Source organism: Dromiciops gliroides, chromosome 4, assembly GCF_019393635.1.
Source record: "Dromiciops gliroides isolate mDroGli1 chromosome 4, mDroGli1.pri, whole genome shotgun sequence".
Classification (NCBI taxonomy): Eukaryota; Metazoa; Chordata; class Mammalia; order Microbiotheria; family Microbiotheriidae; genus Dromiciops; species Dromiciops gliroides.
In genome coordinates, this window is record NC_057864.1 from 476089368 (window position 1) to 476160229 (window position 70862).

A 70862-nucleotide genomic window follows, 5' to 3' on the forward strand; every position below is an offset into this window, starting at 1 on the left:
GGCCTTCTCAGGTACCATGGGGAACAAAATAAGACCCTTCCTTTCTTCTTCTACCCCACCTCAAAGAACCAATGATTTCCTAACTCCCAAACAAAATAATGTCCATCCTTGACCTCCTTCCCCCAATATTCCCCACCTTGATCTTTTGGGTTTTCCCCCTAACTCCATCTTTTCTTTGATTCTTCCAAATACAGAGTCTCCATTCTCTCCTATCACATCCTACCCCCATCTCACATACTCCTCCTTGACCCCTGGCCTTGGATCGATCATGTGGAGGGAGTGGCTAGTATGGACTAAATTTGCAGGCTAAGTATGGAATGATCTTCACCTGACAATAGAACAAAGACTTTGAGAATCCAAGTTCTTGACAGACCAAACCAAAAGTAATTTTAAAAAATAACCAGCTGGTGGGTTTTAAGTCCATCAGAGAATAAGTGACAAGGGATTGTGGACTCAGTATAAGGGTCAGGGATCCAGTGTCAGGAATAGGTACTCAGCATGATGATAAAACTCTGAGTTGAAAATGGGGACTCTTTGTCAGGGAGGGGGGCAAAGTGTTGAGAATAAGAGAATAGTTGGGGGGCAGCTAGGTAGCACAGTGGATAGAGCACTGGCCCTGGAGTCAGGAGGACCTGAGTTCAAATCTGGCCTCAGACACTTGACACTTACTACCTGTGTGACCCTGGGCAAGTCACTTAACCCCAATTGCCTCACCAAAAAAAAACGAATAATGGAATGGTGTTTGATGGGGACAGAACCTCAGTATCAAGGATGGCAGCTCATAATTGAGAATGGGGTCTTAGTTTTGGAGTCAGAAAATCAGTAACAGATGGGAACTCTCTGCCTAGAATAAGGGGAAAGGGTTGGGAATGGGGACTCAGTGTTTGTAATGGGTCTCAGTGTCATAGATGGAACTTCATTGCTGGGGATGGCAGTTCGGTGTTTGGAGTAGGGACTCAGGGTCAGGGACAAGGGCTCAATGTTGGGGACTGGGACTCAGAGTCAAGGATAGGGGATCATTGTGGAGGATGGGAGAAAGGAAGGGAGCAAGACTTAAGTAAGTACCTACTATGTTCCAGATACTGTACTTTGCAAATTTATAAATATTATTTCATTTGATCCTCATTGACAACCCTGTGAGGTAGGTAATATTAAGATCACCATTTTAAACTTTAAGTGACTTGCCCAGGGTTAGACTGGGCATACTAAGTGTCTGAGATTAGAGTTGAATTCAGATCTTCTTGACTCCAGGCCCACTAGACCACCCATCTGCCTTATAATGTGTGATGTTTAAAATCTAAATTGTGGTTGCCTTAAATTAGAAGATTCAGCACCAGTCTTTGGGCATTAAACATTTATTAAAGCATACAGATATTCACAAAGAGTTCAGAAAGTTAAGAAAAAGCCTATCTAGCCTAGAGTTCCAGCCTGGTTGGGTTCTTCCTCAAGTCCTCCTCCACGAGCCTGCTTTAATCAGGAACTCTCTCCAGCAAGCTGATTGTGGAAGCCTTTTATAGGTCTGGAACAGAGGCAGTCCTTACACACTGCTTCAAGCTGATTGGCTGGCGTCATCCAAATCCATTGGTTCTGAAGGTGTTCTCAAGGTGTGATTACAATCCAGTTAACCTGAAGTAGGCTCATCAGCAGTCAATCACTCTCACTTGATTCAATCAGTCTAGATTCATCTCCAGGTGGGTCTTTGAGTATCTGCTAAATCTCATTATTTCATCACAAATGGGGACTTAGAGAAAAGGGCACAGTATCAAAGATAGGGGCTACATCCGGGGAAATGCAGCTTTCTTGGAGATGAGGGTGTTCAGTGTCAGGTATTGGGTCTCCCTGTTGGGGAGGGAGCGAAGCACAAGGGATAAAAACTCGGTGTTAGAGATGAAGACATCACGGCAAGATGGAAAGCTCAGTACTGAGGGTTCAATGTCAGGGATGAAGACTGAGTCAAGGGGGCAGCCAGGTGGCGCAGTGGATAAAGCACCGGCCCTGAATTCAGGAGCACCTGAGTTCAAATCCGGCCTCAGACACTTGACACTTACTAGCTGTGTGACCCTGGGCAAGTCACTTAACCCCCATTGCCCGCAAACAAAACAAAACAAGACTGAGTCAAGGATGGAAGCATTCAGTGTGAAGAAAGGGGGCCTCAATATTGGGGGTGGGAATAGTCCAGGTCACAGGAGAACAGGCATGGGAAATACACATGGTTAGGACCCACCTGTGACATTGTCTGCTTTGCCAACCTTGTTCCTGGTAAGTGTGGAGTTTGTGGTGGAGGGGAGCTGCGGAACGATCAGTCTCAGTCATGATGGGGATAAAGGCCAAGGATGGAGGCTCAGCATCCGGGAGAGAAGCACAATGCTGGGAATGGGAGTGAAATGTCAGGGATGGAGCTTCAGTGTTGGGGACAGGAGATTAGTTCCATGGATGGGCCCTAACTTTCAAGGAAAGGCCTTAATGTTGAGGATGAGGGTGGGCACTCAGTGCTAGAATGACACATCAGTGTTGGAATGGGGGGACGGGGTCAGCCTCAGGTCAGGGCTGGGAGCTCAAGGACAATGAGGTTCTTGCCAGAAAGGCCTAAGGATCATCTCCTCCCCTTCAGAAAAACTCCATCTTCCCCTTTGGCCTTGTCAGCTCCTTCGTCACTGTCCTCTGTCTTCCAACACACAAGCTCTTAGTGAAATCCTGGCCTTGAGTTGTGGGTCTCTGGTTGCATTCCCTCCCGGCGGCCTCCATTTATCTCTGGGATGACAGAGGCCTGGGAAATAAGGACAAGAGGGACAACAAGGACAGGGGCTGTCGCTGCCAGCTCTGGGTCCCAGAGCAGCCCCTTCTGAGGGGCGAATTCCATGTGGATGGAAGGAAGCACAATGTGGGACAGGTCTGGCTGGAAGCCCAGGCATCTCTGGACGGCTCTGCACCCCAGATGAAGTGAGTGCTTTGCATATTTCTCAGCTCCAGAATTAAAGAAGAAAGAAAATATGTATTTCATCGTGATGGGGTGGGGTGGCATGGGGAAAGTTTGGGGGAGAGAACTTGAAAAGAATGGATATGGGGAAATAAAATTAAAGCCACTGTTGTCCTGTAGTCCCAGTGACAGCACTGGCCTTGAGGAGAATTCACGCTCGTCCTGTGACCGAGGGCACAGCCCACAGCTCCTCCTCCCCACCACCATGCTCTCAAGAAGGGGTTCTCAACCTGGAGACTGGGAAATTTTAAAGAGCATATGTCTATTGGTAACTGTTTCAATTGATTTCCTTTGTAATTCTATGGGCTTTTACTTTGGACATTTAAAAAGAGGACTTTGGAGGCCTAAGAGAAGTCCGTAGGCTTCGCCAGACTGATGCCAAAGGGAATCATAACACAAAACAATGAAGAACTGCTGCTTTAGAGAAAAATTCTTCCCAAAGGTTTTGCAACCAAAGGGGGGATTCAGGGGACCAGTTTCCATGCTCCCACCAATAAGAGATTTGGATGAGCATCCATGACCTCACAAAGTGCTACCACCCACCTGGTCCTCCATCTCTGCCCATTCATCCCCCTCCACTCAGATTTCTCCACCAAAAACTGTCCCTCTGAAGGGATAGCTCAGAAGTTCTGATGGTACCACTGAAATCCCACCTCCTACATGAAGCCATCTCAGACAGCTAGAACTCTTGGGTTCTGCCACTGTTTCCCAATACAAGGATGGCTCCCCTTTGACCTACATAGTATGGTGGAGTGGAAGGAGCATGGGACAGAGATGTGGATTGAATATCAGCCGTGCAACAACCAGCTGGATGGTCTTGGACATTCATTCCATTTCCTTCTCTGTAAAATAAAAGGGAGGAATGGGTTGGACTAGACAACCTCTCGGATCAATAAAATCTTTGCTGTACATTCCTATCTTGGGTTAACATTCTAGTTCTAGTTATTTGAGAATCATCTCACTTCTAGCCACATTATTGGGTGTTTCTCAGAGTAAAAGCTTCTTAATGCAGTTCTTAAACTTCAGGAAAGTCCCCTTTGCAATGAATAAAAAAAAGCTTTGAATAGGTGATGGTAGTGATGGTAAGAGTGTCGATGGAGAGGTTGGTGGTAACAGTGATGGGGAGGCTGGTGATGATGGTTATGGGAAGAGTGTCACTGGTAACGCTGATTAGAAGGTAGGTGATGTGGAAAGTGTCGGTGACAATGGAAATGGGGAGGTTGGTAATGACAATGATAAGAGTATCAATGACAACAGTGTTGGGGAGGTTGATAATGGCCGTGATGAGAAGACTCTCAATGACAATGGTCATGAGGGAGTTGGTAATAACAGCTCTGGTGTATGCTAGTAATAACATCGATGAAGACATCAACGATGATACCCATGATAGTGATCAAAAGGCTGGAGATGATCACAAGTGATAATGACATCAACAATGATACCCATGATAGTGATCTAAAGGCTGGAGATGATCACAAGTGATCATTGCATAGAAATAGATGGAATCTTTAAAGATCATTGGATTCGACCTCCTCAATTTCTAAATCAGAAAATTGAGGTTCAGATTTGTCCAAGGTCAATCAGGCAATCAATTGAGCAACAAACATTCATTAAGTGCCAATTATTTCACTGTTTCAGTCATATCTAATTCTCCACGACCCCATTTTGGGGTTTTCTTGGCAAAGATACTGGAGTGGTTTGCCATTTCTTTCTCCAGCTCATTTTAGAGATGAGGAAACTGAGGCAAAAAGGGTTAAATGACTTGCCCAGGGTCACATCCCTAATAAGTGCCTGAGGCTGGATTTGAACTCATGAAGATGAGTCTTCCTGACTCTATGTACTGTACCGCCTTGATGCCCTATCAAGTACCTACTCTGTGCCAAGCACATGTAAGCTAGGTGCTAGTGACATAAAGACAAAAACGTGACATTCCTGGCTCTCAAAGAGCTTATATTCTACAAGGGGAGACAACATACACCTAATTAAGTATGTGCAGATATATAGAAAATACACACAGGGTAATTGGCAGGGGAAGACACTAGAAAAGGCCTCCCAAAGAAGGTGATGCTTGAACTAAGTCTCAAAGACAGCAAGGGATTCTAATAGATGGAGATGAGGAGAGAGTGCATTCCAGGCATGGGAGGCTGCCAGTTCAGAGTCACAGAGAAGGGAGACATAGGGTCATGTGTGAGCAACGGCAAAGGCCCTTTGGCTGTGCTCTAGAGTCTGGGAGGGAGAGTGGTGTACAATATGGCAGAAAAGGTAGGTTGGGGCCAGGTTATGAAGGGCTTTGCATATCAAACCAAGGACTCTGTACTAAAGGCAAGAGGGTACTGATGGCATTTAATTCAGGAGGGATGTGACATGGTCAGCCCTGGGCTGGGTACTCTGACTGCAAGTCTATTCTTCTTTCTATGTACCACACTGCCCCCTCTAAGTTGGCCATCAGTTTATGAGTCTCATAGCACCAGCTGTCCATAGATAACTCAAAATCACAAACTGTCAGGGTTGGAAGAACCATCTAGCAGGTGATTGGCACACAGTGGGTGCTTAATAAATGCTTGTTGACTGATAAATAGTCTGATCTATTCCTGAATAAGAACCCCCTCTTTGACAAACCCACCGACCTTTTCTTGAGGACTTCTAGTGAGGAGATCCAATGATTAGGAAACCTCTCCTTACATATTGGACCTCGGTTTACCATTTATACCTTCCTCCTGCTGGTTCTTCCTTCTGAGGCAAACTGAACAAGTCACGAGTGACATAGCTTTTCAGACACCTGAAAAGAGCTGTCTTGTCCCCCTGAAGTCTTCCCTTCATCAGGGTAAAGACCACCAGATCTTTCCACCAATTGTCCTAGAGGGTGACCTCCCGTCCCATCTCCACCCTGCTTCACCTCCTCTTGACATGGCCCCGTTGTTCAGTGACCTTCCTCAAAAGCTACCCCCTTCTCTTCCCACTCCTGTAAAGTTCAGCCACTTGGTCCCTAAAGCAATGCAAAGAAACCCCTCAAATAAGAGGCTCAGGAAGGTTGCCCAAAGATATCTCCATGGGTACCCCGCCTTGAACAGTTAACTCTCCTGCCCTTGTTTAAACTTTGTATTTCATTCTCCCTCCTTAGACTTCAAGCTCCTTGAGGGCAAGGACCGGGCTCAGTTACAGCTCAGCCGGTCATAGGACTGGACCCCAGCAGGCACTCAGAAATGACAGTTGGGGCAGCTAGGTGTCGTAGTGGATAAAGCACTAGCCCTGGATTCAGGAGGATCTGAGTTCAAATCCGACCTGAGACACTTGACACAGTAGCTGTGTGACCCTGGGCAAGTCACTTAACCCTCATTGTCCCACAAAAAAAGGGGGAGAGAAGAAATGACATTTGGACTGAGGGCTGTCTTAGATGGGCCTAGACTTCTCATCGGGCACAATATGAGGGTGATTCTTACAGAACACCTTTTAAAGAAATGGGAGACTTTATACTAAGATAGGCTAGTGGTGATAGTGAAGGGAAAAGTAGAGAAAACCAGAGGAAACCTCCCAGGGAATGTGTGCAACACCCTCTAACCCCTTTTGCTGAGGAGAGAGCAGCAAGTCACTGAGGGCTTGGTCATAGTTCAGGGACTTGGGACAGCCCTGGGGCCAAGGGAAGGCAAGTGACTGGCCTAAGGTCACCCAGCAAGTCAGCCTCAGATTAGGGACTAAGAGAGAACTCCTTTCTTGTACAACTGGGGAGATTCATCACTGTGTTCACCCACTCAGGTCCAGTCTTCTCCCTCACTTTGTTTGGCCCAGGACTCACTCCCTGGGCCTCTTGTTTTGAGGCTAGGGAGGATGGGAGGGAGGCAGGCAGTCCATAAATCATGAGCAAGGCCCCAGGGCAGGCCAGGCCGTGTGATACAACCATGGCAATGCTGGGGCTTTTGCCTGCCAGAGGGGAAACAAGTGGGGAGCGGGGGCTGGCAGCCCAGGCCCGGCGACGCAATCCGTCTGCTATGCACCCAGAGGCCTGTATTTATTTATGCTGAGCGTGTATTTATATCAGCCCCTTTCTTATTAATACAGCAGGAAATTGCTGGAATAGTTGCATACCTGGCCGGCTGGCTGGCCAGGACCTGGTTTCAGCCAAGAAACATAGGGGCTCTGGCCGGCTCCTCAGCGTCTGGGGCTCAGCTTCCTCCAAACAAGCACAGGGTCTCAGGCCCCCACAAGCCTTAACTGGGCTGGACCCTTAATAGGAAAGCGTTCCTTGGCCCCCAGTCCCAGACGCTGAGCTCCCCTCCCCAGTGCCGAGTCCCAGCTAGCTCATCCTTGATAACAAGCCCCATCCTTCACACCCATTCTACCCATTCTCTGTCCCTGACACTGAGCCCCCTCCCCAGCCCTGAATCCCTTCCCCTGACTTTGAGCCCCCATCCCCTTTACATCTTCCTCCCACTTGGTGTCTCTGGCCACACCAGCTCCATCTTTGGTGCCTGCCTCAGTGAGCACGCCATGTATGAGGGATCAGGGCCAAGGGGTCATTTGTGGTATCCTGTCCTCCACCAACCCGACACATGCAGAGAGTTAGAACTCCCCAAGGGCAGAGGCTGCCTCTCCTCTGTGTGACTGCCTATTCTCTAAAGGCAGAGATTCTATCTCTTCAACCAGACCCAAAGGTCTAGCCAGGATCAGCCAAGCCATCAAGAATATCTGAAGGCCATCGAGCACACCCCCCTTGGGCCATCCAGCACAGGCCCTTGCCACTGGCCAACGCACTTCCCAGCCCCTGCTTGTCTGTTTTCTATTTTCCTTTTCAGAGATAAAGACTCTACCACCTCTCTTAGTCACCCATTTGACGTCAAGCCAAAGTCTTACTTTAATCCATAACAGAGAAGCTGCATGGTGGATGTAGGTGTAGGGGGAAGACCCTGAGATCCAAAGTCAGAGGACCAAGGTCTGAATCTTGGCTCTTCCATTTACTACTCAAATAAGAGGCTGGGATGCTGAGTGAGCCCCCTTCCCACCCTCCCCGTATAAAATGAGGGACCTTAACAGTCCCTCCCAGTTCCAGATCCACAAGAAAGACAACCCGTCTGGCAATGTTGTATAGAAGGGACTGCAGGAGGGAGAAAGAAGGATGTCCAGGGCAGTACCTCTGCATATTCCATTTCTCCATTGGGGCAGCTAGATGGTGCAGCGGATAGACTCATCTTCAGGGGTTCAAATCCAGCCTCAGACACCTACTAGCTCTTGTGATCCTGGGCAAATCACTTAACCCTGTTGCCTCAGTTTCTTTATCTGTAAAATAAGCAAACCACTCCAGTATCTTTGCCAAGAAAAGCCCAAATGGGGTTACAAAGAGTCAGAAAGCTGAAAATGACTAAACAAGAGCAAAATTCTCCATTAGATTTTGATGCAGGAAGCCAGAGTGATAAAGGAGAAAGAGCCCTAGATTTGGGGTCCAATTCTAATTTCTGCCTCTGACACATTGCTTGTGTGACCTTGGGGAAGTCACTTAACCTTCCTCATCTGTCAAGTGAGATAGCCTCTAAGGTCCCTTCCAGATCTAAATCTATGGTCGTAGAAGCTCATCTAAGCTACCCACAAATGTCTACCATCTTGGGAGCCTCTTGTCCAAGTCTTCCCATAGGAGGGTGCAGTTTCTACCTGGCTTTCATTGCTTTCTCTTGACATAGAGAGAATAATTTCTTGAACTATTCACCTTGAAAGTCATGAAGCCAAGCTTTGCACATAGCAGAATCTTAATAAAGATTTGTTCAGTTTAAGTAAAAGCAGAAGTGTGGAAACATTAAATGCTTATAGGAATAAAGCAAGGGTGCCCCCTTGGATCAGCAAACCCCAAAGAATCAGCAAAGACACCGAAGAGGGAGCAAAAAGATGAGTTGGGTCACTGTTGCCATTTTCCACATGGATAATAATGAAGGCCTTTGTAAATACTATAAATATGAATTGCTTTACAAGGTGGGACCGGGAAGAATGGAGAGGGAAGGATTCAGATGAGATTTCTGATGTAGAAATGAGTGGACTTGACGATTCAATGCATGTGGAGGGAGGCAAAAGAAGGGTGAAAAAACCAAAGATGACTCCAAGGTTTGGGTCAGAGTAAACCTAGTGAATTAATTTCATTTTAGCTCCTAGTCCTACCCCTGTCCTCAGAAAGACGGAAGGTCCAGAGATCACAGACTTTAGAACTTGGAGAGACCTTAGAGATCATCTGAACCAACTCCTCCATGAAACAGAAGAGGAAAATGAGGGCCAGAGATGGGGAGGGGCTCATCCAAAGCTCTATAAGCGACAGGCAGTCCAGGATTTGAGCTCAGGCCATCTGACTCTCAGGCCAATGTTCTCCCCACCCGCTAGGTACATTACAGACAATATAAACACCTTTGCCAGGCTGCCCAAGGGCTGTGTGGTTGGGGGCCCTTTTTCTTCATCCTCCTTGCTATCTTCCTACCCACACATGCCCATGTCACCACTTGGTACCCTGCCCAAAAGGAGACAAAAAGAGCTCTCTAGGTTTTGCTGTCCTAGCTCAGTAGAATTCAGGGATTTCTGCCTCAGATCCCCAACTTCCCAAACTCCATGAATCTTAGTGTATTTCAAAAGGCATATGGACTGACTGCTCCATCCAGATCAGTCTCCCACTCAATTCCTGCACTCACCCAATACCTGTGTTTACATAGTTCCCTCCTCCTGGGATGTCATCATCCCTTCCTTCCCTAGCTAGATCTTACTCAAGTGAGGTGTACTTATTTCTTCCCTGGGTAAAGTTCCTTGAAAATGGAAGCAAGGAGGGGCATCTAGGTGGCACAGTGGATAAAGCACTGGCCTTCCATTCAGGAGGACCTGAGTTCAAATCCAGCCTCAGACACTTGACACTTACCAGCTGTGTGGCCTGGGGCAAGTCACTTAACCCTCATTTCCCCAGGAAAAAAAAAGGAAAATGGAAGCAAGGGCACACTCTTAGATACTCACTGGCCTCATCTTTGACTACAACTCATCCTGCTTTAGTAATCTGACCCACTTTAACCACCTCTCTGGGTCCTTCCCACCACCCACAGCCAAACCTAGGCTAAAGAAAGATCCCACCTAGGGTCTTCCATTCTCCAAAGAACACGTCAACAGGACGCCTCTTCCTGGGACCAAATTTACCAACGAAAGGTCTCCAAGGAAAAGAACTAAATGTTCCCAAACACCTCAGTCAGAGTTCCCCCGGGCCTCATAAGCCTTGCTTAAGCCTCAGCATGCTCCATTTCTTTATAGTGAGGCTCAGAAATGGAGCCAGAGGAAGATCAGATCACCAGCATCAGGGGATTTCTGCCACTGGTTTTTATAGCCAAGGTACTTTCTGCTGTCTGAATGCCCGTATCTATTCCCAGCACCCTTGGCCACAGCCTTCAGACTTGTAGTTCAGTTGATCTCCATGGCTAGATAACTCACTTTATCGGTTTCCATGCTCTTTGTGAGTCACTACTGCCAATCTCATTTACAGGGTGAATGTGCCTTTTGTTGAATGCCTTCCAAGAAGGCAGGGAGAGCTGTATTTCTTCATCAGTCAGATATCCTTCCAGTCCCATTTCCTCCAAGGTAGCTCTCCCTGACCACCTCAGTCCACACCGATGCCTCCCTCCTTTGAGCCCCTCCAGCTCTACCCAGTCTCAAACCGGATCATCCATTCTATGTCTTCATCTATGTGTCTACCTTGTGACTAGCTGGCCCTGCCCTCAGTCCATGCACCAGACCACACCAGCTGCACCCTGAGCACATTCCTCAAGGGAATGATTGGGAAACTGACCACAGAATTAATCAGCTTCCCCAGGGATGCTTGGGCTGAGAGCTTGCTGGTAGAAACTGAGGTCTGAGGGAGGAGACAGAAGCCAAGGACTCATGACCAGATTGGGTCACCTAGGATGGGATGTCTGCCCTATGGGTCCTTTCCCAGGAGGAGAGCCAGTAGAATGGGCCTGCACACTTAGCCTAGCCTGATCCGGCCTCCTAAAGGCCAGCAGGCCAGTTAAAAGGAGGGGAAAGGCAAGGAACAGAGGAGACAGCCACTCCTAACATGCTCTGGGGACAGAAATCACCCCCTTCCCCATTATACTATAGAGTGCTTCCCAGCAACTTTTAGGGGTTTGTTAAAGACTTTTCTCTTTGGGGCAAGATTGTTGCCTTCTTATTTACAGCTGAAGCTACTCCCTTTCTCCAGTTCCCAGCCTATTTAGTCTCTCTCTCTCTCTCTCTCTCTCTCTCTCTCTCTCTCTCTCTCTCTCTCTCTCTCTCTCTCTCTCCCTCTCTCTCTTTCTCTCTCTCCCTCCTTCCTTCCCTCCCTCCCTCCCTCTTTCCCTCTCTCCCTCCCTCTCTCTCTTCTATCCTCTCCTCTCTCCTCTCTCTCCCCCCTCTCTCTCTTCTCCTCTCTCTCTCACACACACCCCTCCTCCCCCCTACCCCCCAAAAGCCTTCAGTGTTCACTCCAAACAAACCGCTGAAACCAGAGAACCTGTGGCTGACGCCATTTCCTGAGGGGAGGGGTCATTGAGGTTCTGTGGGCTGGGGAGGAAAGGGGCCTACAGGGATAGAAAAGGTAGGGAGGCAGGGGAATGGGGAGGACAGAAGGAAATGAGATCTAGGCTATGAGGGATTAGGAGAACTTGGGGAAGAAAATGGGGGAAGCCAACGAAGAAGCGACAGAGAGATCAGAGGGAGTGGGAAGAGTGGGGAAGAGGCTAAGGAGAGAGAAGGAATGGAAAGATGGAGGAGGAAGCAAGAAAACTGGGGGATAGGGGGCCAGAGGTGGATGAAGAGGCAAGGAAGAGATGGATGGACTGTTTTGAGTTGCTTTTTTTTCTCATACATCCAGTATCTAGACCAAAGACCAACATTTATTTAAAGTAGACGCCATCTTGTTAAGTCTTGTTAAGAGTGTTAAATGAGCAACTGGCTAATGGAGATGAGTAAGAGAGTTCAGAAAAGATAAACTATCTGGGGGTTATTATCTAGATTCTCCCTTCCTGATTTGGCATCTTTTGGTCGGGGCTCCCTGTGGGCACAGTTCACTCTCATCCCACCAGGGCTCCCCGAGGGTAGGGTCTGGGTCTCTCCCATCAGGCCAGGGTCCCCTAAAGGCAAGGACTATAGCTACTCCCACAGGTTGAGGCCTGACAAAAGATGACAAGTTTCTTCCTCTCTCTCCAGCCCCAGGGAGACGGTTGGGGGACCCAAAAGCTATCTGAGTGCACAGAACTGCACAAAGGCATTTGGATGGGAGAGAGGGAAGCCAAGGCTGAGTCTGGGAAATGACATCCTCAGGGCTGACTCTCAGACTTGAGGACATCAGCAGCAGGGGCCCTGGGGGCAACTGACAGGTGACCTCTCCCCCCGGGCCTGTTTGCACAGCTGTAACCCCAGGGAGAGCAAAGAACCCAGCACTTCCCTGGGAACCAGAGTTAGGGGAGGTGGGGGTGGCAGAAAGGAATGTGAGGGGCATTGGGCCAGGACCCCAGGCAGAAGCTGGCCCCAGCTCCTTGCTCTGTTGATCTTGTAAGGGGACCAGGAGTTCCAGTTATCAGTGGGAAAGGGCCAAGGAGTGTGAACAAGTCATTAAAGGAGGGTGGGCAGGGAAGTCTGGGTGGACCTTCCAATGGGGGTGGGAAGGCATGGGCAGGGGTGCTTCGGGCAAAGGGAGAGAGCAGAGTGAGCCTGGCAGGGCATGACCCCTCGGGCCTCTGGCCTGCAGGAAGGGGCAGGTGGAGCCCTACTTCCAGCCTCAAAGCCATCCAGAGGAGAAGGAAGGGGAGGCCAAGGGGTTGCTCTCTGGAGGGGGTGGGCATGCAGGTATTTCCTTCTTGCCAATTCCAGCCAAGGCAGCTTAGCCACAGTATAGAGGGACGACCTTGGAGTCAGGAAGATGCCTCAGACACTACTGTGACTCTAAGCAGGTCTCACCTCAGTCTACCTCGGGCTCTTCATCTGAAAAATGGGCATGAGAATCAAAGCACCTACTCCCCAGGGTTGTTGTGAGGGTCGAATGGGGTCTTACATACAAAGAGCTTCGCAAACCTATTACTGGGATTGCTCCATTCTCCTTCACAATTCCCCCGCCCCCGCCCCCTCAAGGTGGGCATCTTTCCATTTCTGGCCTTGTCCTTTTCCTGCTAGGGGAAAGACAGGTTTGGGAAGAGATGATAAGCTTAGTTTGGGAGGTGCAGAGAGCTACCTCCCACCCCTCTTTGACCTGTCGTTCATTCCTATGTCATCCACGATCACAGACCCAGAACTGGGAGGGCCTTCAGAGCGCGTCCAGCTCAACCTCATTTTATACACGTGGCCTGGAGAGACCTAGGGGGGAAGGGGGGTCTTGGAGGGCCTTTGACCCAAACCCTTCATTTCACAGAGAAGTAGGCAACAAAAGCAAGATGTGAACCAAAGTGTTCCAGCCCCAAAGTCCAGTGTGGTCTCTGTCTTGTTCAGTGCCATCTCCCTCTCCTGAGAACTCCCATGTGTGTGTCTCCAGTCCGTCTTCCCTGACTTCCAGTCTGTCATCCGGACAGCTCTAGCCCCATGGCCATCTCCTAACCCTGTCCCCTGGAGGCAGTGTGGTACAATGGGAAGGGCCCTGGGCTCTGCAATCAGTGAACCTGGTTTCAAATTCCACTTCTCATGTTCCTTCCCTTTATCACCCTAGGCAAGTCACCTTAACCGCTCTGTGCCTCAGTTTCCTCATTTGTACATGGGGGGAGGGGTGACCCGATGATTTCTAGAGTCCCTTCTAGCTCTAGAGAGTTGTGATACACGGAGGGTTGAAGGTCACTGAATTGGTCAGTTGTGGTGGATATCATGGTCAGTAGATCTGGATACTGGCCAGTAGGGGCATGGTCAGTTGAGGTGGATGTTGGGAATGTTCCCCTCCTTGATTTTCTCCCTCATACATATTATTGCCCAATGCTCAGTTTACTTGTCCGGGTCCCCATGCCTTCCCCTTCCTATTGGACTCTAAACTTCTTGAAGGCAGATACTTAGCTTATACATTTGGAATATTGGTGGTGCTTAGCACAGACCTGAGCATAGCAGAGGCTAAACAAGGTTGTTGAATAACAACCTTCTGTTGAATCGGAGGGAGATGGAAGATGAAGGGGAATGGGGCCAAATGCTGCCACCCTTCTATTTCGGGCTGCAAGTCTCCCACCTCCTTTTATCAGGCTCACCTAGAGAGCTGGAGAGGGACCACCGCCCTTTCTCATTCCTCACCTTTCCAGCCCTGGACTCAATTCAATGATAAATGTTACAAACGCCCAATCCCGACCTCACCCTCTTTCTTGGACTTCTGATTTTCCCCTCTGTTAAATGAAAGGGGGTATAGGAACGGAGAATTAGAAACCAGGAGTCACAGGTGCCAGGTACTGTTTGACATATAGTGACTTGTCTGAGGTCACACAGGTAACAGAGGCAGCATTTGAACCCAGATCCTCTGACACCAGAGCCAGTGTTCTTTCCATTGAGATCTTCAAGGGTGTGTGGTCATGACTGTACCAGACCCACTTTCTGAAGGGCTCTGTCCTGGCATCAGGAGAATGGTCTGAGGCCTTGGCCAACCCCAGCCAAGCCTCTGCCTTCCCCCCAACACTATGGCCTAGTCCAGTTCCAGCTCCACCCTTTTCCTGGAGCTTAGGTCTCCTCTCTATTAAAAGGAGGGGGGTTGGGGGTCTTGGGGGGGGGGTGGTTAGAGACCAGAGGCACAGCTGGAAAATGAGGTCTGACATTGTCTGGGTCACCTTGAGCAAGTGACTTCCTCTCTGGACCTCAGTCTCCTCCTCTGAAATATCTCGGGGTTCGACTAGATGAACTCTTAAGGTCCCTCAATTGCTATGATTGATTTGCCCAAAAGACAGGAACTCCATCTCTCAAATAACCTGAGGGATACCTCTAAGTATGGTGCTGTGGCTCCCTCAAGAGCCCGAAGCCAAGAACTACAGGCACCTCCCCCTTCCAATCCAAGGAATTGCCGGGAGGGGCCCTCCCTCCCTCCACCCTCCTCAGATTCCAGGTTTCTGTGGAATCTCTTCATGATCGTCACTCTCTTCGGCAGAGCAATGGGGCCTGGGCACAGAGGGAGAGATGCCCCAGATCAAACCCTGTCCCATGGATGATGACCCAAGGAAGAGAGCAACAGGGGCCCAAGCCCCCAGACCCCAGCCCCATCAGTCCTAGGGATAAAGAAGCCTGGTCAACAGGAGGTAAAAATCGACAGTCTGGAGCCGGGACTGCCGCTTTCTCTGCCATCGACCCTCTGCCTGTGCCAACTTAGCAGGGTCCGTCGGTCTTTGGAATGGACATGATGGAGGGAACTGAGTTTTCAAAAATACAGGTCCAGAAGGGCAGCTAGGTGGTGCAGTAGATAGAGCACCATCCCTGGATTCAGGAGGACCTAAGTTCAAATCCAGCCTCAGACCCTTGACACTTACTAGTTGTGTGACCCTGGGCAAGTCACTTAACCCCAATTGCCGAAGAAGAAGAAGAAGAATGCAGGTCCAGGAACCCAGACTCCTCTGCGGAGCTCAAGCAGTCTGCAGTACTGCCCGCTGACCGACAGCAGAGAAACAGCCACACGTGCTACAGGAGAACCCGACCTGGAGACCCTGACAATCCAGAGCCAGGTGCTCTGACCCTCAGAAGTCTCACCTGACTCTCTCTGGGAGGCACAGTCAGCTGAGCATTAGGGTCACTTTAGAAACCTCAGCCTCCCTCCCTCAGCTTTTGTAGCCTGGATCAAGGCCTCTCTGGTCCCGGTGTCAGGAGGAGAGGGTACCCCGTTCCATCCCATCCCATTGGGGTTAGCTGGGAGCAGGGGCTGTTTTCCTTCTCCACAGATAAATCAAACATGCCCTCCCAGTCATGGGAACAAAGCCTCCCTAGCTCCCAGCCCGCGCCCCCAAACAAGCAAGTCTCCTGGGGTGTGTCTAAACGCAGTTTATTCGTCCTAAGCTTTGGGCTCCTCAGAATGCAGTGGCTCCGTAGTGCTGTCCTCCCACATCATCTCCATCTCCCCTTCTTGGGCCTGGGCCAGCTGGGCCGTGTGCTCAAAGGCAGCCTGGAGCATGTGGGAGGCCAAGCAGGTGGCCCAGGTGACTACATAGGCCAGGTGCCAAGAGGTGAGAGCTGCCGTGCTCTCCACATGCCAGTACAGCTGCTGTAACCAGCCCAAGAACTCGAGGGAAAACCAGTTATCCAGTAGCGCCTAAAATAGGTGAGAGGTAACCATGAGGCGGGAGCCGACTGGCATCCATCCCCATGACTGCTCCAACATCTCCCTGATTAAACTCTTCTGGGGATCATCCTCTAACCTCTGACCCCATTTCCCATTGGCCACTCCAGCACTGACCACTCCCGGACCATACCAATCCCTATCCCTCCCCTGTTGGTCATGCCCACTCACTATGATAGTCCTGACCAACCCTTCCTATTGACCACTTCTGACCTCTCCTTTTTACTGTGCCTCTAAAATTCACTCCAGCTGTTACTATCAAGAATCCCCCTTACCTCTCTACTGATCATGCCTTAAATTGATTGCCCTAATACCCATACTACCACTCCCATCATCTCTGCCTCCACAAACCATCCCAACATTCACCCCTACTGACCTACTCTACTCCATCCATGCCCACTCCCAGCAAACCATTTCTAGTAACCACCCCTACCTATTCCCATTTATGTCCCCCAATGGTCACCCCCAACATCCTCCCAGCTAACCACTTCTATTGACCATTCCCTGACCTCTCCAGTTAGCTATGTCTTCTGTTGATCACAACATCCATACAGATTTAGCATTCCACACATCATCCCAACATTCAGCCTACTCCATCGATCACCCCAATATCTATCCAAATTTTCCATTCTTATTTACCACCCTCTGATTTCTCTTATTTATTATGTCGCCAACATCCATTCCAGCTAATAATTCCTAGTACTCATGCCCCTTATCTCTCCTACTGATCACATCCCATACTGATCATCTCAACATCATCACTCCCATTGACAAACTCAAATAAACCATCCCAACATTCAGCCCTCCTGACCTACCATTACCCACCAAGACCCATTCCCAACTAGTCCATGGTCAATGCCTACAGCTCCACCCTGACTGACCGTGCTCCCCACTGACCCCCCCCCCAGTTTCCACCCTCACCAACTGCTTCATTTATGTATCCGTTCCCTATGTCCAGGTCTGACCCAGTCTTCTGCCTGCTCACCAGTCGTTTCAGCTGCTTGATGCTGAAGCGGTGGGCTGTCTGGCAGAGCCTCCAGGTGATCAGGAGGACCAGCAGGAACCCCAGCAGCAAGCTCTGAAGCCAGTAACGGAGCAAATTCTTCCAGGTGACCCAGAAGAAGCCCAGTTGGCCATAAGCTTCTTGGACGAGATGGCAAAGGGTGAGGGGAGAGTTCAAAATGCGAGTGAGGACCTGCCCTGGCAGATGGAGAGCCAGGAACAGCGGAGCACTCCACAGGGTCATCAGGCCTCTCATTACGGAGCCCATGGGGCAGAAGAGGCAGGACTGGGATGGGGCTGGGGCCAGGCACACAGAGCCCTCTGCTTCCTGGGCCAACCCTGACATCCAGTGGTTGAAGAGGAAGATCTTCAGAAGCAGGAAATTGTAGAGATGAATCTGATTCTGGAAAAGCTAAAGGGGATGAGGAGACACAAGGAAGGTGCCTTGGTGAGTCAGGGACACACCCGGCAAGGTGGGGGTGCAGCGAGGGGACTGTGGGACCCATCTGACATTCTGGAGATGAACAATGACAAGCAGCATGGAACAGTAGAGAGAAAGCTGCATTCAGAGGTCAGAAGACCTGGGTTTGAGACTCTGTGACCCCAGACAAGTCACCTTGGCTCCAGGCAATAGGACTATAAACTGCAGGACAGATGAAGATTGACACAGGTCAAGGGAGTTCTTCTCACTGAGCTCTTTGTACCAATAATATCCCAGGTCCGGTCTCAAATAATCATGATGCTATGCAGAAGCACCCGGACATTACCAGTGAGAGCTGATGGAGAAGATGAGGAGTGTACAGATGAAGGAGAAAATGGGGACAGCTAGGTGGCACCAGAGGGCATGGAGCACCAGGCCTAGAGTCAGGAAACCTCCTCTTCCCTACTTCAAATCTGGCCTCAAGAACAAAGTAGCTGTGTGACCCTGAGCAAGTCACTTAACCCAGTTTGCCTCAGTTTCCTCAGCTGTAAAATAAGCTGGAGAAGGAAATGGTAAAAAGCTCCAGTATCTTTGCCAAGGAAACCTCAGATGGGGTTACGAAGGGTCAAACACAACTAATCGACTCAACAACAAGAGTTTCAAATAAGATAGCTAGGGGGCAGCTAGGTGGTGCAGTGGATAAAGCACTGGCCCTGGATTCAGGAGGACCTGAGTTCAAATCCAGCCTCAGACACTTGACACTTACTAGCTGTGTGACCCTGGGCTTAACCCCCATTGCCCTGCAAAAAAACAAAAAACACAAAACAAACAAATAAATAAAATAGCTACATAGAGCTATGTGCAAACTTCCAAGTGCTATAAAAAACCAGCTATTACTCTGCCCTTGTACTTAACTTGTTATGACAATATGGGGCTAAGCCCCTTCCAATGAGTTATTGCAAGAAAGTGGGCCATGGGATCATAGATTTTGATACTGAGGCCCAAAGAGGTTAAGAGTGACCCAAAGATCACATAGCTAGGAAGTAACAGTCAGAATTGGAATCCAGAGCCCTTTCCACAGCAGTCTGGTGCTGTCCTAACTCCTCATGATGGAGAAGTCCTGATAACCTCAACCCTACAGAGGTCTTGAGGTTCTAGGATTTAGAGGTAGAAGAAATCCAATCCAACCTCCACATTTTGCGGAAGAAGAAACCAAGGCCAAGAGAAGTTAACTAGACTTACTCAATGACACACGGATTCACGATTTGAACTAGGGTCTTCAGGCTACTCTACTGAGGTATCAGGGACTGGATTCTGATCCTTCCTAAGGACTGAAGTGTCTCAGAATTGGAGGAACCCAGGCACCATCTAGGCCAGAGGATCTTCATCCATAGAACTATTAGCCTTTTGGGGGGAGGGGCAGGGCAATGGGGGTTAAGTGACTTTCCCAGGGTCACACAGCTAGTACATGTCAAGTGTCTGAGGCCGGATTCGGACTCAGGTCCTCCTAAATCCAGGGCCAGTGCTTTATCCACTGCGCCACCTAGCTGCCCCTATTAGCCTTTTTAGAGAATATTTTGATCACTATATTTCAATGCAATTTGTTTCCTATGCATTTTACTTTGTGCATTTAAAATATTAGTCTTAGAATGGATTCATGGGCTTCACCAGACACAGGCCAAAGACATACAGGACAAAGGAGTCCCCGGCTTTTGCTGTAATACTTCCCACAACAGACAGCTCACTACTTCACCCAATTTATTCTATCTTGGTTGGTCCTAAATGTTAAAAAATTCTTTATATTGTCAGCATCTGCCTCTCCACATCTTTCATCTATTACTCCCCATTCCAACCTCTTCTAATCTCTCTTTCCCACAACAGCCTTTCAGATTTTGAAGACCATCATCCAGCCCCACCCCAAGTTTTCTCTTTCCCAGACTAAGTGTCCCTCATCCCTCATGTGATGCTTTGGCATCCTCTCTCCATCCTTCAGTTCCTCACCTTTCCATCCTGTGATTCATATTCATGGTGTGATGAAAGGGTTGTGCCTTAACCCCAGAGGGACAAATCTCTGTCATGGCGGTCTATTACACAACTGTGAGGCAACTAGGTGGTGCAGTGGATAAAGTATTGGCCTTGGATTCAGGAGGATCTGAGTTCAAATCCAGCCTCAGACACTTAACACTAGCTGTGTGACCCTGGGCAAGTCACTTAACCCTCATTGCCCCGGAAAAAAAAAATAGAACACAACTGTGACAAGGTTGGTGGGGAGAGGTGATGGGGACTGTGTGGTTCAGTGGACTCTGAAGTCAGAGACTGGGTTCCAACCTCATCTCCGATGCTTGGAAGCTACCTATGGGACCCTACATCTCCCTTGGCCTCAGTTTCCTTATCTGCCAACTAAAGGGGACGTACTTGATGATCTCTGGGGTCCCTTCGAGATATGGCGCTCAAATCCTATTATCCTCTGCTTGGAGGGGGAGATTTTTCCTGGTGAAAAGATCATGGTCCTAGATCAGAAAGGAACATCTCAGAAGTCATATAGTCCAACCCCCTTACTTTACAGGTGAAGAAACTGAGCCCCAGGGAGCTAAAGGGGCAACACCAACCCAGGTAACAAGGCACGTGAGAGAGGATCCATCGTAGACTAGAATCTAGGGAAACAAGCCATTAGTGGTAGAAAGGAGAGAAGGGGGGGAGGGAGAGAGGAGGACAGAAGGAGGGAGACTAGGGTAGCATTTTATGGCTTGTGATGAGACTCAGCCTTCCCCCCTTTCCCTCCCTAACCCTGAGCTGGCCTCACCAATGCAGAGATTTTTACTGTTTGAAGCACAATGCCCGGAATGCTAGATTGGACTCGCAGAGTATCTGCCATCCTGGCTCTCTTCTGGCCACCTGAGCAGTGTATGACTTCACAGATACCCTCACTGAGAAGGCACTATTGCCATGGACACGTAGTTGCCAGGCAACACCAGGTACTCACCTCCACCTGTCCTGACCACTCACTCTGTCTCAGTTCGAGGGTTTCTGAGATACCGGAGGCAGGAAAGGATGCTTCAGAGCAGTAGAGAGCTCTTGGAAGGAGGGGGCCTCAGAGGCCAGCTAGCCTGAGTATCCCTTCATTTTATAGACAAGGAAACTGAAGCCCAAGGAGATGAAGTGATTTGTCCAAGGTCACACAAGTGGTGAGCATCTGAGGCAAGATTCTAACATGGTTCTTCTGAGTCTAGGTCTAGTTCTCTAGGCCCATAAGCAGAAAAAGGTCTCACCCTGACCAGAACTAGTCTAATCTAACTGGGAAGATGGATTGGGCAGGGGTTGCTCAGGGTCCAGGACTTCCAGGGGCTCCCACTGACCCACAGGAGGAAGCCCCATGACATTGTCTTCAGGTAGGGCACAAACCCCACTGTTGGGTGGGAGGGTTCTCTCCCCCAGACAAAACCTAAAGAAAAGGGGGAGAAGGGCATGGAATTGGCACCTTTGGGAGAGAGAGGCAGGGGACAACAGAGAGTTTCCAAGTGCAGACTATACTTTGCTGTCGTGTCCATTTACTGTGTAGACACCACCACCTTCCTTCTGGGGTGGCTGGATGGTGGGAAGGCAAGGGTAAAGAAGACCTGCCGTGAGTTGGGGGTGGAGGGAGTCCTGGCAACATCTGACTCTTGCCAGGAATTGTCTCTCAGAAACTTAAGCGATCAGAATATCCCAGAACCAGAAGGAAGCTCAGAAGAACCCTGTGAGTCTCCCCCACAGCCACATCGGGTCCCCCATTGCCTCCTTGCTCCAACCTCCAATAGCTCTTAGACCCTCCCAATGAGAGCAAAGAGACTGGATCAGCAGGCTCACAGAATCTCAGAGCCCAAAAGGACATTAGCAACCATCGAGTCCTACCCCTACCAAAACAAAAAGCCTCTACATCCCTGACAAAGGATTGTCAGTCTGGGCTTGAAGACCTCAAGTGAGGGAGATACCCACCAGAAAGGCAGTGGGGTGGAATGGAAAGAGCATTGGCTCTGCAGTCTCAGGACCTGGGTTCAAATTCTGTCTCTATCCCTGTATGGCCTTGGGCAAGTCACAACCTCAGTTTCCCCATCTGTAAAATGGAGCAGAGGCAGACTCTATGGCCTCTGAGATCCATTCTAGTCCCAGGATCCTCTGCTTAAGGCAATGCACCCTGCTTTGGCACAGTGAGAACCGCTGGCAGTTTTTCTTTATAGCAAGTTTAAATCTGGCTCTCTGCATTTCTACCCAACATGGCTCCTCTTCTCCCCTCTGGAGAGAGCACAGCTAGCCCCTCACTGACATGACTGCCCTTCAACATATTAACATGAGGCACCTCCACATCTAGTCTTCTCCAAACTACACATCCCTCATCCCTTCAGCCCAGGAAAGGGGAGGGAGGAGGCTGGCCTCCTTATTGCCTTCCAAGACCCGCAGGAGTTCTGAGAGTGAAAATTCTGTTTGCTTTTTTTGTGTGTGAGGCAATGGGGGTTAAGTGACTTGCCCAGGATCACACAGCTAGTAAGTGTTAAGTATCTGAGGCCGGATTTGAACCCAGGTATTCCTGACTCCAGGGCCAGTGCTCTATCCACGGCGCCACCCAGCTGCCCCAAGAGTGAAAATTCTAATCCGTGTCGGCAGAAGGAGGAGATGGGGATCCAAGTAGGAGTATTTGGGTCAGGAATCAACCAGCCAGGGGTTATTAGGTACTTGCTACATTATGCTAAGCATCGAAGGTACAAAGAAAAAGCAAAGTCCCTGCTTTCAAAGAACTCACATTGCAATGGAATATAAGAATTCCCAGACCATCTCCCTCCCTCCTTTTTGGGGGTGGAGGGTCAGACTCAAAGGATATGTGTTAGTTTTGCTGAATTGATGAGTGTTTTTTCTTTCCATTTGTATTTTTTGTGCTCTCTGGCCAAGGGATGCATTCAGAAATGGAGGTCGCATAAAAATAAATACTTTATAAATTCTCATCAGCTGGGGAATGGCAAAACAACAATACATGAATGTGATGGAATGTAAAAATTCAGAGAAGCACATTAAAGACGCCAGCACAAATGATGCAAGATGCGAAAGGAGCAAAACCAAGAAAAACAAGATGCACAGTTATGGCAACCATGTAAGTGGAATGAACAACAACAAAAATAGGGATTGAAATGTGGGTAATTATAATGAACAAGCTTGACCTTAAAGGGGGCATGTGAAAATTCACCTCCCTTTCTCCTACATAGAGGTGGGGGGCCTGGGGAATGAAAGGCAGGCAGCATGTGTCCTCAGATTAGATTGATATTTTGGTTGGTTTAGCTGAACTGATTTTTTTTAATCTTCCTTTTTTAGTTAATGTTCTTTATTTTTTTATTTTGGGGAGTTTTCGTGGAGCAATGAGGGTTAAGTGACTTGCCCAAGGTCACACAGCTAGAGAGTGTCAAGTGTCTGAGGCCGGATTTGAACTCAGGTCCTCCTGAATCCAGGGCTGGTGCTTTATCCACTGCACCACCTAGCTGCCCCCTTACTTAATGTTTTAAGGGATGGTTTTCTAGGTGAGGAGGATGAGGTCAAAACAAAATTTCAGGAACTTTTAAAAAGATACCATTTGGGGGGGGGGGGTGAGGCAATTGAGGTTAAGTGACTTGACCAGGGTCACACAGCTAGTAAGTGTTGAGTGTCTGAGGCCGGATTTGAACTCAGGTCTTCCTGAGTCCAGGGCCGGTGCTCTATCTACTGCGCCACCTAGCTGCCCCAAAAAGATACCATTTTTTAAAATATATATTCCTTGACTATTAAAGGATTCAGACCCCAGATCAGGTGACTAAGGTTAAGTGAGAAGTCTCCATCCTGTATGGTTCAGTGAAAAGGAATCTGGACTTGGGTCCTAGTCCTGGCTCTGATGGTCTGCTTCCCCTGACACCATATTCCCCTTCCCATTGTGGAGGCAACATGATTGTTTCTTTTTTTTTTTTTTAATGTATGAGGTATTTTATTTTTTCCGTTACATGTAAAGCTAGTTCTCAACTTTTGTTTATACATGCTTTACAATTTCAGATTTTTCTCCCTCCCCTCCCTCCCCCCTCCCCTAGACAGCAGGTAATCTGATATAGGTTATATCTATATATCTCTAAACATATACATATAGATATATATATATACACACACATATATATATATACACATAATAACATTAATCCTATTTCTGCATTAATCCTGTTACAAGAGAAAGAATCAGAGCAGTGATGCAAAACCTCAAAATAGAAAAAAAAAAACAGCACCCAAAACAAAAGAAATAATATGGTTCAATCAGCATCTATACTCCACAGTTCTTTCTTTCTTTTTTTTTCTTGGATTTGGAGATCCTCTTCTATCATGAGTTCCCTGGAACTCTTCTGTACCATTGCATTGGTGAGAAGAATATAGTCCATCACAGTAGGTCAACACTCAATGTTGATGATACTGTGTACAATGTTCTTCTGGTTCTGCTCATCTCACTCATCATCAGCTCATGTAAGACCCTCCAGGTTTCTCTGAACTCTTCCTGCTCATCATTTCTTACAGCACAATAGTATTCCATTGTATTCATATATCACAACTTGTCCAGCCATTCCCCAATTGATGGGCACCCCCTCAACTTCCAATTCCTTGCTACCACGTAAAGAGCAGCTATAAATATTTTTGTACATGTGGGTCCCTTTCCCCCTTCCATGATTTCTTTGGGCAAAAGACCTAAAAGTGGGATTGCTGGGTCAAAGGGTATGCACAGCTTTATCGCCCTTTGGGCATAATTCCAAATTGCTCTCCAGAATGGTTGGATCAGCTCACAGCTCCACCAACAATGCATTAGTGTTCCAATTTTCCCACAGCCTCTCCAACATTTATTATCTTCCTTTTTTGTCATTTTAGCCAATCTGATAGGTGTCAGGTGGTACCTCAGAGTTGTTTTAATTTGCATCTCTCTAATCATTAGAGATTTAGAGCATTTTTTCATATGGGAATAGATAGTTTTGGTTTCTTCATCAGAAAACTGCCTGTTCATATCCTTTGACCATTTCTCAATTGGGGAATGACTTGGATTCTTATAAATTTGATTGATTGTTTCTTTTTTTAAAAAAGAAAATATTTATTTATTCTTTGTGGGGCAATGGGGGTGAAGTGACTTGCCCAGGATCACACAGCCAGTAAGTTTCAAGTGTCTGAGGCCGAATTTGAACTCAGGAATTCCTGAATCTAGGGCCGGTGCTTTATCCACTGTGCCACCTAGCCGCCCCCATGATTGTTTCTTTAGGAAACATTGCGGCTTCCCCGCTAACTTCATCTCTAAGCAAGGGCTGTTACAGTTCATTCACACTCTTAGGGAGTCCTTTTCAAAGCCCAGCAAGTCAAAGTACATCTTTCTACTGCCTGCCATCCTCAGACCTATGTCCAGACCAAAGAACCAACCACACATTGGGACAAAGCCCTACTGTCAAATTTCCTACCATTGAGGTCATTGACAAGCACCAAATAGGAGTGTTGGAAATGACATCAGACACTCACTAGTCAAATCTTTTGATAAACAGGGATCTGCTTTCCCCACCCTGGACAAGTGATTCCACCCTTTTCTTAAAAACCTCCAGGGAGGAGGATCCCAATGTTTCCTGAGGCAGCCCATTGCCCTTTGGGACAGCTCCAACTGGAAGGGTCACTTTCCTTATCTGGAGGCTACATTTACTTCCATAACCTTACCCCCTGGTTTCTCATGCTGTCCTCTGGGACCCAGTAGAACAAGTGTCATCTCCCTCTTCTGCAAGACAGACCTCCAAACTTCTGAAGACAGCTGTCAAGACTCCCTCCCCCAATGATATCTGAAGGGAAGAATTCATCAATTTTTCAAGCTAAGCATCCTCCAGTTTGGTGGTGGTTGTTGTTAACTGATCCTCTTAGGGCATTATTGAATCTGAGTCCCTTTTCTCATCTGTAAAATGACAGGAGATGGGTCAGGTGACCTCTCATGTCCCTTTAGCACTTAGTCTGTGATTCTAGGATCCTGCTAACCCTTCTCTGGGCATGGGAAACTCCTTCCTGAAATGTGACGCTCAGAAAAGAACACACTATTTCAGGTGGGGTCTGACCAAGGCAAACAGAGTGCACTGAAACTGTCACTTCCTTCAATCCAGGCTTCCTTCAATGCATTCTAAGATTGCAAGAGCTTTTGCCTCCTTTCAGTACATAAAAATACCTCAGGGGGCAGCTAGGTGGCGCAGTGGATAAAGCACCGGCCCTGGATTCAGTAGTACCTGAGTTCAAATCCAACCTCAGACACTTGACACTTGCTAGCTGTGTGACCCTGGGCAAGTCACATAACCCTCATTGCCCCGCAAAAAACCCAAAACAAAACAAAACAAACAAACAAAAAAACCTCAGGATCTTTCTCAGGATCCCTCCCTGACCCATGCCACATGCTTAATAAATGTTTGTAAAGTAATCCCATCTTTGGGAAGCTGACTTTTTGAACCCAACTGTAAAAAGTTACATTTATCTATAGTTCATTTCATCTTATTTGAAACCAATGTCCTAGCCCATCATAATTTTACTGGACCTGGACCCTTTTAGTCAATGTATTAGACATACCTGCTACACTTGTGTAATATCAAAATTACTAGCAATTATATAGGGTGTCCTAAAAATCTTAGTGTAGTTTAAAGTTATTTCAACTTAAATAACTTAAGTTATACAGTAACTTAAAACATAACCTTATTATAATTTGTCACATAAGTTCAAGTAACTCGTGTTTTAAGTTACTATAACTTAAAAACGTTCCTTAAGTTGAAATGACTTTAAACTGTGCTAAGATTTTTGGGACATCCCGTATTATACTTGAAGTGTCACGAAACACTGGGCATATGTTATCTCATTTGACACTCACAATTGCCTTGTGGATGAGGTGCAAATAACAGGCAGGTATGATAGGCAAGCCATATACACCTTTCTCCAAGGCATTGCCAAAAATGTTAAAGCACAGATTCCTGGGGTACTCCACTAGATACTCCTTCCAAGCTGACATTGAACTTTTCATGACTCCTCCTTAAGACTGGGTCATTGGGGGTCAGCTAGGTGGCGCAGTGGATAAAGCACCGGCCCTGGATTCAGGAGGACCTGAGTTCAAATCCGGCCTCAGACACTTGGCACTTACTAGCTGTGTGACCCTGGGCAAGTCACTTAACCCTCAGTATCCCACCAAAAAAAACAAAATCTCTACAAATAGAGGCTAGAAAGCAATTCAAAAGAAAAACAAAACAAGACTGGGTCATTCAACCAGTTCCACATTCACCTAACTGTACGATTGTCTAGTTTACCCATCTCTATCTTTGCCACAAGAATTGCAGGAGTCTTGTCAAATGTTTTGCTAAAATCTAGGTAAACCACCTCTATGCTATGCCCTTGATCTACCAGTCAAGTAACCTTGTCACAGAAGGAAATGAGGCTGGTCTGGTAGGACCTGTTCTTGATGGAGTCATGTTGGCTCTTTGGGATCATTTCCTTCTCCAAATATTTCTTGCCTGTGCCTTTAACAACTCATTCTAGAACGTTGCCAGGGATCAACATAAATCTCATTGCCCTAGAGTTTGCAGATTCTATTCCTTCCCTTTGGGGTGTCTGTATTTGCTTTTCTCTAGTCCTGTGACACCTCTAAGATTTCACACAGTCTTTCAAAAATGACTAAGAATGATTCAATCATAATATCAATAAACCAGCCAACAAGCATTTATTAAACACTTACTGTGTACTGGGAACTAAGATTGACAGTGTAGATACAAAGACAAAATAAAAACTCCCCGCTCTCAAGAAGCTTATATTTTAATAGGGGAGAAAGCATGAGAGGCATCTCGGTGTAGCTGATAGGGAGCCGGATTCAGAGCTAGGAAGACTTGGATTTGAATCCTAACTCAGATAGTTATTAGTTATAAGACCCTGGATAAGTCATTTGTAAAATGAGGGCACAGGACTTGATGTCATTTAAGGTCCCTTCCAGCTCTAAGTCTATGATATCGTGTACATATAAACAAGATAGGTTGTGGAGGTAGGAGCTAGCAGCTTGGCTGAAGGGCAGGGGGAACAGGGAAGGCTTCAGTGGAATCTGTCGATTCTTTCAGAGGCCTCAGATGCAGTACATCTGGGCCTGGTGACCTGAACTCATCAAGGACGACTTCCTGTTTTCTTACTATCTCTCTGCTTGTGTTAGCATTCAACTCCATATTGGCCATATAGAGATAGAGATCAAGAGAGCTGGGTGGGTAGAGGGAAATAGAGAGATGTGGATGGATGGGTAAATAGATAATATATAGAGATAGAAATAGATGGATGGATGGATGGATGGATAGATGAGCAGATGGGTGGGCAGATAGACACTGTGTCACCAGAGAAACAAACCCAGGTAAGCAAATAGTCCCCGCCCTCAAAGAGCTTACATTCTGAAAGAAAGACCACACTTAAAAGGGGGGGGCATATAATATTCACTGTGGCTTGGTTTGGAGATGGTAACCTAGCTGTGAGATGGAGGCCTTTTCCTGAGCAAGATAATGCACAAGTTCACCCATCAGAGCCCAGGGTGGCTCCAGGGCCCAAGTCCAAGGTTTGGTGGAGGAGGGGGTGAGGAGGATGAAAAACTTCCTCAACTATTCTCTTTTTGTCTTTAGAACCTACTCTTGACAGGTTCCCACCACTCCCAGGCTGACTTCCTTATAGAATTTTAATCCAATGGATCCATGTATATTTGCTCTAAATCCTTGGAAATCTGCACTCCCCAAATTGAGGGTACAAGCCAGACCTTCCAGCTTTCTTCTCCTTCAATATCACAAAGTGGAGAAGGGAGTGATCACTTCCCCAAGGTCTTCTCATTTCTTCTTCAGAAGCCAGCTCCATCTTGCTGGTAAAACTTGAGTTCTGAATGACTATTCCCCCTCATTGCTTCTCCTCAAAGAAAATACATTTTGCTAAAAGTTACCATAGACAATGGGCAGCTAGGTGGCTCAGTGGGAAGCTAGGTATGCTGCAATGGATGGAGTACTGGACCTGGAGTTAGGAAGACCTGAGTTTGAATCCAACCTCAGACACTTAGTAGCTGTATGACCCTGGGCAAGTCATTTCACCCTGTTTGCCTCTGTTTGTTCTTCTGTAAAATGACAAGGAAATAGCAAACCACTCCAGTATCTTTGTCACGAAAACCCTAAATGGGATCACAAAGAGTCCTACAGCATTGAACAATACAATACACCATAGACAGATAATATCAAAAAATTTTACTAGCTGTGTGACCCTGGGCAAGTCACTTAACCCTCATTGCCCCGCACAAAGTAATGATGAGGGGGTCAGGAAAACACAGCAAGACCTATATGAACTGATGCAAAGTGAGGCAAGAAGACCCGGGAGATCAATTGTGCACTGTAACAGCCATGTTGTAATGACAATCAACTGTGAAAGACTTGGCTACTCAGATCAATGCAATGATCTAAGACAATTCCAAAAAGACTCATAGTGAAAAAATAATAATACCCACCTCCAGAGAGTGAACTGATAAACTGTGAGTACAAATTGAAATATAATTTTCTTGCTTTTTTAAAAATATGGTTAATATGGCAATATGTTTTGCATGATTTCACATGTAGAGTTGATATCAAATTGCTTGCCTCCTCATTGGGTGTAGGAGGGAGGGATAGAATTTGGAACTCAAAATTTTAAAAGAAAAAAAAAAAGCTAAAAATAAATAAATAATGAATTGCAAGAAGATATATGAAATACATGTTCCTTCAGAGCCATATTCCAGTCATGGATCATCTCCCATTAAGTCTCATGGATATTTATGAGATGAAGTTCACCTCCTTGCATTAACATCTCAAGTTGACTACTTCTACATCTCTTACCTTCTCTCCCATCTCTAACTGCTTCTTATTCAAACTCTGTGCATTTGTGCAGAAACATCTAAGGCCATGGGTTTTATATCTGGTTCCTTTCTTGGATTTTTCCTCCTGTGGATTCCTTTTTTTTATTTATTTAATTTTCTATCTTTTAAAAAATCTTTCTGAACTTGAAAAACACCAATAAACATGAATATTTCCTTGTACGAAGAACAGAACGAACTATCCACTAGAGTACACCACACTGCTGCTTGGTGGGAAGACAAAGGGAAAAGGAATCATTCCTGTGTCCTTTTCTCCACCTTTAACTCTTGTAATCTGTTAACTCAGGGAGGATCATAGGAATGAGAAAATCCCAAGGCTCTGTGATGTCACTGTGCCTGCTGGAAGTACTGTAGAGAGGCCATTTGGCCCCCAGGGGGCAGCAGTGATCAAGACTAGAATTGATCCATTACAAAAGCTGGACGCTAGAGTGCTTGGGCAAGACTGGGTTCTTGGGGTCTCCCTTTTCCTTTCACTTAGCAACGAAGGAAACAAACAAATATTTATTAAGCACTTACTATGTGCCAGGTACCATGTGTGATAAGTACTTTACAAATATTATCTCATTTGATCCCTCACAACAAACCCGTTAGCAGGTAGATGCTGTTATTATCCACATCTTACAGTTAAGGAAACCGAGGCAGACAGCGCTTAAGTGACTTGCCAAGGGTCACACAGTCAGTAAGTGTCTTAGGCTGGATTTGAACTCAGGTCTTCTTGACCCCAGGCCCAGTGCTGTGTCTACTGCCCTCCCCACAGCTGCCCCAGCTTGTTTAGAAGCTAAGTCATCATATCATACTGAGCCTTTGAGAACCCCAGATTTTAGAGTTCAAAGGGACATCAGAGGCCTTCTGGTCCAGCCCCTTCCTCAACAGAAATCTACTCTGCCACCACTCCTGAGAAATGGTAGCCAAAGGCTTTGCATCTATTATAACATTTGATCAGCATGTGTCAATACTGTAGCATTCGAGCCAGGAGAGTCAGCCTCTAGGCCCAGAGAGTAATATTATTAGCTACCTATTCCTAGATGCTGCCTCTCTGAATCCAGCCTGAGACTGCCTTAGCTTTCTCAGCTACCATACTGCAGCCTTGGGTTACCTCCAAGCCCTAAATGCATCGATACCTGTTCTTATCCAGCTGGCAGAACTCCAGATTTTTTTTCAGAAGAACTCGCCTAGCCACAATCCCCTTATCTTGTACTTACTTATGACTCTGGATTGTTGTTGTTGTTTAACCTACATGTATGATATCATATTTATACCTAATAAATTTCATCCCATTAGATTTGGGCCTTTGTTCCAGGCTGGCAAGACCTTTACGAATCCTCACTCTGGGTCAGTTATCCCCCTCACCTTTGCATTACCCATCCCTCCCAGCTTTGTGTCAATTCTAAATTGATAAAGCTTTTTCCAAGTTCTTTTTTTATAAAGTTAAATCATACAGCATCATGCACAAATACCTAGGATCCCCCACCAGATATCTCCTTTCAATTAGACATTGGATCAATACCAACTGCTCTTTGGGTGAACCATTCATCCCTTCTAAATCCAGTTAGTCCTCTCTTCTTGTCCTCATGAGAGAATGAGTCAAAAGCTTTGCTAAAGGGGCAGCTAGGTGGCGCAGTGGATAAAGGACCAGCCCTGGACTCAGGAGGACCTGAGTTCAAATTTGATCTCAGACACTTGACACTAGCTGTGTGACCTTGGGAAAGCCACCCCCTCCACCAAAAAAAAAAGAAGGGGAAAAAAGCCTGGCTAAAACTAGATAACCATGCAGCATTGTCCCCAGTCTTGTAATCTGTTTTTTTAAAAAAAGAAAATATGTCTGTAATTACAGTCTGAAATCCTAGGAAATAAGATGATCTGCTGTGTCCTGTTCCTGGTGACACCATCAAGATTCTTTGAGATGACTACACACTTTTTTCAGATATTCATTAGCCAACTTCTTAATGATACATCCTAGAATTTTGCCAGAAACTGAATTAAAACTCCCTGGCCTTTGGTTTACAGACTCAGGGCCCTTCCCTTTGTTTGAAAATTGAGGCATCTACTTTTCTGTAATCCTGAAGCACCTCTTCCATTCCCCACAACCTCCAAAAGGCCATCAGCCATGAATGGCTCAGCAATTACATCTGCCAGCCCTTTCATTACCCTAATATATAGTTCATCTGGGACAGATGACTAAAACTCATTAAAAACAGCTGGGTGTTCTCTTACCATTTACTCATTTACCTGGATAGCAACTCCCTATTGCCCATATCTGTCCTGTCCTTTGCTGGTCCAAAGCTCATTCTCTTTGGCAAAGAAATACTTTCAATTAATCTCCATTTATTTTGTATGTTTTTGTATTTTCTTATACATGTGCATGTTATTACACAAATAGAATGGAAGCTCCTTCAGGGGAGGGGCTGTTTTTGTTTCTTTACCTCCACTGCCAAGCACAGTAACTGAAATATTGGAGGTGCTTCATAAATACTTAGAACAGTGAATGAAATACTCCAACTCCAACTATGAACCCATCATTGTGGATTTTTTTTGGGGGGGTGGGGGGAGGGGGAGGCAAGTTGGGTTAAGTGACTTGCCCAGGGTCACACAGCTAGGAAGTGTCAAGTGTCTGAGGCCAGATTTGAACTCAGGTCCTCCTGACTCCAGGGCTGGTGCTCTATCCACTGCGCCATCTAGCTGCCCAGTAATGATTTTTTTTCCCAAAGATGCAAATCCATGGGTCTAAGGACCCATCCATGCCTGCTCATCCAATGGATGAGTCTTAGACTTGTCCTCCTATAAGTTTCCTACAGGGCATCCACCCAGCTGAGGGTCCTTTCCCTGTCTCTTGACAACACCAGGATGTCAATGGAGCACACAGGCTGTCCAATGGTTAGCCCTCGATCTTGCCATTCAACCAGGTCATCTTCTTTCCATTCATAAATTCCTTTGATGAAATCATTTACTCCACTTCTCCTTTACAATTCCTCACTTATTAATGCAGCAAACTGTTCACATCTACTGCATGGCCTCTCTCCTCCAACCCCCATATTGTCCCTCAATGCTCCTTAGCTTTATCTTTGGAGATGGTAATGTTCCATGACTTATAGCCACGCAATCACTAACAGAATCCTGGTATTTAAAAGTCATGCCCTTCTTTCAGGGAGAAGGTTGTGGTCCATGAATAAATAATTTTCAATTTCCCAAAGACAATTCATCTCCCTCTCCCCCTGTTCAAGTCTAGGCCAAACTCCTTGTGCCTCTGCAATATTGTTACAAGATAAATAGAGGGAATGACAGACAGAGATGGAGAGGCCACACTAGTCATTCTTCCTCCACTTGGTTTTTATTATGTAGCTAATTAGAGCAAATTCTTTTGAGTGATTATGGATCTCATGCAAGACACTCTGTAATGTTCTGGGGCTCTGTGCAAGCAGCACAATCTAATCTGTAAACCTGGAGCACCTGGAGGACCTCACCATCCATGGGGCATTCTTCTTCAACTTGGACTCCAAGATGGATTTACTAAAGTGACAGAGCCAAACGCCTTGGGCAGCTAAGAGTGGCACAATAGATAGAGTGCTGAGCATGGAGTCAGGAAGACTTGAGATCAAAACCAGCCTGAGGTGCTAAGTAGCAGTATGACCTTGGACAAGTCACTTAATCTCTGTCTGCCTCAGTTTCCTCAGCTGTAAAATCAGAATCATAATAGCACCTACTTCACAGCATGGTAGTGAGGATCAAGTGAGATGATGTCAATGAAGTGCTTGGCGCATTTGCTTGATAAATATTTGTTTCCTTCCTCTGACAAACACACCAGGGTAACAAAAAGACATTCAGCTGGGGGAAAGAGAAGGCTCAACGAAGGAATAGGACCCATATTCCAGTAAATGGGACAATAATAATTTCTGAATCAAAACAAATTGCCTGGCCAGCCCCACCTTCTCACTGATGTCATCATTCTCCCACCCACCTGGTGAGTCCAATCTCTCCTTTGTTCCTTCAATCCCCTAATACAACTTTGAAAAACCACCCGTGCTTGTTATCATTGGCTTTCCTTGCCAGGCTCTTCTCATTCCGAGATTTCACAGTCCTGTAACTCTTTTTACAGGACCATCAAACATCTCCACCCAGCATCCCGGACCCTGAGCTTTTCTCCCCAGTCCCGAGCCTCCACCCTGGCCACTGAGATCCCCTCCCTAACACAGAGGCCTCTGTCTATGACACTGAGTCTCCACCCTGGATGCTAAATCCTCTCCCCAGCACTGAGCCCCACAATCCCTGGCTCTTGGAACCCTTTATTTATATTAAGTCTCCTCAGCTCTCGAGAATCCTGAGAGGGACAAAGCAAAGGTAAAAGCAATGAATGCTACATGAATAACCAAATTTCAACTTGAAAATTCTAGGAGAATAGTATCTTTGCTTATATGTAAATATTTTTACAAAGAAACCTGTGGCCTACTTGACTCCTGCCCTGGGATACTTTTTTTTTTTTTAAGGGAAAGAAATCCCAGTATTATGATTGGAGGATCCTAGTTAGAATCAGAGGCAGAGAAGGACTCTCCAAGAGGCAGTGGGACATGTGTGCAGAGAAAATGGGGAAAGCATGGAAGTGGAGAATTTACCTGAAAGTTTGGGGTAGAGGGGTGAGCATTCCAGTACCACACCATCCCCCACCATACCCCGCCCCCCCCCCCCCATTCCAACCCCTCCTGGGCAAGGAGAGTCTGACTAGGTCTGGGAAGTGAGCATCCAGCCTGGGGAATTCTTTCCAAAAGACTTTCCTTTGAATAGAGCACTGGCCCTAGAGTCAAGAGGAACTGAGTTCAAATCCAGTTTGGACACTTGACACTTACTAGCTTTGTGACCTTAGGCAAATCACTTAACCCCAATTTCCTTTATTAAAAAAACAAAAAACAAAACAAAACAAAAAACCAAACCCTTTCCTGATGCATTTTGTCTCCATATCACAGTCAAATCTGGGAGAGAACAAAGCCTCTCTTCCCCATCCACACGGAATCTCCTCCTTGTAACCCCCAAAAAAGTTAAGAAAAAAAATACCTTATACCTTGTATTAGCATCTGACAATGCATATGACATACCACCTGGGAGGTCTTGCTCTTTGCTGCCAGAAAGAGGGAGGGGGGGTTTCAGTACCTGTTCCCAGGGAATTTTATTGGTTTGTCTTTTAAAAATAGATTTTTATTGATATTGTTTGTTTTTACATCATCTAGGTTTCACTGTTTCCCTTCCCCTCCCTTCTCCATGCTCGCAGCCATACCTTATAACAAAGAATCTTTGAGAGAGAGACAGACAGAGACAGAGAGAGCAGGAGACACAGAGGGGGACAGGAAGGGAAGGAGGGAAAGAGAAACAGAAAGAAACAGAGAGAAGAGGGGGGGAGGAGGAAGGGGGGAAAGAGGAGGAGGGGGAGGGGAGGAGGGGGGAGGGAAAGGGGAGGAGGGGAAGAGGAGGAGGAGGGGAGGGGGAAGGAGGGGGAGGAGGAAGAGGAAGAAAAAAATAATAGATCAATATATTAAAAAAAAATTTTGATATTATATGCAATGCTTGTTTCCAAGGACTACCTCATCACCTCTCTAAAGGAAGGGGGAAGATGTCTTCTCATATCTGTTTCTTTGAGCCAAGCTTGTTCTTTATAATTTTGAAATAGTGAGTTTTGATTGTTTTGTGGTGGTTGTTCTTTCCACTTACATTCTGTAGTCATTGTGACTTGTTTTCTTAGCTCTGCTCACTTCACTTGGATTCAGTTTATTTAAGTCTGTCTAGCTGTGTGACCCTGGGCAAGTCACTTAACCCTCATTGCCCCTCAAAAAAATTTAAAATAAAAATAAATATTTAAGTCTGTCCACGTTTTTTTGTATTCATCCTGTTCATCATTTCTTAAAGCACAGGAATATTCCATTACTTCATGTACCATAATTCATTTAGCCATTTCTCAATTGATGGACATCTACTTTTTTCCCAGTTCTTTGTTGCCACAAAAAGGACAATTATAAATATTTGGTGTACATAAAGTCTTTCTTGTTGTCAATGACCTCCTTGGGGATTCCTCCTAGAACTGAAATCTCTGGGTCAAAAGAAATGAACATTTTAGCCACTCTATTCGAATAATTCTAAATTGCTTTCTGGAATAGCTATATCATTTTGCAACTCCACTAATAATCCACCAGTGTGTCTTTCTTTCCTCAACCCCTCCAGCCTTAACTATTTCTCATCTTTTGTCATCTTTGTCAATTTTCTGGATGTGAGATGAAGCCTTGAGGTTGTTTTAATTTCATTTTTCTTATTATTAGTGATTTGGAACATTCATTCATATGGTTGTCAATAGTTTGAGATTCTTCTTTTGAGAATTTTTTTACCTCTTCTCTATTGGGAAACATTTTGTTGACTTTTTGGTTATTTGGAATCAGCTAACTTTTCAGAATCTTTTCATTAACATTATTGTTCTCATCTTTGTATCCATTGCTCTTTGTTATGCTTACTTCACTCCATCTCAATTTGTACAGACCTGCCCATTTTTCTCATATTCCTCATATTCCACCTCAGTGATATCAAACTAGAATAGAAACAGGGACCGTTAAGGGGCAGCTAGGTGGCGCAGTGGATAGAGCACCAGCCCTGGATTCAGAAGGACCTGAGTGACCCTGGGCAAGTCACTTAACCCCAATTGCCTCACCAAAAACAAAAAGAAAAAAAGAAAGAAACAGAGGTTGTTAATCTATATGTAAAGATCCTTATGGGCCACATGCTATCATTGATTAATAATTAATATTGAATAATAATTGATTGATAATATTGACTAAGCGATTAGTTAATTTACTGATATTATTTATGTTTTATTGTATTTTTATTTAGTCTGATAAATATTTCCCATTACATTTTAATCTGGTTCCTGGGACACTTGAAAGGACCACAGGAAGCATGTTTGACACCTCTGTTGCACAATCCTTTTTTTTTTTTTTTTGATGAGGCCATTGGGGTTAAGTGACTTGCCCAGGGTCACACAGCTAGTAAGTGTTAAGTGTCTGAGGCCGGATTTGAACTCAGGTCCTCCTGACTCTAGGGCCGGCGCTCTATCCACTGTGCTACCTAGCTGCCCCACAATCCTTCTTGAATCACCTTTCATGTTAGGACAAAGGAGAGAAGTTCACCAGTCACCCCCAAGGGCACACATCACAGCCTTGATCCCAGAATTCCAAGTGCACAGTCTGGCTTGTGTTGCCTATGAGCACTAAGGCAAAGGGACAGAGACTGGTTGGGGATTTAGCGACTTTGAAAGTGTGATGGAGTTCTAAAAATGGGGGTGGAGAGTAAGGAAACAGGAATCACTAGGACCTTCAAAGGTATAGCTAGTGCTAAGCAACTGAGTAACTCCGTTTGGGGACATGTGTCTCCTCTCCCATAGCAGACCTTTGCTGACAGCTCAATACCTGAAGAAACTCCCTCCCTGACCCCTGACTCCTTTGCCCATCCTGGGCCATCATGCCCCTCTTTGGGGCCCATTTCCCCCTCTGCAATTCTAGATGAACTACAAATGTTGAACTTCTAAGGCTGAGAACCCAAGCCACACGATAGCACCAGAACCAGCAGAAGGACCAGACATTCAGATGGTACCTGCTGGCCTCCTGAGCAGCATCTTCAGAGTCTCTGAACCTCTGCCCTCCTTCAACTGAGATTGCCCCACATGTTTAAATTCCTTGTCATGGCTCTGGGGACCTTATAGACCATCTAGTCCAACCTCATTTTACAGAGAAGAAAATTGAAACCCAGAGAGAAGTGACTTGCCCAAGGTCACACAGAGGGAGGATTCAAACCCAGGTCTTCTGACTAAAAATCCTATGGTCTATCCACTCCATTCCGCTGGATGGCCACTTCTAGCTCCCCCCCTCCCCGACTTTGCTCATCTCATCCCACCCCACACCCAAACCCCAACCCCAGCTAGATTTCCAGTTCAGGAACAAGCCTTCTGACTTTTGTGGGATTTGTGATATGGATATTCTTTTTTTTTAATTAATAAAGTATTTTATTTTTTTCCCGTTACATGTAAAGATAGTTCTCAACTTTTGTTTATACAAGCTTTCCAATTTCAGATTTTTCTCCCTCCCTCCCCTCCCTTCCCCCTCCCCTAGACAGCAGGTAATCTGATATAGGTTATATATATGATATGGATATTCTGGAGGAAAACAGTGCTAGGAATGGAGCTCACTGTTAGAGCTGGAGTCTTAGCATTAGGACTATGGGTTCACTGTCCAGGGTGGGGGCTCAATGTTAAGGATTTTGGACCTAGATCTAGAATGGCAGCTCAATGTTAGAATTATTATGTGTTTGGTCTCAGGGGTGGGGGCTCAGTGTTAGTGATGGAGGTTCTGGTTAGGAATGAGGGTCACTCAGGAGACAAATGAATTGATGGAGGTAAAGTAAAAAGAACCAGGAAAACAATAAACAACATCTACAACAATGTATCTGGAGACAAAAAAGAACCGAAATAAAAAACTGATCGCTGTGAAATTATTTTGACCAAGTTAGGTCCTGAAGAAGAGATAGGAGAATGTACCTACCTCCATTATCTGCCAACATGGTAGACTATGAAGGTCTGCTGCATGTGCTGTCTGACTTGATTGACTGTTGGATTGATGTGTTGGTTGGTTTTGATGACTGTTTTCGGTTTTCTCTCTTTTCTATTCATTATTATTAAGGACTGCTCTCTAGGTGTGAGAGGAGGAGGGTTCAGATGGGAAATGAGAGGAATATAAAATCAAAATATATGATGAAATATTTTTAAAGGAATGGAACTGAACTAGGGATGAGGGTTCAGTGTTAGGTATCAAAATACAATGACAGTAGGAGGCTGTCATCTGGAGAGACTGGGGCTCTGCATGAGGTCAGAGATTGGATTGAGCCTGGGGCTCAGGGATATGGCCAGGACTAAATCATAGATTAGACTCAAGGTCAGGGATGGGATCCGATGATGGGAATGGGAGTTCAGCATCAGTAAATCAGATTCAGTGTTAGGCATGGTGGCTGAACATCAGGAATGGGACCCCACCATCAGGAATGGTGCATCTTTTTGTGCTGACAAAGAATTGGAAACTGACTGGATGCTCATCCACTGAGGAATAGATCAATAAGTTTCAGAATAAGATTATAATGGGATACTAGTGTGCTATAACAAATGAAGAGAAGGATAGTTTCAGAAAAACCTGGGAAGACATATGAGTTGATACCAAGTCAATTGAGCAGAACCAGGAAAACTTTGTACACAGTAAGAGTAATATTGTAACAGTGATCAACTGTGAAAGACTTAGCTACTCTGATGAAGACAATGATCCAAGACAATTCCATAACGAAAAACGCTCTCCACCTCCAGAGAGAGAACTAAGGAACTCTGAGTGCAGGTTGAAGCCGATTTTTTTTTCTTGTTATGTGTGTGTTTTCTTTTGCAACGTGGCTAATATGGAAATATGTTTTGCATGACTTCACATGTATATTCAATTGATTGCCTTCTCAAGGGGTGGAGGAGGGGCAGGTGGGAGGGAGATTTGGAACTCAACATTCTGAAAAATTAATGCTAAAATATTTACTATAACCAGGAAATATTTAACAAAACAAACAAAAATATATATTTAAAAGTTAAAAAAAAAAGAACGGTGCATCTCTGGTGGAGAGGAGTGTTTGGGATAAGGCTAAGTGCTCGGAGTGGGGCTCGGCATGAGGGAGGAGGGTTCGGGTTCTAAGGAGATCTAGAATAAAGGCTCAGCTTACTTTCAAAACTCCGAAGCAGCCACTTGAAGGTGGTTCTTCCCCCCTCCCCCCCCCCACCTTTTTTTTTTCACTTGAAGGTTTTAAAGGCAAAAGGAAAGAAAGAGAAAGGTCAATCATAAATCAGTGTTGTGTGTATGGGGAGGGAGGGGCGCTAGTCTTTGATGGGATTGGTGAGCGTCTTTTAACTAAGGACCAATCATCTTTCAAAGGGAAGAAGGAGCCGGACTGGGAGATGAGTGGGGGAAGGGAGCACTTCTCCTCCACCCACCCCCACCCCCACCCCCACTCCCATCTTCTCTGACCTCTTGCCTGGCTCTGCCCACTCTGGGCCCTTCCTGTAGGAGGGCCTGGAAGCCCCGCCCCCACCAAACCAGCTGGCTGGGCCTGGGAAGAGGTGAGTAGATGCTCTCCCCCTTGATTCCCCTACTCCCCAGCACCTCCTGGGAGCTCAGGCGGCACCCCACAATGCACACTCCTACCCCTGCAATCCAGGAAATTTAAACTGCAGAAGGGGAGTCTTGGCATCCCTTAGCTTTTCCACTTCTTGTTATCACAGACACATAAACTGCCAATCCCATCCCCCCACCCCCAACTTCTTGGAAGAATCCTTTGAAATGGGCCCTAAAGAGAGAGCTGCAGATGGATAGAATGAGGAGAGGCATGAGCACTGCTGGGGTCAGAGAATGTTCTAAGTCAGCTGGCTAGAAGATAAGTGGAGGAGAGGAAGATGAGACAAGACTACAGAGGTAGAGTAGGGTACAGGGCTTTGCCAGACGTGGCGAGTTTGGTCTTGAAGACCTTGGAACAGAAGACAGTAATACCCAGATCAGTGCATGGCCAGGTATGAAGGGAGACAGGAATATTGACAAGAACCACAAGACCAGAGATTTAGAATGAGAGGGACTTCAGGAGGCCTCCAGCCTTTACCTTTCATGTTAACAATGAGGAAACCAAAGAGTGTTGCTGACTAGCCCAAAGTCATGGGTAAGTGACAGAGGAAGAATTCCAATCCAGATCCTCGAATTCCCAATCCACACCCTTTCCTCCATGCCAGGATATCAATAGTCCAGCCAGGCAGCATCCAGCTTTGGACTAAGGTATGGGGAGTGAAAAATGAGGAGGGGACAGATGGAAAAGATGGCAAAGAGATGGGAGCAAAAACCAAGGAATGGATTGTGTGGGCAAGGTGGAGGAAGGGAAGAATCCGGGAGGACCCAGCCCCACAAAGGTCACTCCCCACCCCCATCCCAGAGCTGTCCACCCAGGTGGAAGATTATGATGGGTGGTACCACAGACAGAAAGAGTGATGGCAGAAGGAAGAAAAGAACCAGCTTGATTCAGGATATGTCACGTTTGAGGTGCTGCTGAAAGTCAGGCGGAGCTCTTTGGTGGACAATTAATTGGAGGGTATGTGGGTGTGGAGCTCCAAAGAAAGAGAAATGTGAGAGAAATCAATATAGGATTCAGTTAAGCTATTTAGATGTGACCATGGAAGTAGGATAAAGCAGGCTCTGGAATCAGAGGGCCTGGGTTCAAATCCTACCATATGATGATGCCTGCCTGCCTGTCCAATGACCTCAGACAAGTCATTTTATTTCCCTGGGCCTCAGTTTCCAGCTCCTGATGTATATATGATCCAATGTCCTCTCTGGGTCTCAGTTTCCTCATTTGTAAAATAATAAGATTATACTAGATAGTTTCTAAGGTCCCTTCCAGCTCTGAATGGGATTACCAAGGAAGAGCAGGTAGAGAAAAGAAAGAAGAGAGCCAGGGACCCACCACTGGAGACCAGCCACAATAAGGGAGCCTGAAGAGGAGGAAGAGAACCAGGAGTTTGTAATGTTGCTGAAACTGAGAGTGGCATTTGCAATAGAAGGGGCTCTGTCAAAAGCTTCAAAAGCTGCAGAGAGGAACAGGAAAACAGCTCTAAGATCAGTGACCTAAGAGAGAATGATGAGTGTCAAAGCTCCATTGTAAGGGGTGGCAAAGATGCTGGGTAGAGAAGCAGATTACCCATTTAGAAGTTCATCATGTGAAGCCAGGAAAGGTGGAATGGCCAGTAGACATGGGCCCAAGGGCAGGATGATGTGAAGTTGGGAGGGCTTCACACATCTATTATTATCTAGAGGAGATGAGGAAGAAGTACATTCTAGGCACAGAGGCACAGCCAAGGCAAAAGCACGGAGATGGGAAATGAGCAGAGAAGGACAGAAAAATGCAGAACTCCAGAGATGGGAGTGAACAGACAAACACTGAGATTGAAATGTTGAGGGGCTCACATGGAGGAAATGGAACAGACACTGGGCAAAGACACTCAGAACAAGGTGAGACAGAGAAAAGAGAAGATACAGGCAAGTAGAAAAATGGAGAGGAGAGAAATCAAGTCAGCCCAAGGCCAAAGGCCCACAGAGGTGTCAAGGAAGGGAGACACAGAGGAAAGAGAAGAGAAATAGAGAAAGAGATTCAGGAAGTACAGAAAAGGGGCTGGTCTAGGGCCCAGCCTCTCTGGACGTTGGGTTCAGTCCTGTTCCTCTGGCCTCCCTCCCTACACCCTGCACTCCAGCCGCAACATGGCACAGACGGAACCTTTTGATCACAGGGGTGGGAATGATGTGCCTGAGCCCGGAGGGGGCCAATAGCTCTCACCCAACCAGTCCATTCTGTCCCATTGCCTCAGTAACCCAATAGTTACCACATATGAAGTGAGTGTGCCCACCCCAAGTCTCATTCACAGAATGGCAGAGGACTGTGGCAGTGAGAGCCATGGAACTGTCGAGGTCAGCCAGTCCAACCCCCTTAATTCAACAAGGAAGAGATGAAGCCTCAGAAAAGGACAAGCAATACCCTTTGACCCAGCAATTCCACTGCTAGGTCTGTATCCCAAAGAGATCATAAAAAAGGGAAAAGGACCCACATGTACAAAAATGTTTATAGCAGCTCTCTTTGTAGTGGCAAAGAACTGGAAATGGAGGGGATGCCCATCAATTGGGGAATGGCTGAACAAGTTGTGGTATATTGATGGAGTACTATTGTTCTGTAAGAAATGATGAGCAGGCAGATTTCAGAGAAACCTGGAGAGACTTATGTGAACTGACACTGGGTGAAGTGAGCAGAACTGAGAGAACATTGTATATAGTATCAACAACATTGTGGGATGATCAGCTGTGACAGACTTAACTCTTCTCAGCAATAAAATGATCCAAGACAATGCCAAAAGACTCATGATGGAAAATGCTCTTCACAAACAGAAAAAGAACTATGGAGTCTGAATGCAGATTGAAGCAGACTATTTTCACTTTTGTCGTTGCTTTTTTGTTATTGTTCTTGTTTATTCTTTCTTGTGTGTTTTTTTTTCCTTTTCTGATTCTTCTCTAACAACATGACTAATGTGGAAATATGTTTAACGTGATTGTAATGTATAACCTATATCAGATTGTTTGCTGGCCTCGGGAGTGGAGAGGAAAGGGAGGGTGGGAGAAAAATTTGGAACTAAAAAAAAAATCTTTATTGTAATTAGAAAAAAAAAATAAAAAGAAAATAAAATAATTTTTTTCTAAAAAAGGGCAAGCATCCCCCAGAGTCACAAAACTACTAGAGAGAGAGTCAGGATTCAAATTTAGGCCCTGAGATTTTTTCATTCTCTCTACCCCACAACACTGCCCATGAGCCTACTTTGCTCATCCTCAGGGTAGGCCACCTCACCCCATTTATCCCTCTCACAACTTACTGTTAATGTCCTCAAGAATCTGGCCACAGATGAGATGTGTCCACTAAGGGATTAAAAGCAAACATAATTATTTTATTTTTGTTTTGGCAAGGCAATGAGGGTTAAATGACTTGCCCAAGGTCATATGGCTAGTAAGCGTCAAGTGTCTCAGGTCCTCCTCATTCCAGGGCTGGTGCTTTATCCACTGCACCACCTAGCTGCCCCAGCAAACATAATTCTTAAACTGTTTTTCCTTTCTCAAAATTTGACTCTTCAGTGATGTAACCTGACTGGACTAGCTATAGGTCTGGGTAGCCATGGAATGGGTATATTGAGTCAAGAGCTGGGGGCTTGGATGGTTCCACTCTGTGGAAAGGAGAGAGTTGATCTTTTTTTTCCCCCTCAGGAGGATGGCATCCCCCAGAAGGACCCTGTCTCAGACACAAGAATGGATTGGAACCTCCCACAGGATCTCTGAGCTGAGCCAAAAAATCCACTTCTATGACCAATGGGCTTCTGACTATGATCAGGTGCACATACCTCTCCATCCCATATGCAAACATTATTTCCTCCACCCTCCTCTATATAATCACACACGCACACCTGTACAATTCCCAAGCTACCCTAGCACTGATGGGGAGACAGTTTCTCTCCTCAAATATGCCTTAAGTAAATATGGGAGTCTCAGAGCCTTCCCTTAAGGACCCCCTGGTCCGATAAGGGAGAAACAGCCCCTGTATTCAGGGATGTGAATGGGAGAAACACACCCTCAATGAATCCTGTTCTCAGGGGAAAGGCTGGTCTTTGCCTGCAGGGATCCCTCAGCCTGAGAGAGGAGACAGACCCTGTGTTTTAGGGAGCATGAAGGCTATTGGGGGTGGTTGGGGTGGGGAATGATTTCTTATTAAGGTATGCCAGATATTAAAAGAAGCCTCCCCCTAAGTGGAAACTCCCCAGAGCTTTGTACACATAACAACTACTTAATAAAACTTTGTTGAATGAATACAGAAAATTGGGGGTATTTCCACAAAGCATGGGCACAGTCTGAATAGCAATGGACATTTCCAAATAAAGGAAAAATGTAGCACGTGGGATGTGTCACCACACTTTCAAAAGCACCAAGTGACCAAGCAAAGTTGTGAAGCCCCTGAGGCCTGGCAGGGCCCCTGCTGAATAAGGCACATACTGGAGATGGTGGAGTTCGAGCTGGAACTTGTCCGCTGGGTACTTTCATTGGCCCCTTTATTTCACAAAAGAGGAAACTGAGGCCCAGAGGGAAGTCTCCCTCAAGACCACATAGCCTCACACACTCACACTCACGCACATTAACACTCTCACACATACAAACTCACGTACACTCACACACTGACACAAACATACTCCCACTCATTCATACACACACACACACACACACACACACACACACACACACTCACAATACACTCCCACTCACATACACTCACAAACACATACTCTCATTCACACACACTCTCACACTTACACACAGATAGATAACAACATCAGGAGCCAATCAATGTCCAGGAAGTGATATCATTTCTGATTGTACTTATGATTAAAGAAACGGTAGAAATTCCAAAGGGCAGAATGAACTCAGACATTCAGGCAAATTGTACAGGTTTTTCAGGGTTGTTGGAAAGTAAACAAGGTGACTAAGGTAGAAGGATGTTGGAGATGTGCACTAGAGAAACAAAAACACGGCAAGCCTTGGTTGCATAAGACCACTGTGTGATGAAGTCAGACTTCAGGCACATGGACCCTCAGGGTCCCGGGAGTCTTCCAAAGCTGGATGAAACTGAGGAGGAACAGCAGTAACAGTGCTGACCTGGCCTCACCTGACGTGTCCGCCTCCAGGACATCCCTCCCTACTTCCTCATTTCTGCTGGGAAAGCAGCTCATTGAATTCCTTTACAAGTCACTTTTACTCAGAGCCTGCGTACACCTATGTCTGCTTCCAAAAATCATGGTATCGAACATGAGACATGAAGCAATCAATGGCTAGAGCACCTGCCCTTGAGTCAGGAGGACCTGAGTTCAAATCCAGCCTCAGACACTTGACACTTACTAGCTGTGTGACCCTGGGCAAGTCACTTAACCCCAATTGCTCCACAAAAATAAGAAATTTAAATTTAAAAAAAGAAGAAAAAAAAAATCCTTGGTCACAGCAGGGTCTGCTCTTGGCTCTCTTGGCTCTTGGCTTGTTCTCTCTTGGCTGGTGCTGGGCAAGGACTCTTGGCTTGGCCCTCCCCCTTAAGACAGCATAGGTCAGATAAAGCACCAGCCCTGGATTCAGGAGTACCTGAGTTCAAATCCAGCCTCAGACACTTGACACTTACTAGCTGTGTGACCCTGGGCAAGTCACTTAACCCCCATTGCCCCGCAAAAAAAAAAAGACAGCATAGGTCAGACATCCTGAGACCATGAGGACTTAGGGAGACACACAGTCAATCCTTTATGGATATATTATATTCATAAAATAATAATATGCTTACTGCCAAGACTAGGAGCAATAGCAATATCAGTTAAATTTAGAAAATACTTTTATCCTAAATTTTTTTTTTGGTGGGGCAATTGGGGTTAAGTGACTTGCCCAGGGTCACACAGCTAGTGTGTGTTAAGTGTCTGAGGCCGGATTTGAACTCAGGTCCTCCTGAATCCAGGGCCAATGCTCTATCCACTGCGCCACCTAGCTGCCCCCCTAAAATTTTAAAAAAACACACATTTCAAACTGGATGTCCCATAGACATTTTCAACTCACTATGTCCAAGACTGAATTCATTATCCTTTCTCCAAAAATCTTCTCTTCTTAGCTTCCCAAACTCTTTATGACCCCATTTGGGGTTTTCTTGCCAGAGATGCTGGAGTGGTTTGCCATTTCCTTCTTCAGCCCATTTGACAGATGAGGAAACTGAGGCAAATAGGGTTACATGATTTGCCTGGGATCACCCAGCTAGTATATGTGTGTGTGTGTGTGTGTGTGTGTCTGAGTCCAGATTTGAACACAGGAAGATGAGCCTTCCTGATTCTAGGGCCAGTGGCTCTACCCACTGGGTCAGCCAGCTAGCTGCCCCTGTTCCAGTAGCCTACTAGTGAGTGTCCTGCCACAAGTCTTCCCCACTCCAATCCTTTAAAATATCTATATCTGTGTGTGTGTGTGTGTGTGTGTGTGTGTGTGTGTGTGTGTGTGTGTGTGTGTGTGTGTGTAGCCTGTTTGTATATAGCTGGTTTTGTTTGGTCTCCTCCATTAGTCTGTGAGGTCCTTGAGAGAAGGTTCTGGTTTTTGCCCTTTGTATCTCCAGTGCTTAGCACAGTCTGTCGCAAAGTGGGTTGATGAATTGGTCAACAAGCATTTTAAAGCACCTATTATGTGCCAAGCACCATACTGGGTGCTACAAAGACAAAAATAAAATAATTCCCAGCACCTTAAATTTATAACTAGAATGAACTCTAAAAGTTACCTAGTCATGACATCATAGCAATGTTTTTAGTTATAAAAGGCTTTCAACCATCCAGTCCCACCCTGTTTTATTTATCAATGAGGAAACTGGTGGGGGTGGTGGAGGGAGTGGTGGGGGTGGTGGTGGTCGGGGTTGTGTTCAGGGAAGGGGAGTTTGGAAACAGTGATTCAGTCCCTCCTGGATACTGTAATCTCTTCTTCCTTTTATCTCCATATAGAAACTTGGTGGTATCTGAACTTTTATCACAAAGATGAGTGAGTCTTGTGATTCAGAGATAAAGGAGACTGGTTTTGTAAGGAGGCACAAGGGGAAACCATGATTCCCTGATATCCCAGAACTGACCTTTCGGAAAGAGGCCCCGGCTCAACCCGGGCTAGGCTTTTCTCCCAGGCTGCTTCTGTAAATGTCGGCCATGATTGGGCCCAATCTGTTTCCTCATCTGTAGGATGAGGGGTTTGGACTAAGTGACCTCAGAGGTCCCCAGAGCTATGACATCTAGGGATGGGGACCATCCCCACTTGAGGACATTAGGAGGGAGAGCAGGCCGTTGGTCCCAGGAAGGAGTCCCCACCATGTTTAGAGCTATGCTGGAAAAGTAACCCAACCACTACTGATACCAGAGCTAGGCTGGGGGGGGGGGGGTGATGAGCAAACTCTGGATGGAGCTGCCTGGCTCCATCTTCCAAGAGGAAGGAGGAACAGCTTTGAAATGGTGATGTGTCTCTGTATCCCACAGGATGTGGGCATCCTGGATTACCAAGCTCCCCGCCTGGCTGTGGACTGCTTGGCTTCGGCCTTCCCCTCTCCTCCCCAAGAGGCCTTGCTCCTAGATGTGGCCTGTGGTACCGGACTGGTGGCTGTTGAGGTGAGGGGTTCTCCCATCTTCACCTATCTCTCAAGCTGCCCACTCACCTATCCTTTTCCTGACCCACACCCAAGGTCCTTTCTCCTTTCCTACCCACCAGCTCCACCCCATGCTACCTGTAATGTTCCTTGCCTCTTAGCACTAGACTTGTCAGTCTTTATCTCTTGGGTTCCCCCCGACACCAAAGAATGAACTGGGGGTGAGGAGGGTCTACATAGAATGGGACAGGGACAATAACAAGAATTCATTTCCATCAGCTACAGAGACACGGATTCTGCAACATCCATGGAGTAGAGGCAAGCAAAAATATGCTAGAGCTGGCCAAGAGGCGAGGTTTATACCAACAGCTGAGCCTCTGTATCCTGGGCCCCCAACCCCTGCCTGCCCCTTCAGGTAACATCTCTCCATCACCAGCCCTGAGGCCTCCCTCTTCCACCCTGAGTCACCATCTCCAGTACAAAAGCTTCCACTCTCAACACTGAGCCCTCACCTCTACCCCTGAGGCCTCATTCCCCTACCTCTGATGCCCACCCAACCCAGCGACATCAGCCCCTTGGATGTAACCACATCAATAATGTCTTCCGCATGAACCTGTCTCCCGGAGGAAGCCCTCTGTGGGGGTTTTCCCCACTTGGAATGTCTCCTTGGGCCCTTACCCCCACCATCTTTCCTCAGACCAAGGCCACTCTCTTTGTTCTGGACAAAAAAAAAAACAACTGTGGGTGAGGAAGCCAGCACCTCCTGGAGTCAATGTGTGTCGATCTCCATCTTCCTCCTCGTTTCAGATCATTATGATGCAGTGACGGTTGTTGGAGCCCTCAGTGATGGGCAGATTCCTTACACCGCAGTGCCCGAGCTCCTCCGGGTCACTAAGTCAGGTGAGTTCTATCAGCCAATCCACACCTGAGGATGGGGCTCCTGTGACCCAAGGGGTTTGTGGGGAGAGAAACAGGACTGTGCTAGGTTGGGCCCCAGGCCTCCTGTCCCAATGTGATTGTGAAGATCAGATGACAGAATATCTGTTGATTGCTTTGCAAACCTTAAGATGCTATTACAGTATTAGCTGTGACTATTGACCATAGTGGTTATTTCTGTCTTTAACCACTGAGCCTGGCAGAATGCCTGGCACATAGTAAGTGCTTTTTGATCGACTGATTGAGAGAAGACTAGAACCTAGGCAGACAGATGGCTTAGGGCCCAGAGGCCATGGAGCTCCGTGATATCCCAAGGCAGGGACGAGGTCAGATGGGTAGATATTTTCCTCTGCCTGGCTGAGGTCTGTGCTTGGAGTTCCTCGAAAGGCTCCTCCAGCCTCTTTTCAGGTGTGGCAATGCCAAAGAATGGGGGACCACTGAAGCTGGAAGGGAAGGGACTGCGGCTCTTCTATTGGGAAGGGAGGCTAATGTTGAGACTTACTGTCTTTATGGTGAGGGATGTTAACTTAGGTAAGGGTCATATGGACCCATGACAGAAAAACTGGTGACGATTTTGGCCTGGAAAACTCCAAAAGACATTCTGGAGAAATTGAGAAGGGAAAGAGGGAGGGAACAAGCACTTATTAAGCACCTGTTATGTTCCTGGCACTGTGCTTAGCACTTTAGAAACATTATCTCAATAGATCCTAACAATCACCTTGGGAGGTAACTATGGTTAACACCCCCATTTTATACTTGAGGAAACTGAGGCAGACAGAGATTAAGTGACAAATTAAGGCAAGCAAAAGCCCAGAGAAACAAGATTGATTGCGTGGGAAATTGTGTCAAGGACCTTTTAAAAAAATATGGGGGAGGAGCCAAGATGGTGGAGAGAAGCCAGTAAGCTGCCTGAGCTCTCCCAAATTTCCCTGAAAAACAACATTAAATCAAGCTCTAAACAGATTCTGAAACTACAGAAACTACAAAAAGAAAGAGGATCACAATCTTCCAAAGGGAGATAATTCAAAAGACTTCAGGAAAGGTCGGTCTCACTTGGGCAGGGGAGGAGCAGAGCACACTTCAGCATAGTGCAGCTTGGAGGAGGAGGTCGGGCAAGTCAGTGGGAAGCAACTGAGGCCCCTTGATCCTAGTTCGGCAGGCTACTGGTGCAGCGGGCCAGTGGTGAGATCCACCAGCACCAGCTGAGAGGGCAGGCTGCCAGCTAGGGGGCCATCCACAGGACTGGCGCTACCTGCGCGGCACAAGGAAGCAAGCCATAGAGGCCTCAGAGCAGAAAGCCAGTGACAAAGTCCCTATCTCCCAGCACAAGAAGCTTGAAACAGTGACCCTGGTGCCCGAGGAGTGGACCTCAACTTTGAAAAAATAATAATAATGATAAGTTGCAATATGAGCAAGAAACAAACAAACAAAAATACTAAACAAGTAAGGCCTTAAAGACAAGAAAAACCCTCTTAATATTCAAGGGTGGGGGAAGAGTGGTGTGTGAGAGGCAGGGAAGGTCTGTGGAAAGACCCTCTGGGTAGAATATTGGGAAGTCCAAATATTGCCCAACTGATGAACAAAGTAACCTGCAATCCCATCTCAGTTACCAGGAGAAATATTAGCACTGAGCTACTAACATCTGATCTTTAAAATTGGCAATGAGTTTATTGTCATTCTGGTCCTGCCCCATAACTGACCTCATGGAACCGTATTTTGCTTGTTGAACCATGGACATTAAGAGCTGGAAGAAAACCCTGGAGATAATCTAGTCCAACCACTTTCTTTTATAGATAAGGAAACAGAGGATGAGAGAGGACAGGGAGTGACTTGTCCAACATCATAGAGCTAGTGACAAGGAAATGAAAGCTCATGTCTCTTGATTCCTATTACACTGTACTCTGCACCGAAGGTTTGCCTTTCCTATTGTTTACAAATTTGTTTTTGTTGTTTTTTTTTTAGTGAGGCAATTGGGGTTAAGTGACTTGCCCAGGATCACACAGCTAGTAAGTGTTAAGTGTCTGAGGCTGGATTTGAACTCAGGTACTCCTGACTCCAGGGCCAGTGCTTTATCCACTGCGCCATCTGACTGCTCCTATTTTTTTTTTCAGGGCAATGAGGGTTAAGTGACTTGCCCAGGGTCACACAGCTAGTTAATTGTCAAGTGTCTGAGGCTGGATTTGAACTCAGGTCCTCCTGAATCCAAGTCCAGTGCTTTATCCACTGCGCCATCTGGCTGCCCCTCTGTTTACAAATATTTTTGTTGTTGTTTAGTCGATTAGTCATGTCCAACTTTTCATGACCCCTTTTGGGGTTTTCTTGGCAGAGATCCTAGAGTGGTTTGCCATTTCCTTCTCCAGCTCATTTTACAAATGAGGAAACTGAGGCAAACAGGATAATGTGACTTCCCCAGGCTCACAGACCTAGTATGTATGTGTCTGAGTATGCATTTGAACTCATAAAGATGAGTCTTCCTGATTCCAACCCTTGGACTCAGAACTCTCCAGTACTCAAAGTTATAAGATGATTTGTGATCTGGGTCAATAGACATTCCCACATGGATAAAATCACAGATCCTTGATATACTTATGTAATGGACTTCTTTTTTTTTTTCTTTTTGGTGAGGCAATTGGGGTTAAGTGACTTGCCCAGGGTCACACAGCTAGTAAGAGTTAAGTGTCTGAGGCTGGATTTGAACTCAGGTCCTCCTGAATCCAGGGCCAGTGCTCTATCCACTGCACCACTTAGCTACCCCAATATACTTATGTAAATAAAACTTAGAGTGGTGAATTTATTGAGTTATAGTTGGGTGGTATCATTTAAGTATATATGTATGTATCTTTATAAGCTATACATATATATGATATCTACATATATACTTAAAGATTTCTCTCCTTTTGGGTCTTTCCTTCCTGCCTGGCCTTTTAGTGAAAGTCATTTTACCTCCATGAGGGACTCAGGTGTTTCATCTTTAAAAGAAAATGAATTGGATTTGACAACCATCCATCTTCTTTCCTGCTATGAATCTAAATGACCTCTGAGGTCTCTTTCCACTCTGAGATCCTATGAGTCACAGAATCCCACATCTCGACTTCTAAGGACATCTGATTTAATCTTCCCAATTTACAGAAAAGGAAACTGAGGCCCAAAGAGGCTAGGTGACTTGTATAAAGTACCACAGGGAATGGGTGTCAGAGGCAGCAGTATGGAACTCAGCTTCTCTGACGCCAGGGTTGGGACATTTTTCCTGTACCAAGATACCTCTTCTGTGCTGAGTGTGGTGTTGTAAATTCCACTGAATAGAATCCCCAACATCCCAGAGGACCTGAGATCAAAGTCCAAATCTGCTACTTGTTACCTGGGTGGCTTGGGCAATTATAATAGTAACTTATATTTTTACATTGCTTTAAGGTTTGCAAGGTACCTTACAAATACCTCATTTGATCCTCACAGCAACCTTAGGGGGTAAGTTTTATTATTATCCCCATCTTACAGATGAGAGAACTGAAGCTTGGAGAGGTTAAGTGATCTGCCCAGGGTTACACAGCAACTAAGTATCTGAGGCAGGACTCAAACATAGATCTTCCTGAGACTAAGTTCAGAGTTCTCTCTGCTATACTCATTTTTCTCTTTTTTTTTTTTTTCAAATTCAATGGTATTTTATCTTCAATTCCAAATTCTCTCCTCTCCTCCTCCTCCTCCTCCCCCACCCGTTAAGAAGGTTTAAAAAAATTTACAAATAAGTACAGTCATGCAAAAGAAATTTCCACATTAGTGGAAGGAAGGAAGGAGAATGGGAGGGGAGGAGGGAAAGGAAGGAAGGAAGGAAGGAAGGAAGGAAGGAAGGAAGGAAGGAAGGAAGGAAGGAAGGAAGGAAGGAAGGAAGGAAGGAAGGAAGGAAGGAAGGAAGGAAGGAAGGAAGGAAGGAAGGAAGGAAGGAAATATGTGTCAACCTGCACTGAGTTCATCATATCGCTCTCTGAAAGTGGACGGCATGTTTCATCATGAGTCCTTTGGAATCATGGTTGGTCACTGTGCTAAGTCTTTCAAAGTTGTTCATCTCTCTACCCTACTTAGCATCTCTGGTCCTCAGTTTCCTCATCGGTGAGATGAGAGGTCTGGACTCAAGGATTTCTACTGTCCTTTCCAGCTCTATGAGCTGGTCAGGTGTGCATTATCCATGTTCTTTCATGAATTTGGGGAAGGAAGAGGTGTCTATAACCTGGGATGGCAGGGAAGACCCCTAAGAGGAGGTGGGCTCTGAAAGACTACAAAGAGCTGAAAAAATACAGAGGAATCAGAGCACTGGGCTCATTTTAGTGGGGTAGGGGATAAGCAACGGCCCAGAATCAGGAAATAACTTGGGGCCAGGGTTGAGCATCAGTGGTCACCAAGCCTGGAAAAATAGGCTGGAGCTGGGCTGGAAGAGCGTCAAACTGGACCATATCATTCTAGTCTATTAACCCTGAGGTACTTGGACAAGCGTCTAGTAAATCTGCAGGTGTTCCATAATGAGCTATTCTGGATTCTCAGCGGAAGCCAGCAAGCCACTCCTTGCTGCACTAGGTGAGGCTCCCAAATCTGCCTTCAGTTAATGTCCCAGGTGCTCATGGCATGACTTCAAGAACTTTTGCACACCTGGTGGTGATACGTTGCTGGGGTAACAGAGTTAGGGTGCTGGAAACCCACTAGACCAGTATTTATGAAGTATCTACTGGGCTAAGTGCCGGGAGAGCTAAAGACTCCAGGCACACCATCTCCTTATCTCCTACATGGGTCTCATTTCCCCTTCCATCCCTTTTCTCCTGGCCAAAATACCTTCCTCAACTCTCCAGATCTTACCTTAGGGCAAATGGCTTGTGTGGGGCAGTGGGATGGGAGGAGAGGTAGATTCTGAGTTGAGGGACCTGGGTTCAAATACTAGTTTTTCCACTTATCACATGACCTTGGACAAGTGTCCTTCCTTCCTTCTCCAAACCTCTGCTTCTTCCTTGATAAAACGAGAGGGTGGCACCAAATGAGCCAAATGAACTCTCACTCCCTCTAGGAAGGTAAGTTCTGGTAGTGGGTAGGGCAGCAGACTTGAGGTCAAAAGACCCAAGCTTAAACCCTTGCCTCAGACACTTGTGAGGTGTGTGACCCTGGGCCTGTGTGACCTGGCTTCTCTTGGGCCTTGGTTTCCCTATCTGTAAAAATGACAGGGTTGGACCAGTGATCTCTCAGTACCTTTGGAGTCCTCTTCTGAAACACAGATTTGATAAGAATGCCTTCTCTTGTGACTTAACTATTTCATAATGATGTGGGATGGAATTAGGGTCAAATTGATCATGAGTCATCCCAAAAGAATTACAAGATTCAGTGATTCAGTTTCCCAGGTTTTATTGCAATACTGTGACACAGGGAGAGAACCAGAATTGTGGAAAGGTATCTCTCAAATAAGGAAAGGAAAGACAGTTATACTTATAGTATAGGTAAATTGATTATCAGTCTCATTATAATAATTGCCACCTTAGGGAGGTACAGGGGAGGGCCTAATTTGGAGTTCCTGGGGTCCTAAGCCAACCCCTGAGGTGGGTACCTTTTTCCATGGAGGTGTGCTTTTGGAAATCTGGGGACAAATTTGGCCTTTTCTGAGCATGTCTCTTTCTGGTTCCCATGCTTAGTTTCAAAACATCTTCATTTTTCATTTATTTCTAGTTTGATTTTCTATAGCCTGTTAGTTTATCATTGTTATAGTCTAAGGTCTTCATGGCCTGCCTCCCTATGTTCCTGTTATGGGCACTGATTTATGTGGGTAAGAGAACCTAGCATCCTGACTTGTAGGTTATCCATTAACTGGGGTCCGAATCCCTTTTAGAGCTAATATCTGAATTAGAGCTTGGGTCTTAGGTTTTTCTGTTAACCCCTTTTTTGCTTCCTACATCAATGTGACCTTGGTCATTCGGGCCACACTGTGAGCTCCCCAAGAGACCAGGCTCCCATCAGCCCCCTTAGGGCTGAACATGCCATCAGCACTCAGTAAAGGCAAGGAGAAAGCTGTGTGTGTGTGTGTGTGTGTGTGTGTGTGTGTGTGTGTGTGTGTGTGTGTGTGTGTGTGTGTGTGTGTGTGTGCCTAGAGATCATATGGAGAGAGAGCTCTGAGTTTCTCCTTCCCCTCCTCCTCTCCCCTCAGGGGGTCTGGTGTGTCTCACCACCCGAGCCAACCCTTCAAATCTTCCCTACAAAGAGGCCCTGGAGGCAGAGCTGGACCGACTGGAGCAGGCTGGGGGATGGAAGCGAGTTCTAGTCCACATTGTGCATCAGTGGGAGCGGGCTACATCTGAGCAAGAGGCTGCAGGCTCTGCAGGCAGCAACCAAGGCTTCATCCCTGGGATCATTTACCTTTATCAAAAACAGGAAGCTACCCCAGCCAAAGGCACTGGGGTCTAATGGGCTGCATGCAGAAGACTGCAGGCCAGTGGTCAGCTGTGTGGCCTCATGCAAGTCACTTCCTTCCAGTACTTAGCATAATGCCTAGCACATAGTAGGCACTTTTGGGGGGCAAGGCAATGGGGTTAAGTGACTTGCCCAGGGTCACACAACTAATAAGTATCTGGTATCTGAGGCCAAATTGAACTTAGGTCCTGCTGACTTCAGGGCCAGTGCTCTATCCACTGTACCACCCGGCTGGCCCATGGGAGGCATTTAATAAACATCGATTAATGCCTCAACTTGATTTTTCTCAGCTCTAAAATGGAGACAAATCAACCCTGCCCTGATCCCTCAGGGATGGTTTGCACATAAACACATAAACCCACATAAAATGTGATCAGGATTTGAACCCAGGTCCTCTGACTCCAAATCCCAGTGCATCAGTTCCACTCATTCTGAGTCTTAGAGAAAGGAAATGTCCCAAGCCACATAGGATTTGAACTTTCAGTCACCCCATTCCAAATTCAGTATTATTTCCCCTTTACCCTACGGATCCCATCTCACTAAATGAACTTTTATAAATAAGCAAACAAACCTTCTGTAGAGCCAATAAATCATCTATCTCAAACCCACCTATGACTATTGTCCAAACGCATATAACTGCTGCTGCTGTTGCCATGAATGTGAGAATTCCAAAGCATTAATCACTTCAGAGAAGCCTTTTGTCATGGGGGATTTTCTCCACCAGTGAATCACAATAGGACGACTCCTCTTATGTGAGATCTCTGTGGATTATTTTCATGTTGAAAGGAGAGAACTAGGACTTTTAGAAGGAGAGAAGGAAGAAGAGGGGGGGGGGCAGCGAGTGATGGCAGAGAGAGAAGGGGATCAGCAGGAGATGTTGTGGAGGTCAAATCCACAGAACTTGGCAACTCGTTGGATGTGGGGGTACGAATAGTTCTGCCAATAATGCTTTTTTCCCCCTCCCCCCTCCCCCAGCCAGGAGCTTTCTCCCCTGGCCCCAGGCCAGCCCGGCTCCTTCTTGATCTCTGAGCCAGGATGGATTTCTCTGTGCTGTTCCTTTTGAGAAGTCGTCACCAAACCCCTCCAGGCAAAACATCCCAGGTTGGGGGGAAGGGGAGAGTTTATAATTGAAGGTACTATGGAGGCCTGGGGTGGGGGACAAGTTGGAAGACTCTCCTTCCGGTGTGGGGCTGGATTCCTGAAGGTAACACTCACCTTCCTTACCCCGCCGCTCCCCCCCCCCCTCCCCGGCTCCCCTCCCCAATCCCATCCCCAGCCCAGTGCTCATAAATGCAGACCTGGTGATTCAGACCCATTCATCCAAAGAGAGAGGGGCGGGGCAGGGACAAGCTGCTAGAGCCAGCTAAAGTGACCGCTGAATACTGCCGAGGGCCTGCTGGGACTCCAAAGGCGGCCTACCAACTTCTGGATCCAAGCTTATCTGCATTAATTGTGATTGGTGAATTCAGAGACAGAGGGAGGTTATTCACCCCAGGTTAGAGTTTCTACCTCCCAGTGTGCCCCTGTGAAAAACCTCAACCCGGATTACGGAATGGCCTGGACAGCTCCTGCCTTCCGCAGTCAGACCCAGGGGCTGCTCAGATGCCTGTAAGACCAGACAAAACGCAGATGTCTTGTGTTTTTTAAATGAGGAATTATGTCCACGCAGTTTGCATATTGTTCAGTAAACTCCATAGTTAGCTTAGTTCCAGGTGGGTATGGCTGTCTCCGTTCCTTGATTTCCAGAATCCAACACACCCCTCCCCTCCCTGACACAGTTTCTATCCTTGTCAGAAGCCTGAGCCCTGGGCTCCCCTGCACCCTGCAACCCCGACATAGACGTATTCTGTGTATGTGTCTTTGTCCCTATCTCTCTGTCTCCCTCTTCCTCTCTCCCTCCTTCCCTCCTTGTGTTTACTACATCTTCCCATTACTGAGCCTGACACCTTGATGCAAAGTTTCTTTCCCCAGGACTGAGTTCGCATCCAGCAGTCCCCATCCCTGATTCCTCCATCCCAGGAGTAAGGGACCTTTTCATTACTTTCTATGAAGCTACCCAGGGGTCAATAGAAATCCTTGAACACTCTTGAAGCCCTGCCCCCCTCACTGTGCCTACCCCCACTCCTATTTTTGACCTGTGACCACACCTGATCCTGTGATGTACCCAGCTACAGATCAGGTGTGGAGAATAGGCCTGATGGGGCATGATGCTTTTTAAGGTCCCTTCAAGGTAAAACAAACAGAACCCCCTATGATTCTATAACTCAGTGAAGGCAGAATTTGAACAGTGCAACTGCCAAGATAATGGAACGTGTACCCAGAAGATGCTGGGAAAGAGCTGAGATTTGGGTTGTCTCTGAACTAGGCCCCAAAGTACTTTCTCCCTCTCCTAACTCTTCCTCTGTCACCCTCAACCCCCTACCCCCCAATCTCATCCACTCTAAAATTGAAATCAGAGTCAAGAGGCAATGCTTCCATGTACAAGTTCAGTTTATTATAGAAAATAATAATTACAATTTATGGATTTATTTTTAATTACAAAATAGAAACATCATCCTAGGCAGGAAGACTGCCCAAAACCATGGAGGATGGGGGGGGGGGACAGAGAAATGCCCCTTCATCTGCACTCACTACTCCCCAACCCACCCAAATCCTTTGGTGGAGCTAGGTCCAGCTCCCAGAGATCATCTTCTCCTGGGCTCTGCCCAACTCTGCTCCCCACCAGGCTCCAAAACTCAGTTGCCCTGAGGTGGGAGAGTCACTTGAGGTTCTGGGGAGGAGGAGCTTGAGGGAGACCAGGGATTCTGAGAAGTCCCCCTCCCCATTTGTTTGCCCTGAGAACTTTGCAAACTGGGAAATGGGAGAAAGGCGGGACGGAAGAGACAACCTGAACCACCCACCCATACTTGGGCCTGCTCAACTCACCCACCTCCCAAACCAGTTTGTCCCAGTGTCAACCCTCCCATCCTAAACCAGTTGGCCCACTCTGGGGCTCCCATCCTTAGGGAAGAGATGGAAGAAGAAGCCGGGCCACCCTTAACTATCCCCTGAGGATCCAAGATGCTGAGTTTCAATGAACTGCTGGGATGAGTGGGTGGGCTTCCTTCTTCCTTAGAGAGGGTGGCTCAGAGACCCATTTACTTCTAGAGAAAAATGCAGCACAGAAGGTGAACCCTCATGGAAAGGGGCCCAGATTAGGGGAGAAAGGAGATTACAGGGGGTTCAAGGACTATACATACAGGATTGGAAATCGGTGTGAGGACATCTGCCCATTGAAGGGCGCAACACACATACACACACTCTCTCTCTCTCTCTCTCTCTCTCTCTCTCTCTCTCTCTCTCTCTCTCTCTCTCTCTCTCTCTAAGGGAAGGAAGCAGCCAGCATTATTGACTCGGTGACATTGAGCCCCTGGCTAAGGACTGAGCCAGCTCAGCCAGTTCAGCTGAAGTCCAGGTCTCTTCATTCTCCTCTTCCAGGAGCTCCCAGGCAGGGGGGTGGGACCTCAGCCAACTTGGCCAACAGCTCTTCCTCTTTCTCCTTCTGGGAAACTGCAGGACCAGCTTCGGTCTCCCAGAAAAGCAGGGCCCACCCCCAGCCCTCTCCCACTGCATTTCTCCGAAGAGAAAGCCTTAGGTTGCCAGGAGTCCTCGAGGGAGTCGGGGAGGGTGTTTTTGAGAGAAGGGAGGAGCTGGAGAACGTGTCCCAGGTAGAACAGGTGGCATCCCCCTGGCATTGTTTGCTCTGCTGACTCCAAAAGGCACCGACCCACCCTTACCCTCCCACCTACCCAGACTCCAGGCATAGGGAGATGTATGGGGCTTGGGCCAGGCTTTCTGTCCAGGGGAGAGTCCAATCTCTGCCAAGCACAGGGACCCAAATAGTCAGGGAAAACGGAAGAAAAAAGGGTGCATCCAGCTAGGGTACAGGTAAGGTGATGGGGTGAAGGACAGCCACAGCAAGCCTCACTGCCCCACTTCCCCTTCTGTCCAAGATCCTCCCGAGGATGCGCCCTACACGTAGTTGCTGGTGGGGGCAGAACGGGCAGCGGTGTACTTAGCTGAGTAGGGCTTCTCACTCCGGGGTGGGCAGTTGCAGCAGAGTAGGGCCCCTCCGAGCAGGAGCAGGCCTGAGGCAGCCCAGCCGATGTACAGGGAGGCGCCCATCTCCCTCTTCTGTCCAGAGGCCACCAAGGGGTTGTAGAAGTCCCGGATAACGTTGTGAGCCGTCCAGGAGGTAGGGATGATGATCAGGATGCCCGCCAGGATGAAGACGACGCCAGCCACGATCATGGTCTTGGCCTTGGAGGTCTCGTCCTCCACACAGTTGGTACACTTGCCACCCACCAGGGCCAGGAGAACTCCGAGTGCTGCCACAATGATGCAGATGACCACTAGGGCCCTGGCTGCCTGCAGGTCCTGGGGCAGCGCCAGCAGCGAGTCGTACACCTTGCACTGCATCTGGCCCGTGCTCTGCACCACGCAGTTCATCCACAGGCCCTCCCAGATGGTCTGCGCCGTCACGATGTTGCTGCCGATGAAGGCCGTCACCCGCCACATGGGCAGCGCGCAGGACAGCATGGAAGCCAGCCAGCCCAGCACGGCCAGGGCAATGCCCACTACCTGGAGCCCCATGGACCCCATCCCCTCGGCCTAAGAGGGAGCCGAGAAACGAGAGAAGCAAGAGAAGCTGCCGCTGGGCACCTGGAGAGGCTTGGGGTCAAGGTTCCACGCTCAGGCTCTCCAGGGAGGGAAGTCCAGCTGAGGAGGAAGCTCTCGGAGAGAAAGCCCAACTCTGTCCTCACAGGTGCAGCGAATGAAGCTTCCCGCCAGATGTTAGGGAGTTATAAGGCTTGAGGGTGTGGCAGGGGGAGGGAGGAGGAGGCGGGGTTTCGACCAAGGCCTCCATCTGACCAGTTCCTCTGGATTCCTCCGCGTCTAACTAGCAACAAAGACACTTTCAGGCCCCCGGTCAGGGCCCCAGGGAGGAGACTGGGGCCCCTGAGTCACTCAGGCTGACATCCTGGAGAGTGAGTCTCAGAGGAAACTGAACTCTCCCTTCAAAGTCCCAGGGTGCTGAGGTCAGATCAGAGGCAGACGGGGTTGAGTCAGGTCCCCCCCCACCCAGTCAGGAGGGTGACTCCCCAAGGACAGGAGGGAGGGGGAGGGGTCTGGGGGAACCTAGGCTCAAGCTTCTGCTCCGGATCCGGGATCGAACAATCGAACACCTCTCTCCCACCTGAGAGTTTGCTAAAGCGCCGTGTGGAAATCCTCCGGGGGAAGGAGGCTGCTACTGTTGTTGTCACCCCGATTTTAAAGAACAATAACAAAGATAATTACTATCATCACCATTACTGGCAGGTGTCTATACTCATTAGCATCCTCTTAACTGGCCTCAGTGCTTAGCCTGCACAATCTCATCCAGTAGATCAAGGGGCTGGGTATCCGGGACTGGGTCCAGTCCCTTTCACCCACTAGTGGATCCCCCCCCCACACACACACACACCTTCCGAAAGAGCATGAACTGAATGAATCTCGGATCCTCCATCCCACTTTCTCTTCTTAAACAAAGGCAGAGTCTAAAAAGTAGTGAAATGGGGGGGGGGGAGCTCTTTCAAGAGTATTTCCCCTGAGGGTATTGAATGGTCTGTGCATAAATCTAAAAATGGAAGGGTCCTTGGAGACCAATTAGTCCAACTCCCTTGTTTTACAGACAAGGAAACTGAGGCTCAAAAGGGAATACAGTGTGCCCAAGACGAGACAGGTAGGAAGCGACAGAGCTGGAGGGAGAGGCAGCCTGATGCCATAAAAGTGCAGACATTCGAGTCAGAAGATCTGGGTTCTAATTCTGGCTCTACCAGGGGATGATAGAGAGGACCAGACTAACTAATCATGTGGAGGACAGAAACTCTGCTTTCTGTGTTGCTCCTTATTCTCTGTGTCACCTTGAGCAAGTCTTTTAACCTTCCTGGGCTTTGGTTTCCTTCTCTGAAAAATGATAAATTTGGACCAGATGACTTCTAAGGTCTTTTCCAGCTTTATGTCTAAGAACAAGACATTATAAAGAGAATTCACAAGGGTCCTTACCTTCACAGAGCTTTGGTCTAAGGGGAAGTGGGCAATTACCTAAATAACTAGATGAAGAAGGATGTGATAAGTGTCTTCGAAGACACACAAACAGGTGTTAGCGGAAGTCAGTAGAGGGAAGAGCTCTCCGCTCCCAGTGGGGGTGGGCAGAATCAGAGAAGATTTTCTGTAGGAAATTGTCTTGGAACTGGACCTCGAAGATTATTGCAGGGAGACAGAGAGGGAGGACACCCTAGGGAGAGGAAGCAGCAGAAAACACCAAGGTAGGAACTAAGGGGTGTGTCCTAGGCACAGGGAGGAGTCCATTTGAGCACTGTATAGAGCACTGGATAAAGTGTGGGGGAGTTGGGTGAGATAAGGCTGGTGCCAGCCTGGGGAATTTGGATTCCTCATCGCTTCAGGGAAATTAATCTGGAGGCAAAGAGGAGGCTGGAGTGGAGGAGGGAGAGACTGGTGGTTAGGAAACCAATTAGGAAGTTTCTGCAATAGGCCAGATGGGAGGTAATGAGGGCCTGGATGAGGGTGTAGGCAGTGAGAACAAAAAGGAGAGGATAGATGTGATAAACATTATTAAGGGGGAAATGGGCGGGCTTTGCTGCTGCCTGATTGAATCAGCCTAGAAGTCAAGGAAGGGGGATGTCTGAGAGAGCCAACCTGGGCAGTACAGAGGAGATGGCCATGGTGGTATGGTCATCACCTAACTGTAGAGTAGGAGAAGGAAGAGACAGAGGGAGGGAGGAAGGAAGGAAGGAAAGAAGGAAGGAAGGAGAGAAAGAGGGAGAGAAAAAGGGAAGGAGGGAAGGAAGGAAGGAAAGGAGGGAGGGAGAGAAGGAGGAAGGAGAGAAAGAGGGAAGGAGGAGGGAGGGAAGGAAGGAAGGGAGGGAAGAAAATCAAGCAACTATTAATAAAAATAATAACTAGCATTTAAATAGCAGTTACTACGTGCCAGGCACTGTGCCAAGCACTTTTTACAAATATTATCTCATTTGATACAACAACCTTGTGAGGTATGTGTTAATGTTAATCCCCATTTTGCAGATTCAGCACTTGAGGTAGACAGAGGTTAAGTAAACCGTTCAGGGGTCACACAGCTAGTGAGTGTCTGAAGCTGGGGTCGGGTTGGGCTTTAAGCTCTTTTTGGCATACATTAAATCATTTTTTTTTAATTGAATAGAATTTTATTTTCCAAAATATATGTAAAAACAAATTTTAACATCAATTTTTAAAGAATTTGTGTTCAACTTCTCTTCCCCCTCCATTCCCACCCCCCATCCACTAGAATTCAAGCATTTCAAAATAAGTTATACATGAGTAGTCATGGAAAACATTCCCACATTAGCTAGGTTGTGAGAGAAAACAGTCAAAAAAAACCCCAAAACTTCAGATTGAGGAATTGTCAAAGAGGAAAAAAAATTTTTTTAAATGTGTTTCCTTCTGTTTTCAGATACTATCACTTCTTTCTCTGTAGATGGGTTGCCATTTTCATAAGTCCTTCATGGTTCATTAAATCATTTTTAAGTACCCTCTTACTTACAGATGAAGAGACCAGATGTCAGAGATGGGGGTTCAATCAGTAAATGTTTACTAAAGTGCCTATTGTGTGCTAACCACTGTTGGAGCCTCATTGCTAGGGATCCAGGCTGAGTGGTTGGGATGGAGAACTAAGTGTCAGGGGCTTCCTAGCAATGCAGTCCTATCCTCTCCTTCAGAAATCCCTACCTATGGCTCTGTGCTTACCCTGCAAACCCCATCCCTTCCCATAATTCCCCTGGGCCCACTGGAAGCCAAAGTTGCCTAATTGTGAACAGGCTAGAACCCAGGCACCCCATGATGAACACTGAGGAAAGGGTTTAACTCCAGCTGTTGGGAGCTATGGCCAGATGTTTAGGGGCAAAAGAAAAAGAAGATCCAGTGGTCAAATCCATGGACAAGTTCCAGCTGACCCCAGATATAATAAAAACTCCCTGGGCACTGGGACTTTTATTTTTGTAACTGTATTCACAGGACCTGGTACAGAGTAGGCACCTAATAAATACTTGTTGACTGATTGTTGCCGGAGCATAGTCCCCACCTAACTAAGCCTTATCAACTGCTCTTCTCCCTGCCCTATGAAAAAAGTAGGTGGGTGGCATAGAAGAAAAAGAGCTGATTTTGGAAAAGCTGGGATCTGGATTCAAATTCTGCCTGTTGCTTACTACCTTTGACCTTGGGCAAGTAACATTATTTCTCTGTGCCTCAGTGCCCATATCTGTAAAATGAGATGGCTGGACAAGCTAACCTCTAAAGTCCTTCCTACCTTTGGTCTAGGTGGTCCTTCTCTGAAGAGGTTTGCAAACCTTGGGGGGCAGGAGGAGGCAGTTCCCAGGAAGCAGGTAATTAACTCAGGCTGTCTCCATACCAGCCAAACCTGCAACAACTATTTGGAAGAACCTGTTCTACTGAAGGGGGCAGGGAGACAAGCAAAGATGACTGTTGACTGACCTCCAGCTGAGCTGACCCAGTCACACCCACTGGAACCAGCTCCCAGGAACAGGACTGTAGGGCAGTCCCCCTCCTCCCCCTCTCTACCCCCAAGCAGGGCCTAACCTTCCCCCTCAAAGATTCCCCCAACCCCTCCCTCCTCCACCTTTTCACCCTCTAAAACCCTCTCCTAGCTCTACAAACCATTCCTGGTGGCCACCCTCCCAAACCCTGCATGTCCCCTCTTTGCCCACCCCACCCAATCTCCAGGTCTCAAAGTTGCCTATATGGTTCTTAGACCCTCCTCCCCAAGCCCTCACTAACCAATCTTGCTTCACAGGAAAGCCGCTTAATAATTAAACAAACAAACAAACAAACAAACAAATAAATAAATAATCCACTTATCACTCCTCCCTCCAAAACCCTCCACCAAAAAAAGAAAACAAAATAAAGACCCTCATGGTCCCACACCCCAAAATAGATGTGAAATGTATTAAGAAGACAGGGCACAGTGCCATTGTCACCTCTATTATTTAATGTTGTACTAGAAATGTTAACTTAAGCAATAAGAGAAGAAAAAGGAATTAAAGGAATTAGAATAGGCAAGGAGGAAATAAAACTATCACTTCGAAGATGATATGATGGTATACTTAGAGAATCCTAAAGAATCAACTAAAAAACTACTTGAAACAGCAACTTTATAGCAAGGTTGCAGGATATAAAATAAATCCACATAAATCTTCAGCTTTTCTATACATGACCCACAAAGCTCAGCAGCAAGAGATAGAGAAATTCCATTTAAAGTAACTGTAGATAATATAAAATACTTGGGAGTCTACCTGCCAAGACAAACCCAGGAACTCTATGAACACAATTACAAAACAATGTTCACACAAATAAAATCAGATCTAAATCATTGGAAAAATATCAATTGGTCATGGATAGGCCAAGCTAACATAATAAAAATGACAATTTTACTTAATTTATTTATTCAATGCCATACCAATCAGACTACCTAAAGATAATTTTATAGAGTTAGAAAAAATAATAACAAAATTCATCTGGAAGAGCAAAATGTCAAGAATATCAAGGGAACTAATGAAAAAAAAAAGATATCTAGAAAAGTGAGCTAGCCATACCAAATCTGAAGCTATACTATAAAGTGACAGTCATCAAAACTATTTGGTTAACCCTCATTGCCCCTCAAAAAAGGTGGGGGGCAGCTAGGTGGTGCGGTGGATAAAACACTGGCCCTGGAGTCAGGAGTACCTGAGTTCAAATCCAGCCTCAGACACTTGACACTTAACTAGCTGTGTGACCCTGGGCAAGTCACTTAACCCCAATTGCCTCACCAAAACAAAAGAAAGAAAAACTTACGTAAACTATTTGGTACTGACTAAGAAATAAATAGAGTGGTGGATCAATAAAATAGGTTAGGCACAGGAGACACAGTAGTAAATTACTATAGTAATCTACTGTTTGATAAACCCAAAGACTCAAGCTACTGGGATAGGAACTCAGTATTTGACAAAATCTGCTTGGAAAACTGGAAGATAGTATGGCAGAAACTAAGCATAGACCAACATCTTACACTGTATACTAAAATAAGGTTAAAATGGTTATATGATTTAGACATAAAGGGTGATACCATAGGTAAATTAGGAGAGGAAGGAATAGTTCACCTCTCAGATCTACAGAGAGGGAACAATTTATGAGCAAACAAGAGGTAGAGAATATTATGAAATGCAAAATGGATAATTTTGATTACATTAAATTAAAAAGGTTTTATAAAAATAAAAGCAATGCAGCCAAAATTAGAAGGGAAGTAGAAAGCTGGGAAACAATTTTTACAGCCAGTGTTTCTCATAAAGGCCTCATTTCTAAAATATATAGGAAACTAAATCAAATTTATAAGAAAGCAAGTCATTCCCTAATTGAGAAATGGTCAAAGCATATGAACAGGCAGTTTTTAGATGAAGAAATCAAAGCTATCTATTGCCAAATAAAAAAAATGCTCTAAATCACTATTGATTAGAGAAATGCAAACTAAAATAACTCTGAGGTACCACCTCACACCTATAAGATTGGCTAATATGACAAAAAAGGAAAATCATAAGTGTTGGAGAAGATGTAGAAAAATTGGAACACTAATGCATTGTTGGTGGAGTTGTGAATTGATCCAACCATTCTAGAGAGCAATTTGGAATTATGCCCAAAGGGCTAGGGGACTGTATGGGACCCAATAATATCACTACTAGGTCTGTATCCCAAAGACATCATAAAAAAAGGAAAAGGACCCACATGTACAAAAATATTTATAGTAGCTCTCTTTGTTTTGGCAATGAATTGGAAATGGAAGAATGCCCATAAATTGGGGAATGGCTGAACAAGCTTTGGTATATGAATGTAATGGAATACTATTGTGCTGTAAGAAATGATGAGCAGGCAGATGTCAGAAAAACCTGGGAAGACTTAAGTGGACTGATGCTGAGTGAAGTGAACAGAACCAGGAGAACATTATACACAGTAACAGCAACATTGTGTGATGATCAACTGTGATAGACTTGGCTCTTCTCAGCAGTGCAATGACCCAAAACAATTCCAAAGAACTTATGATGGAAAATGTTCTCCATATCCAGAAAAAAGAACTGTGGATTCTGAATGCAGATTGAACCATACTGTTTCCCCTGTTCTTTTTTTTTTTTTTTGCTGAGGTAATTGGGGTTAAGTGACTTGCCCAGGATCACACAGCTAGTTAGTGTTAAGTGTCTGAGACCAGATTTGAACTCAGATCCTCCTGACTTCAGGGCCGATGCTCTATCCACTGCGCCACCTAGCTGCCCCTGAACCATACTGTTTCTACATTTTGTTGTTTTTTTCTTTTTTGAGGTTTTTTTCCTTTTGTTCTGATTCTTCTTTCACAACATGACTAATGCAGAAATGTGTTTCATGTGATTGTACATATAAGATTGCTTTCTGTCTTGGGGAGGGAAAGGAGGGTGGGAGAAAAACTTGGAACTAAAAATCTTATGAAAACAAATGTTGAAAACTATTTTTACATGTAACTGGAAAATAATAAAATACTTTTATGATTAAAAAAAAAGATGACAGGCCACAGTGCCCAGTTCCAGTCCTTTTCTTTTCTTTTTTTTAGTGAGGCAATTGGGGTTAAGTGACTTGCCCAGGGTCACACAACTAATAAGTGTTAAGTGTCTGAGGCCAGATTTGAACTCAGGTACTCCTGACTCCAGGGCCTATGCTCTATGCACTGCGCCACCTAGCTGCCCCCTTCTGTCCTTTTCAATCTCTCCAGATCCCTACTAAAGCCTCTTCACCAACACTTCCTACAGATATCCATTCGTTTCTTCATTCATGTGCTAGTTGATGGGGATACATTTTTTTTCAACAACAAACATTTATTTTATTTTCCAGTTACATGTAAGGGTAGTTTTCAACATTCATTTTCATAAGATTTAGGGTTCCAAATTTTTCTTCCTTCCTCCCTCCCTTTCCTCCCCCCTCCACAAGATCACAATCAGGTTATATATGTACAATCCACAAGTGTTCTTTTTATCAGTTCTTTCTATAAGGGTGCATAGTAAGCTTCCTCATTAGTTCCTTGGGAATGTTTTGGATCATAGCACTGCTGAGAGTAGTTAAGTCATTCACAATTGCTCATCGAACAATACTGCTGTCACTACGCACAATGTCCTCCCAGCTCTGCTCACTTCACTAATGAACATCGATGTTCATTAGTCTTTCCAGGTTTTTCGGGGATCATCCTGTTTGTCATTTCCTGTAGCACAAGACCATTCCACTACAATCATATAACACAGCTTTCTCCATCATTCCTCAATTGATGGACATTCCCTTGATTCTCAATTCTTAGCCTCCACCAAGAGTTGCTATAAATATTTTTTGTACAATTTTTCCCTCTTTTCTCTTTTTCATGATTACTATTGTTAACTGTTTCCCTTCTATCCTATTTCCTTCCCCATGGTATTTATTCTATTATCCATCTTCTTTCATTCTATAACTCTTCAAAAGGGATTTGCTTCTATCTGTCCCCTCCCCCACTCTGCCCTTCCTTCTTTTCCCCCTCTCTCTTTATCCCCTTCCCCTCCTATTTACCTGCAGGGTTAGAGAGATTACTCCACCCAATTGAATGTGTACATTATTCCCTCCTTGAGCCAATTCTAATGAGATTGAGGTCTTTGAGCCAATTCTGATGAGTGTTAGGCTCATTTACTGCCCAGATTAAACAGATTACTACACCCAGTTGGGTGTGTCTGTTAGTCCCTCCTTGAGGCAGCTCTGATGAGTTTAAGTTCTTTGAGCCTTTTCTGCTGAGTGTAAAATTCATTTACTGCCCTGCTCCTCTCCCATCTCTCGACCAACTCCATAGTCTTTTCCTGTTTCTTTCATGTAAGATTTCATTTCTGCCCTTCCCCCTCCCCCAGTGAATTCCCTTCACCCCTCAATTTAACCCTAAAGATTTCATCACCTAGCTAGGTGACACAGTGGACAAAGCATCACCCCTGGACCCAGGGAGATCCCAGCCAAAACCCGGCCTCAGACACGAGACAGTTGCCCACTGTATGACCCCAGGTATGTCCCCCAGCTCCAATTTTTTATGGTTCTCTAGGGTCTTGTATTTGAAAGTCAAATTTGCCATTCAGTTCAGGTCTTTTCATCATGAATACCTGAAAGTCTTCTTTTTCATTAAAGTCCCATTTTTTCCACTGAAAGATAATGCTGAGTTTTGTTGGGTAGGTGATTCTTGGTTGTAATCCCATTTCCTTTGCCCTTTGGAATATCATATTCCATGCCCCCCGGTCTTTTAATGTAGAAGCTGCTAGATCTTGTGCTATCCTGACTGGGGCTCCACAGTACTTGAATTCTTTCTTTTTTGGCAGCTTGCAATATTTTCTCCTTGACCTGAGAGCTCTGGAATTTGGCTATAATATTCCTAGGAGTTTTCCTTTTGGGATCTCTTTCTGGAGGTGATTGGTGGATTCTTTCAATTTCTATTTGAGCTTCTTCTTCTAGAATTTCAGGGCAATTTTCCCTGAGAATATCTTAGAAGATGGTGTCTAAGCTCTTTCCTTGATCATGGTTTTCAGGAAGACCAATAATTTTCAGATTATCTCTCTTGGACCTATTTTTTAGGTCAGCAGTTTTTCCCAGAAGATATTTCGCATTGCCCTCTATTTTTTTATTCATTTGAATTTGCTTTATTGTATCTTGGTTTCTCATAAAGTCACTGGCTTCCACTTGTTCAATCCTAATTCTTAGGCAATTGTTTTCATCAGAGAGCTTTTGTACCTCTTTTTCCATTTGGCCAATTTGACTTTTCAAGCTGTTGACTTTTTTCTCATGTCTTTCCTGCATCACCCTCATTTCTCTTTCCATTTTTTCCTCTACCTCTCTAACTTTATCTTCAAAATTCTTTTTGAGCACCTCTATGGCCTGAGACTAATTCATATTTTTCTTGGAAGCTTTAGATATAGGGGCCCTGATGTTGACATTTTCCTCTGAGGGTGCGCCTTGGTCTTCTTTGTTACTGAAGAAACTTTCTATGGTCCTCCCCTTTCTCTGTCTGCTCATCTTGCCTTTCTTTTACTTGACTTTTAGCTCCTTAAAGTGGGGCACTGTTTCCAGGCTTCAGTATCCCAAGTTTAAGAAGTCCCAGGTGGTATGATTTAAGGAGAATCAGGTTCTTCACTCACCTGGCCTGTTCCCTGGTCCTTATATGACCCCAGACCAACTTGCTAATCAACCAGCTTTTTGTGTTGTGGTTGTTAGCTCTGACGAGCCTGTGCCCCTCCTCCACCTGGGCCACTGCTACTTGAGTCTACCTCCTGGTTTCCAGCAGGGATGTAAAATCCAAGTTCTGCCTTAGCACCAGCATAGACCCCTGTAGTCTCCCCCCTGCCCAGGGCTCAGCCCACTCACCAGACTGTGAGCTTAGTTCCAGACAACACTGGTGCTTCAGCTGATTCAGAGGCTCTGGGGGTCTGCTTTTCTGGTGAGGCCTTCCTGGGACTGGATCTGTGTCTGGGTGACTGTGGGGTTGGGCTCAACTCTTGTATCTGCACAGCAGCTCCCTCCTTCTGACCTTCCAAGCCATTCTTGGTTAGAAGATGATTTCAGCACTTTCTTCTGTGAGTTTTGCTCGATACAATTTTTTAAATTTAATTTAATTTTTTTAAATTTTTTTTTTGCAGGGCAATTGGGTTTAAGTGACTTGCCCAGGGTCACACAGCTAGTAAGTGTTAAGTGTCTGAGGCCAGATTTGAACTCAGGTACGCCTGAATCCAGGGCCGGTGCTCTATCCACTGCATCATCTAGCTGCCCCGTACAATTTTTTTTAAGAGAGAGAAAAGAATGGAAATAAACCCTGCCCTCAAGGAGATTACATTCCACTCAAGAATAAAAATTTTAAAACATATACTTTTTTTTTAAAGGTATCTAGGGAGGAGAGCACTAGCAGCTGGACAATCTCAAGACAGGGCTCATGTAGGAGCTGAAACTTTGATCTGGACGTTTGAAGGAAGCTAGGGATTTCTGATCTAGAGCTGAATGGTCATCAGTGACCATGTAGGTCACTGCCCTCTTTTTGCAGATGAGGTGATTGAGGCCCAGGAAAGTAAAGTGACTTCCCTTACCCTACCAGTTTACACAGGGAGTTAAGTTTCAGGGGGTAGGATCTGAATCTGGTCCCTTACTCCCAAGCCAGTATTCTTTCTCTGCCTCCTACAAGCTGGAGAGGTGGGGGGAGTGCAATTCCTTGCCTGCATTCCTGAGATCCAGTATTCCCTACCTGGGCACCCAAGCCATCCATCCAGTGCCCACTCAGCATGGCAGCCCATGCCTGGAGCCCTCCCACCCAGAGAAGGCATTCCACTGTGCACACACACTTTATTTAGTCCCCAGGGTTGGCTGGCTGCTCCCTGGGCTTCTTCTTATTTCCCATCCTCCACAGGCCCCTCTGCAGGTCCTGGGAATTATAGTCCCACATCCCTGCTTCAGGAGGAAAGTCTTTTTCTGGTTTCTCTCTCTTCTCCTTGGTCGTACAAACATCCATCCCTTTTCAGAGGATTACAGACTTTAAGATGGAATAGACCTTCGCTGCCATCCCCAGAGGTTCTTAATTTGAGATCTGTAAATTTAAAAAATATTTTGATAAGTCTTAAAAATCAATGTTACAATTTGTTTTTACATGTAAGGTGGGGGAAAATTCTAAATAAATAAATGGGCATTTAAAAAATATTTTGATAATTCTATTTCAACATAATTAATTTTCTTGGCTATCCTGCCTTTTGTTTGATGCATTTGAAAAGAGTATTCTGGGGCATCTAGGTGGGGCAGAGGACAAAGCACCAGCCCTGGATTCAGGAAGACCTGAGTTCAAATCCAACCTCAGATACTTGACACTTACTAGGTGTGTGATCCTGGGCAAGTCACTGCCCCCCCCCCAAAAAAAAGTATTCTATGAATTGATTCATAGACATTGCCAAAGATGGCCTTGACCCCAAAAAAGGTAAAGAATTCCTCATGAATCTAATCCAAC

At 46.1% G+C, this 70862-nt stretch overlaps 3 protein-coding genes across 4 annotated transcripts; 1 reads left to right on the forward strand and 2 right to left on the reverse strand.

Moving 5' to 3' along the window:
- Positions 1-15944: 15944 nt before the first annotated feature.
- TMEM270 (transmembrane protein 270) lies at positions 15945-20527 on the reverse strand. Its single transcript, XM_044003614.1, has 3 exons — positions 20456-20527; positions 17215-17643; positions 15945-16202 (listed from the first exon to the last, which is right to left on the reverse strand). The coding sequence occupies exons 1-3, from the start codon at positions 20525-20527 to the stop codon at positions 15945-15947; spliced, it is 759 nt and encodes a 252-aa protein (XP_043859549.1).
- Positions 20528-39641: 19114 nt separating this feature from the next.
- Positions 39642-55347, forward strand: METTL27 (methyltransferase like 27). Of its 2 annotated transcripts, none has more exons than XM_044005353.1 (6): positions 39642-39743; positions 43462-43585; positions 47268-47396; positions 47654-47789; positions 48182-48274; positions 54483-55347. In XM_044005353.1, exons 2-6 carry the CDS (start codon positions 43466-43468, stop codon positions 54737-54739), a joined length of 735 nt encoding a protein of 244 aa, XP_043861288.1. In that variant the 5' UTR covers positions 39642-39743; positions 43462-43465; the 3' UTR covers positions 54740-55347. The 2 variants fall into 2 exon arrangements, with proteins under 2 accessions (XP_043861288.1, XP_043861289.1); XM_044005354.1 differs by lacking the exon at positions 39642-39743 and adding an exon at positions 42088-42220.
- A 1949-nt stretch (positions 55348-57296) lies between these two features.
- CLDN4 (claudin 4) lies at positions 57297-59541 on the reverse strand. Its single transcript, XM_044005498.1, has one exon. The coding sequence runs from the start codon at positions 59384-59386 to the stop codon at positions 58757-58759; it is 630 nt and encodes a 209-aa protein (XP_043861433.1). The 5' UTR covers positions 59387-59541; the 3' UTR covers positions 57297-58756.
- Positions 59542-70862: the final 11321 nt, after the last annotated feature.

What these genes read in the sequence shown, in the direction of transcription:
- CLDN4 (XM_044005498.1), bottom strand. Translation starts at nt 59,386, where the DNA reads ATGGGGTCCATGGGGCTCCAGGTAGTGGGCATTGCCCTGGCCGTGCTG.
- METTL27 (XM_044005353.1), top strand. Translation starts at nt 43,466, where the DNA reads ATGGCATCCCCCAGAAGGACCCTGTCTCAGACACAAGAATGGATTGGA. An exon ending in ACCCCTGCCTGCCCCTTCAG is followed by an intron (nt 47,790 to 48,181) that starts GTAACATCTCTC and finishes TCCTCGTTTCAG; the next exon opens with ATCATTATGATGCAGTGACG. An exon ending in CCTCCGGGTCACTAAGTCAG is followed by an intron (nt 48,275 to 54,482) that starts GTGAGTTCTATC and finishes CTCTCCCCTCAG; the next exon opens with GGGGTCTGGTGTGTCTCACC.
- TMEM270 (XM_044003614.1), bottom strand. Translation starts at nt 20,527, where the DNA reads ATGGCAGATACTCTGCGAGTCCAATCTAGCATTCCGGGCATTGTGCTT. An exon ending in CAGTAAAAATCTCTGCATTG is followed by an intron (nt 17,644 to 20,455) that starts GTGAGGCCAGCT and finishes CATCCCCTTTAG; the next exon opens with CTTTTCCAGAATCAGATTCA. An exon ending in TCAAGCAGCTGAAACGACTG is followed by an intron (nt 16,203 to 17,214) that starts GTGAGCAGGCAG and finishes CACCTATTTTAG; the next exon opens with GCGCTACTGGATAACTGGTT.